The 68,760-nt window shown below is 49.8% G+C and overlaps 7 protein-coding genes and 1 pseudogene across 10 annotated transcripts; 5 read left to right on the top strand and 3 right to left on the bottom strand.

The window, feature by feature from the left end:
• The first annotated feature begins 21,231 nt into the window (after positions 1–21,231).
• Positions 21,232–22,194, top strand: LOC101095561 (olfactory receptor 10V1-like). Its single transcript, XM_004001064.3, has one exon. It carries the CDS (start codon positions 21,232–21,234, stop codon positions 22,192–22,194), a length of 963 nt encoding a protein of 320 aa, XP_004001113.1.
• Positions 22,195–29,585: 7,391 nt separating this feature from the next.
• LOC105259688 (sodium- and chloride-dependent creatine transporter 1-like) lies at positions 29,586–35,834 on the bottom strand. The gene is given in 12 exon segments (XM_045050887.1): positions 29,586–31,738; positions 32,194–32,361; positions 32,449–32,549; positions 32,642–32,705; positions 32,708–32,749; positions 32,826–32,963; positions 33,085–33,197; positions 33,784–33,908; positions 33,999–34,102; positions 34,189–34,323; positions 35,171–35,287; positions 35,290–35,834. Coding segments are annotated over 12 exon segments (1,338 nt in total). The 5' UTR covers positions 35,470–35,834; the 3' UTR covers positions 29,586–31,687.
• Positions 35,835–35,938: 104 nt separating this feature from the next.
• Positions 35,939–37,385, top strand: LOC123383383 (cancer/testis antigen 1-like). Of its 4 annotated transcripts, none has more exons than XM_045050890.1 (3): positions 35,939–36,402; positions 36,737–36,849; positions 37,086–37,385. In XM_045050890.1, the coding sequence occupies exons 1-3, from the start codon at positions 36,110–36,112 to the stop codon at positions 37,091–37,093; spliced, it is 414 nt and encodes a 137-aa protein (XP_044906825.1). In that variant the 5' UTR covers positions 35,939–36,109; the 3' UTR covers positions 37,094–37,385. The 4 variants fall into 4 exon arrangements, with proteins under 4 accessions (XP_044906825.1, XP_044906824.1, XP_044906826.1 ...); XM_045050889.1 differs by having other exon boundaries at positions 35,961–36,402; positions 36,744–36,849; XM_045050891.1 differs by having other exon boundaries at positions 35,973–36,402; positions 36,737–36,872.
• A 3,687-nt stretch (positions 37,386–41,072) lies between these two features.
• On the bottom strand, positions 41,073–49,024 carry LOC123383381 (olfactory receptor 3A3-like). The gene is given in 4 exon segments (XM_045050885.1): positions 41,073–42,281; positions 42,283–42,706; positions 47,624–47,751; positions 48,284–49,024. Coding segments are annotated over 2 exon segments (789 nt in total). The 5' UTR covers positions 42,547–42,706; positions 47,624–47,751; positions 48,284–49,024; the 3' UTR covers positions 41,073–41,756.
• Positions 49,025–49,675: 651 nt separating this feature from the next.
• Positions 49,676–50,809, top strand: LOC123383382 (EKC/KEOPS complex subunit LAGE3-like). Its single transcript, XM_045050886.1, has 3 exons — positions 49,676–49,812; positions 50,194–50,319; positions 50,532–50,809. Exons 1-3 carry the CDS (start codon positions 49,730–49,732, stop codon positions 50,656–50,658), a joined length of 336 nt encoding a protein of 111 aa, XP_044906821.1. The 5' UTR covers positions 49,676–49,729; the 3' UTR covers positions 50,659–50,809.
• A 3,262-nt stretch (positions 50,810–54,071) lies between these two features.
• Positions 54,072–56,052, top strand: LOC123383291 (collagen alpha-1(I) chain-like). The gene is made up of 4 exons (XM_045050406.1): positions 54,072–54,123; positions 54,339–55,110; positions 55,377–55,502; positions 55,720–56,052. Exons 1-4 carry the CDS (start codon positions 54,072–54,074, stop codon positions 55,862–55,864), a joined length of 1,095 nt encoding a protein of 364 aa, XP_044906341.1. The 3' UTR covers positions 55,865–56,052.
• A 7,826-nt stretch (positions 56,053–63,878) lies between these two features.
• LOC123383473 (cancer/testis antigen 1-like) lies at positions 63,879–65,270 on the top strand. The gene is made up of 3 exons (XM_045051078.1): positions 63,879–64,260; positions 64,575–64,703; positions 64,953–65,270. Exons 1-3 carry the CDS (start codon positions 63,992–63,994, stop codon positions 65,089–65,091), a joined length of 537 nt encoding a protein of 178 aa, XP_044907013.1. The 5' UTR covers positions 63,879–63,991; the 3' UTR covers positions 65,092–65,270.
• Positions 65,271–66,700: 1,430 nt separating this feature from the next.
• LOC123383510 lies at positions 66,701–67,483 on the bottom strand (annotated as a pseudogene).
• Between the last annotated feature and the right edge of the window lie 1,277 nt (positions 67,484–68,760).

Below are 68,760 nucleotides of genomic sequence, written 5' to 3'. Positions count from 1 at the left end.
GGAATGATGAGATCTGAGATCTTGGCGTGGTCACCAGCATGTGTGTGACTCCCATGTCTGTGTTTTTGACTGTGTTGCTAACTAGTGTGCTTTAATTTATAATCAATACTCTCTAGATGTGCATCCCTATTTGGGCATTTGCTACCCCCTTAAATGCCACTTGACCAATGTCTAACTCATTCATTTGCCCTACTCCCTTCTAAGTCAAGGCCATTTTCAACTTTGCTGTCTCTATCAGTGTCTGGTACATATTATGGACTCACCAAAACATTAGATCCCTTCTCCAGCTCACCCTCCATAACATATCAGTAAACAAGCTATTTTAATGTGTGCATTTCATTTAATAAGCATTTACAGACACCTACCGTGAAGCAGGCACTGGGAAGAATATTGCTTTACAATATGTCTCATACCTATCCCTTCTTCCCTATTCTCATGGTTTTAGAGTCTGAGAATTCATTACCTCACAGAAAGGCTCACTATTAGCAACCTCATGGACACAGTCCTTGCCCTCAAGGAGGTCTATAGTCTGATGGGAGTGACAGAAAAGAAAACAGACAATGACAATATAATGTGACATGTAGTATATTAGGGGAAGTTCAAGGCCTTACCAAAGCACCCAGGAAGGGTACCTAACCAATTCTGACCAGGGACAAAGTTATACCTTAGCTGGGTGTGAAGAATGAGTAGAAATTAGCCTGTCAGTTCCTTTTACAGCCAGAAGGGAGGAGGACAGAGAGAAGAAACAAAGGTGAATACATCAATCTCCACTCATCATCATTGGAGTGAGAAAATCCAACCATCCCATTCTCAAATGAGGAAGGTTAGACAGAGGGAAACATCAAAATGGAAAAAGGGCTAACTGAATTCATGACTAACCCACCTCACTCACCACATACATGCACGTGGTTAGAGCAGCACTTTTCAAAGTAGGCTCTGTGGGCCAGCAGCATGAGCATCCTCTGGGACTTGGAAAAGATGCAGATTCTCAGTTCCCACCCCAGCCCTACTATGTTAAAAACTCTGGGGGTGGAGCCCAGTAGTTTGTGTTTCAATGAGCCCTGCAGATGGTTCTGATGCCTCCAAAGTTTGAGAACCAATGGCTTTCAGTACAACTTACTCATTTCCTGGTGGCTTTCAACTTTTGTCCCCAAGGAAGAATGAGAGAAGAAAGAAACATAGGTTTTCAGATTTTTAATAACTGTAAGATCTCAATGTCAGAATGAGAGAAAAAATTGTTCATCCCAGTCCTAGAGAAACCAGCCTGTTCTCTCACCCTCTCCTATACCCCTACGGTCTTCCAAAAGCCAGGTTTCATCAAGGAAAGGAGCAGCATCTCTGTTGTGTGACTCTAGCTCTTCATATTCCTCACCTTCACTTCCCACATGAAGGGGCTCATGTCTTGATGGCACTGAATTCTACAAACACTGAGAAGTTTTGCAGGCAGTTTCCATCTTTGCCCCTGGGATCCAGAATACCACCCGAACAAAGCAGGAGCTCCCAGGGAAGGTGGGGAAGTGAATTAACTTTCCTTTCAGGCAGTCTAGGATGAATTGTCATATTCATTTGCTGTGCTCCAGTCACAAAACAGACAAATAAGAGTCTAGTTCTGGTTGGGACCTCAAAGGCCAGGCCCAATGTTCTGTTTACTACATCAGTGGACTTCAAACATCTTTGCTGATTTCCCTTCAAAAAATTTTGTGAAACTATGTCACATGCACACACTTTTAAACTAGCATTTGAAATTTTTCATAAGTTTAAATAGTTGTAAAGATATGATTTCTGGCATACTGTAAATATTCATAACTTAAAACCACCCCTGCCTGAACATTCCTTGGGAAAGCTTTATCTATGCTCAGCAGTGTGCACACCTGGCTGTGAGGAGCATACACTAAGACCACAAAATCTTTCAGAAACCACCAATGGGGCTCGTTCTATAGCAAGCTCCTGGTGAAGAGTGCCCTGGTGCCCCTGGTGTTCTGTGTGCATGTCCTAGGGCAGAGGACAAGCCAGTCATTCTGGAAGGGCCAATTCTAACCTCATGCAGCTGCACTGGTGTGAGTGGACTGAGCCTTTTTTTTCCCAGGGACTCCATGTGGAGGGTTAAGGAAAGTAGCCTCTTTGCACTCAAAATATCCTATCCCATCAAGACTTTGGCAACATCATCATCATCTCCAAGGAGAAAGACCCCACTGATAGAGGGTGTGCATTTCCAAAAGTGGGATTCCAGGCCTGATTTCAACAATGCTGTGCACAATTATGATGTATTCACTTACCTAAAGCATTGATTTCTAGTTTAGCTGGGGGATAGAAAGAACTATTGTCTCTGCCCAGTGAGTGCTTTCCTTCAGAGGCCAACAGCCAATGAGTAGTGATTTGAGGAGCTCAATAGACTAAGAATCCAAGAGCTATAGGGAGCCTGGGTGGCTCAGTCAGTTAAGCATCTGACTTCAGCTCTGGTCATTATCTCATGACTCTTGAGTTTGACCCCTGTGTTGGGCTCTGTGCTAACAGCTCAGAGCCTGGAGCCTGCTTTGGATTCTGTGTCTCCCTCTCTCTCTGCCCTTCCCTCACTCACACTCTTTTTCTCTCTCAAAAAAAACTTTTTTAAAAAGAATCCAAGTCAATAAATTACTTCCTGGTAGCTTTTTCAGGGACTGGATGCTTGATAGGTAATCCCCTTGTGCTTCCGAAAAGCAGGAAGTTTAGTAGAAAATGAACATGTGGGCAGACATAAGTACTTTCTCTTTCCCAGGGTTGTAGGCTAAATTTCACTCTTTTTTCTGTAACTATCAACCTTTCCTAACTAGTTGTTCCTCAGATTCCAAGGTCCAATTGAGGCAGGTGCAAAGGACATCCCCATAGGCACAAGCTTGCCAGGGACTTTGGAGTACTCTGAATCTGAATTACCCTACAGCCTTCAGTTGCTACCCCATTGCTTACAGTTCAGGGATGCAGTTAAGTCAAGATAGGTAATAAGAAAGTCCAGTCCTCTTGCTACAGACACACAAAGGCCAACCATACTTGGTACACTTCTAGCTAGACTCACACTCTAGGAAGAGAAATACATGTCCCAGAGTCACATGGTTCCCAATATGGCTCAGGAAAGTAAGCCAGACTTTCCAATCTGCTGTCAGGTTGGGGAGAGGAGACCTAATTTGAGGGTTACCTTTGCTGGCCTTATCAAGCAGAGAGAGGCAGGAAATACAAAAGTATCTTGGCAAGAGAACCTCAGAGGAAACAATTAGAGAGGTATGCCAACCACATTAATAAAGTTGTAAATAGCCTCTATGGGAAGTTATAATTGTAAACGTGGTCTGAGTGGAGCAAACAGACTGACTCTTTGAGCCAAAGAATGACAACAAATAATTTCATTCTGCAACCTCAAAGCCCAACACAAGGGACTTCTGCACTCCTGGTCCAAAGCTGCATTTCAGGAATGGGTGATTCTTGTACAGACCCTAGAATTATTAGGCTGACAGACATCATTTAACTACGCACCTCTTCTGTTTCAGTGTAAGGCAAACTTGTGCCTTATTATTATAGAATAATAAGGGTCCAAACACCAACACTTGAAGTTGACAAGAATAGAGCATTCATCTACTTAGCATGGAAACTGAGGACTAGGCTTGACCACCAGAATCCCAAGCTCAACTCCACCCTTCCTGGCTGTGTGATTGGGAGTGCGCTGTATATTTAATCCCCCTCAGCTTTAGAATTTTCCTCTTTGATGTGGAGCAAATAATAGTAGCTACCTCACTTCATTGTTTGGAAGAATAACTGAGAGAAGACATGTGTAACTAGTTTGTAAGTGGAGGTGTCCCTTCAGGAAAAAGACCAACCTCCTCCCATCCCAGAAGTGGGGTATCACCCTAGGGGTCCCAGCAGGGCGTTCACATCAGAACACAATGGTCTCATGTCAGGACTGACACATAAAGCATCAGTGGTCTAGGCCAATGCAACTCGTCTGTTTTTCCCCCAGTACAGAGGTGGAGACAGGCCTCAGACATGTTCCCAAGGGGTAGAGAGGTGGCTGAGTATGAGCCCAAACTGAACAGCCCTTGTGCATAGGAGTCAGAAATGACACCATGGCTACTGGGGACCAGATGGGATGATGTACAAGAGCCAAGTCATAACACAAAGGGCCAAGGAACCCTCCTTTCCAACCTGGAAAGCCTCTCTTCAGTTGAGTTCTTGAACATGTTTAGTTTTCTTGGGTGCATGGTGGAAATAGAGCTGGGTCAACAAAAAGAATCTTTCCACTGAAGTTGAGACAAGATGCTGGAAATCAGGTGATAGTGTAAAGCCAGTAGTCAAGGATACTGGCACTCAAAAGGTTTTTGATTAATTATATTTCAATAGATTACCTAAAATTAAATGGAAATTATCAGCTCTAAGTACAAAGTAGCATTGCTAAATATCCATGTAGGCTTGGGAAGATTTCTTCATGGAAACTTGAACATAAAATTGCTGAGGAATTCTTGAGAAATACATTTGTAAGTATTCACATAGTAATTATCATGTAAATGTTGATTTTTGTTTTAAAATTATGATTTTACTATACTGAGAAGATGAGGAAGAGGAAGATGTGTATGTGCAGGGTGGTTGCAAGGGGGAGTAGTGAAACAGAGTTATATTATTAACTTGCAGCGTAGTAAATTGGTAGATAATGTGAAAGCTGAAAGTCAAGGAGCAGCAATATAATAATATAGTAATATATAATACAATAATAGCGATATTTAGTTGTTGTGCCTGAGAAAAGGAAAATGAGGGGAAGTGGTACTGGAGGCTGTGGAATTATTTGACTTATGATATTACACCTGTGTATAACTTAGATTTTTTTTTAACTAAAATAAAAACTAAAACAAAAGGGGAATCCCACAGAACAAGTCATAAATACATTACAGGACTAAAGAATGAAACTGAGGACCAAGACCATACCACTGCAGGACAAATAAGCAAAAACTAATGTCCCTTTTTCAGGAGAGCCTAATGACTTCCCTGTGTAAACTTGCCCACTCAGGCCCACCTCACAGGCACCCCTGACCCTCTTTGCTTTCATAGCATGAATCACCTGATAACACTGAATCACTTATTGCTATTTTCCTTCTCTTTCTTCCCCACTAGGATGTCAGCTGTGCAAGAGCAGGCATCTCTTCCGGTTTGGTTCACTGTTAGGTCCTAAACACCAAAAACAGTGACTGGCATAGAGTAGGCACTCAATAAGCATTTGTTGAATTAATATATTAACAAACTATAACACTTGGGTCTCCTGGGTGGCCCAATCAGTTAAGTATCCGACTTCGACTCAAGTCAAAATAAGTCTTGCAGTCCATGAGTTCGAGCCCTGCATTGGGCTCTGTGCTGACAGCTCAGAGCCTGGAGCCTGCTTGGGATTCTGTATCTTCCTCGCTCTCTGCCCCTCCCCCACGCATGCTCTGTCTCTCTCTCTCAAAAATAAATAACGTTAAAAAAATTTTTTTGAATACTAACCCTTTATCTGATATGTTGTTTGCAAATATCTTCTCCTATTCCATTGGCCGCCTTTTAGTTTTGCTGATTGTTTCCTTTGATGTGCAGAAGCTTTTTATTTGTATGAGGTGCCAATAGTTCATTTTTGCTTTTGTTTCCCTTGCCTCTGGAGACGTGTTGAGTAAGAAGTTGCTGTGGCCAAGGTCAAAGAGGTTTTTGCCTGCTTTTTCCTCGAGGATTTTGATGGCTTCCTGTCTAACTTTGAGGTCTTTCAACCATTTTGAGTTTATTTTTGTGTCTAGTGTAAGAAAGTGGTCCAGGTTCATTCTTCTGCATGTCGCTGTCCAGTTTTCCCAGCACCACTTGCTGAAGAGGATTTTTATTCCATTGATATTCTTTCCTGCTTTGTCAAAGATGAGTTGGCCATATGTTTGTAATCTATAAAGAACTTATCAAACTCAACACCCAAAAAACAAATAATCCAGTGAAGAAATGGGCAAAATACATGAATAGACACTTCTCCAAAGAAGACATCCAGATGGCCAACTGACACATGAAAAGATGCTCAACATCACTCATCATCAGGGAAATACAAATCAAAACCACACCTGTCAGAATGGCTAACATTAACAACTCAGGCAACAACAGATGTTGCCGAGGATGCAGAGAAGGATCTCTTTTGCACTGCTGGTGGGAATGCAAACTGGTGCAGCCACTCTGGAAAACAGTATGAAGGTGCCTCAAAAAATTAAAAATAGAACTACCCTATGACCCAACAATCGCACTACTAGGTATTTATCTGAGGGATACAGGTGTGCTGTTTCAAAGGGGCACATGCACCTCAATGTTTATAGCAACACTATCAACAATAGCCAACGCATGGAAAGAGCCTAAATGTCCATCGATGGATGAATGGATAAAGAAGATGTGGTATATATATATATATATATATATATATATATATACATACACAATGGAGTATTACTCGGCAATCAAAAAGAATGAAATCTTGCCATTTGCAACTACGTGGATGGAACTGGAGGGTATTATGCTAAGCGAAACTAGTCAGTCAGAGAAAGACAAATATCATATGACTTCACTCATATGGGGACTTTAAGATACAAAACAGATGAACATAAGGGAAGAAAAGCAAAAACAATATAAAAAAACAGGGAGGGGGAAAAACATAAGAGACTCTTAAATATGGAGAACAAACAGAGGGTTACTGGAGGGGTTGTGGGAGGGGGGATGGGCTAAATGAGTAAGGAGCATTAAGAAATCTACTCCTGAAATCATTGTTGCACTATATGCTAACTAACATGGACGTAAATTTTAAAAATTAATTAAATAAAAAAATGTTTAAATACCCATCATGCCATGGGTATTAAGATTGTAAGTTCAGGTGCACAATTTTAAATGCCCTCCTTAAAAATTGTACCAATTACATTCTCTTTGATGGTGGTAGCCATTTCCACACATCGTGGCCAGCCCTGACTGTTATCATGTTTTAAATCTCTGACTATTGTTTATTGATGAATTTCAGAAGAAGCTAACAAACTGAACTTTAATTTTTCACGTAAATTGTGAGTATTTATGGGTAGTCCTGCTTGGGAGTAAAGAAAGAAACATATAAATTCTGAAATTGTACTGGAAAACAATTGCTTGCTACAATCAAAATGAAATAGTTCATTTCACAAACAAAAAAAATTTAACTATAAAATTCTACTGAAGTACATCATCAAAGAAGACCTAAGTATATAGCATTCTATACCATTTTTAGTATAAAAGATACAATGCTATAGATAGTGGCTCTTGCTATTTTAATGAGTAAACTCATTCCAATCTCGATTTAAAATATCAACATAATGATACTAACGTCAAATGCAAAAATTTACATGGACAATAGGCAGGAATATATGGCCAAAGATATGCAATTAGGTGGAATAAGTCCTAGGAAATATGAATTAAATAATAACTAAATACAACAACACAAATACTTTGGTACTGAAGAAGAAATAGGAGAGTTGATCAATGAAACAGAATTTTAAAAATCCATATGAAAATTTAGTATATGATAAGGGAGAAATTCAACAGACAATAAAGGCAACACTCAATAAATGAAATTTTAGACAATTGTCTTTCCACTTTACACACACACACACACACACACACATATGCACACATACAAAGATGGACCCCTATTTCATGCCTTATATCAAAGTAAATCCCAGGTGGATCAAAGAGTAAATATATAAAAATGACACACTAAAGCTACTAGAAACATAAACAGGTGGATATTTTATCTTCTGAGAGTGTTGAAAATGTGTGTGAGTTCAGAAACCAGAGGAGAACAATAATAAATTGGCTATATAAAATTTGAAATGTATGTGTATACACTTGAAACTAATGTAACATTATATGTCAACTATACTTCAGATAGTTAGATAAATAAATAAATAAATGCAGTTAAAATAAAATCTTAGATTTGAATATTTTAAAGCTGCATATATTTTTATAGTTAAAACATTCTGTGTTTAAGAAATGTATAAGATAAAAAGATTTCCTATACACAAAAAAAGTTATGTATAGCAAAAGACAAATGGGAAAATATATCAATTTGAAGGAGCTAATTTTGTTAACATACATTTTTTATTGTATGTATTCCAGTATAGTTAACATAGAGTGTTATATTACTTTCAGGTGTACAATATAGTGATTCAACACTTCCATACAACACCCACTGCTCATCACAACAAGTGCACTCCTTAATCCCCATCACCTATCTCACCCTTCCCCTCACCCACCTCCCCTCTGGTAACCATCACTCTTCTCCATAGTTGAGAGTCTAGTTTTTGGTTTGCCTCTCTCTCTTTTCTTTCCCCTTTGCTCATTTTTTTTCTTAAATTCCACCTATGAGTGAAATCATATGGTATTTTTCTTTCTCTGATTTATTTATTTTCCTGACATTATACTAGCTAGCTCCATCCACATTGTTGCAAATGGCAAAATTTCATTGTTTTTTGTGGATGAATAATATTCCATTGTATATATATACCACATCTTCTTTATCCACTTATCTATTGATGGACACTTGGGATGCTTCCATAACTTGGCTTTTGTAAATAATGCTGCAATAAATATAAGGGTGCATGTATCTTTTTAAAATTAATGTTTTCGTATTCTTCATGTAAATACCCAGTAGTGGAATTACTGGATCATATTGTAAATCTATTTTTAATTTTTTGAGGAATCTCCATACTGTTTTCCACAGTGGCTGCACCAGTTTTCATTTCCACCAATGGTGCAAGAGGGTTCCTTTTTCTCTGCATCCTTACCAACATGTTGTTTCTTGTGTTTTTTATTTTAGCCATGCTGACAGGTGTGGAGATGGTATCGCGTTGTGGTTTTGATTTGCATTTCCCTGATGATGAATGATGTTGAGCATCGTTTCATGTGTCAGTTGGACATCAGGATGTCTTCTTTGGAAAAGTGTCTGTTTATGTCTTTTGCCAATTTCTTCACTGGATTATTTGTTTTTTGGGTGTTGAGTTGTGTAAATTCTTTATAGATTTTGGATACCAACCTTTTATCAGATATGTCATTTGCAAATATCTTCTCCCATTCAGTACTTTGTCTTTTATGTTAACACAGATTTTTAAAGACAAAGCCAACAACCCAATATAAAAATAGGCCATGAATATGAACAAGGAGGTCTTAAGAAAAATACAAAGGTAGGGGCACCTGGGTGGCTCAGTCATTTAAGCGTTTGACTTCAGCTCAGGTCATGATCCCCGAGCCCCGCATTGGGTTCTATGCTGACAGCTCAGAGCCTGGAGCCTGCTTCAGATTCTGTCTCCCTTTCTCTCTGCCCCTCCCTCACTCGTGCTGTCTCTCTCAAAAATAAATAAATGTTAAAAAAAATAAAAATGCAAAGGTATATAAACAGAGGAGAATATGCTCAGCATCACTAATAACTTTTTAAAGACAAATTAAACAAAGATATTTTTTGCCCATCAGATTGGCAAAAATTTAAATAATTTGCATCAGTTTGAGTGAGGATATGAGGCTAAAGGTACTGTCATATGCTGTTGATGATGGTGTATATTGGAGCAGCATTTTTGATTTAAAATGTGCACACCAAGCTTAACCGTGGGGACACAGGGAGGGTCCACGTGGTCAGGGGAACAAGTACTTGAAGGAAAGAAAAAGACAGGCAGCTCTGTCTGCATCTCAGGTGAGGGGCTTGTGTTGGTCTTGCCCTGTGTACTGCAGAGAAAACAAGTCAAGATTGTGGAATGGCCTGAGCTGCAGGGAACCTGAAGATGCTCTAGCTTCTCTCTCAAACCCACGGTCAACGTCTGTCTTGTTTGGAAATTCTTTCCTGGAGTAAGATGTTCATATCTGGAAGACACCATTCTTTAATCTCAAGGCCATCTTACTGATGAACATAAGGGAAGGGAAGCAAAAAGAAGATCAAAACAGAGAGGGAAACAAACCACAAGAGACTCTTAAGTACAGAGAACAAACTGAGGGTTGCTGGAGGGGTACTGGTGGGTGCATGGGTTAGATGGGTGATGGGCATTAAGGAGGGCTCTTGTTGGGATGAGCACTGGATGTTATATGTAAATGGTGAATCACAAAATTCTACTCCTGAAATCAATACTATACTATATGTTAACTAACTTGGATTTAAATTTTAAAAATTAATTTAAAAAGATCTCAAGGCCATCTTAGGACCTTTCGTTCAGTAACTGAATATTGCACCTGATTGCAGAAACTCCTAGAGACACTAGGGGCACAGTTCCTGCTAGGTGGAGACAGAAGAACAATCAATAAATGCTCATTTTAGAATTGAGAACTCATGGTCTAGAGAAGAATCATGGAAAAAGTAAGTGGAAGAAAGATATATGTTTCCTGTTCAACCTTAAGTGGGTAATTTCCTTATTCCTGAGCTGCTTTTCCATGCCATGACCCTCTCTTCTTGTTTCTCCTGACAGTGACCTAGGATGTGACCTGGCCTGAAGGTGTGGTGGAAACGAGGCAGCTCTCACCACTAAATGATACCATACAGGAAGGTGCCAACAAGGACTCAGACAGACCAAGGTGTCTGTTGACTGATGTGTCTTAGGGTCAATGTCATTCACATGAGCTTGTTGCTTCACCTGAGCTGGCCGACATCTGGATTCCAAACCTCTCCTCCTACCATTCTCATTGCCTGTTCTTCCTCCTGACCTGCTGGTGGAGATTTGAGACAGAGCCCTGAGGATGTTTTACAGCAAGAAGGTTTTGAAGTTATCCCACACCTAGACTGTCACCTGTAAATTTGGCAGCTTTTGGTAGCCGTGTTTGCCGCCATTCAGATAAGAGATCCAGAAGAAACTTGTCTTTAGAGAGAAAAGAAGAATGAAGCAGATCCACAAGGATGAAAAGTGGAGAGAGGGAGTTCTGATGATGTTCGAGCCTCTGGTTCCAGTTTGCTCCTGAGGCCCAGCCACAGTCCTGTCCTGGATTTCTGGGAGACAACTGCCCACCCCCTAACTTGATATTCTTATAATAAATTCCCACGGCTTCCTGGGCTAGTTGTAGTTGGTTTCTGCTAGCTTTGACAAGTGAAATCCTAACTGGTGCATCAGTTTGTTCATCTTTCAGAAGGAGATCCACGTCTATGGGAATTAAGGAGGCTCCATCAGACACTATGTTCCAATTGTTCAGGCAGGGTGAAGAAAGATGGCAGAAGTTTAGACTCTGTGTGGTTCTATTTTGCCAGCTAAGAGATCTGGTTGAATGTGAAGAGTAGTGAGGGAGGTGAGGCTGGAGGCCAAGACAATGGCAGCACAGTTTCTTTTATGACGTTGATGTGGAGACCAGAAGGCAGATTGGGCACATGTCCCCTCAGAAAGCCACTCCATGTCAGCTCTTTCCCTGACATTGCCAAATGCAATCACTATTAGTATTAGGTTGGAATAAAGAATTCCCATAAGCTTCATCTCAGAAAGTTGGGCTTACAGAAGTTCTGTTGGGGCCAGATTTGTCTCCTTCCTCCAGCTGCCACATATCCCAACCTTACCTCCAGGCCTGGCCCTTCTCAGTTAGTGGATGTGATCCCCCAAGGTGCTGTGCTGACTCTGCCTTTAAAATGCTCTTGTGCACTCTACACAAGAACTACTGAAAGTGAGATTCACAAAACAGTGATGGTCCATGCAGTAAGTTCAATAACGTCCCTCCAAAATTCATGTCCACTTAGAATCTATGGCCTAAGAAACATAGTCTGCAAGTTGATGATGGTCTGCAAACTGTTCCTGGCCTGTGAAAAGGACAGAGAGCAAGTATATATGCAAACAAGGTGAGTTTATGTGTGTTGAATATAATAATAAAAAATATGGGCTTGTATTTCATATGTCTTTTTTGTTAATTTCACTAATAAATTCTACTATATTTTACAAAAGTATCAATCCATTTTGGATTGGAAATAGTATTTTAAAAGAAAGACAAAGAAAGGTCCTTCACAAAAGGAAGGAAGAAAGAAGAAAGAAAGAAAGAAAGAAAGAAAGAAAGAAAGAAAGAAAGAAAAACACTACCTTAGGGGTGCCTGGGTGGCTCAGTTGGTTAAGCGTCCGACTTCAGCTCAGGTCGTGATCTTGCAGTTTGTGAGTTCGAGCCCCACATCCAGCTCTGCGGTGGTGGTGCAGAGCCTGCTTGGGATTCTCTCTCTCTCTTTCTCTGTGTGTGTGTGTGTATATGTGTGTCTGTCTCTCTCTGTGCCCCTTCCCCACTTGCTCTCTCTGTCTGTGTGTGTGTGTGTCTCTCAAAATAAAATAAAATAAAATAAGCACTACTCTAAACAACAGCTAATAAAAGGCTGCTGCTATTTGCTGCTGAACCCTCTCCCCCTTATAATGTGTATTTCATTTGTCATTTCAGGAGATATCTGGAATGAGGATTCCATGCTCTCAAGGTACTATTTTACTCAAAACTTATCATTGGTTTTGTATTTTGTTGTGTCAAAGCTAAAACATCTTTATTAACTATTCTGATACAGAAGTAATACAATTTCTAGATTCTGGGAAGGTGGCAGCAGTGGCAATAACATCATTTTTTAAATTTCACATCCCTCTTCTACCCCCAAAAAAATGAGACAAAGAGAGAGAATAAGATAGCAAAGTCTAAAGTCCGAGACAAGTCTACAACAAAACTAGATGACAAAGGACCCCCATGAATTCTAAAATGTGCACTAGCTGAAACCTACTGTTTCAAATGTACTGTTTCAAATGTACCTACTCTCAGATAATTCCAACTATGGAATTCTTTGTGGTCGCCTAAATACAAGGTGAGAAAATAAAGAGAACCTATCAATCTGTGGCTAACCTTTGCAAAACAAGAAGAGACTGTTTAGGAGAAAATAATCAGCCACATTGTTTTGTCACACTCTTTTTTTTTTATTTTATAATAGTATCTTTTATTTAAATATCCTAAAAATATTTTATGAATTTTATACATAAGAATTACCCCTTCTACCTTTGAGATGCAACGTTTGTGTAAACCATTTATCCTGACCTTAACTTTTTCCTCCTTTTTGTGTCTAACTGTAACTATAACTGCTGTACAATAAGTCTTGATTATCTGGGCTGTGATAAGTGAGCTCTAGAACAAAAAATTAAAATTTTATTTACTTAGACTACAGAGAAGTTTGTTATGTTGCAAACTTGGTCGACGAGGGAAAGATGACATTTTTAATAAATTGTAATATATATCTATTGGATATTCATACAGAATAAAATTAGTGTCTGTACCTTGAACCACGGGAATCTGCCCCAAAACCCAAGAGCACATTTTATACACTGTATGTTAGCCAATTTGACAATAAATTATATAAAAAATAAATTAAAAATTCCTAAAAAAAATACACCAAAAGTGAACCCAGATAGACTTTAGATACACATATTAAAAGCAAAAGAAGAATCTTCTTAAGATAAAAACTTAGGGGAATATCATCAAGTTCTTTTGGTGGACAAAAATTTCTTTTTTTTAATTTTATTTTTTAAAATTTACATCCAAATTAGTTAGCATATAGTACAACAATGATTTCAGGAGTAGATTCCTTAATGCTCCTTACCCATTTAGCCCACCCCCCCTCCCACAACCCCTCCAGTAACCCTCTGTTTGTTCTCCATATTTATGAGTCTCTTATGTTTTCCCCCTCCCTGTTTTTTTATATTGTTTTTGCTTTTCTTCCCTTATGTTCATCTGTTTTGTATCTTAAAGTCCCCATATGAGTGAAGTCATATGATATTTGTCTTTCTCTGACTGACTAGTTTCGCTTAGCATAATACCCTCCAGTTCCATCCACGTAGTTGCAAATGGCAAGATTTCATTCTTCTTGATTGCCGAGTAATACTCCATTGTATATATATATATATACCACATCTTCTTTATCCATTCATCCATCGATGGACATTTAGGCTCTTTCCATACTTTGGCTATTGTTGATAGTGCTGCTATAAACATTGAGGTGCATGTGTCCCTTCGAAACAGCACACCTGTATCCCTTGGATAATACCTAGTAGTGCGATTGTTGGGTAGTAGGGTAGTTCTAATTTCAGTTTCTTGAGGCACCTCCATACTGTTTTCCAGAGTGGCTGCACCAGTTTGCATTCCCATGTTTTGTCACATTCTAACGGAATACATGCATCAGTTCCACAGAGAAGGGCTCTAGTGCCCCAGGTGTGAGGGCACAGGGTATGGCTTCCTCATGATCTGCAGGCAGGCATGGGACCCACAGACAGTATGGTGAAGAAGGGGACTGGAGTTCACTCTGGGGACCAGAAGCTAAGAAACCAAAAGAATTCTCAGGCACCCCGTGAGGACTGCATTCCTGCCCACTTGGTACCACAATTTCTAAGAAAATTAAACACAAATATTAGCACTTAAGTTGAGAATTTGGAGAAGTAAAGAAAGGCCAGAGTTCTGAATCAGCTGAGAGATACTACAAAAGTTCCATCAGGTGGGGAAGCAAAACACAATCTTTATACTGGTAAAAGCTGGCTGGTGGGTACAGCCTGTCTATAGGGACTGACTGGGCTTGCTAATTCCCTATACTTCCCTCCCAGTCTAGACTTGAAACAATGCACTGGGGGAAGGTTTGGGGTCTGAAGAGCAGATTCGCATTTCCAGTATCCCTGCCTCCCACTCAGCTGGGTGGAAAGAGAGGAGAAAAAGACCAAATTTCCCACACTCAGAACCTTTGTCAAATTAACCACTCAAGGAAGAAGTGTAGACCTATGGATGCCCACCAACAGCATATTTCACTGCATCTGCATGTGGCATCTCCTTCCTTGAGGAAACCACAGGAGAAAAGAGTTATCCTCCGCAACTCACACACACATGACATTTCACAGATTTTTTTAAATCTCTTTACCCATTGGGCTTAACTATTAATGAAGTCTATGGTGTACCCACAGCCAAAAGTTTACTCCTTACTTTATTTCCTCATTCAAATTATTTCTAGTCACCATTGTGTAATATCTTGTAATATCAGAGGTTTTACAAGATCAAATGGCAACCATAAGATACTCTAATAATAAAAGCCCAACATACAAGATATCCCAGACATAAACCCATAATGAATTTTCTGGGAAGACAAGACAATTCAAAATTGTCCTTGCAAGTTTAAATTTAAAGACATTAGAGAAAAGCCCAAAATAAAAGTATTTCAAACTTATGAGCTCAAGTTGAAACAACTGAAGTCCCAAACCATGCTCTCCAACCTCCCTTCTGCTCACACTCTGAGGTTCTGGATGATTAATAGGGAGTTCTGCAGTCTGGGCCACCATTCACAGGAATGGGTTCTGTTCATTCAGGGTGTCAGAAATTAGATTATTTCAGTGCTAACTCACCCAGGATGTTCCTATTACACAGTCTAAACAGTTAATAGGATCACACAAATATCCACTCTTGGCCCTGTACCTACCAAATTTGGAAGTCAAGCCAATGTCCAGGTCCAGCAGAATGATGCTGTCAGAATTCAGTGCTGTGTTGCCCCAAATCCTATCAGATTCTGTGATGTCTAACTGGAGGGAAATGCAGGAATTGTGGGTAATTTTGAGTGGTGGGGTAGCTGCGCTATCACTGCTTTAGAACATCTAGGAATCTGCAGAGGTAGCAACTCCAGTACTTACGTGTCATTTGAAGGGCCTTTCCTTCAAAGTGTTCAATTCAGGTTTAAACTTACTTTCCATTCCCCCCTGGGTAATCATGGTACTAAAGCAAGCATGCACACTACCTGGTGAAAGAGCAGGTACTGTCAGCCCTGAGCCGAAGTGCTGTGTCCGCTGACCCTGCCAAAGATTTGTTGTGGCCTTGACCTCTGTCTCCAGGCCAAGTTGCTCTCTCGGGCTTCCGTTGGTTTCCACTGAGCCAGCTTAGCTCAGAAAGGCTCAGTGATTTTGCTTACCAGGTCCCTCTCTTGCCCTTTACAACACATGCAGGGCAAGATCATGTCAAGGAGGTGTTCCCAAAGCCTGATACATGGCTTTTATCTCCATTAGAAAGAAGAAGAGCTTTTGTATTAGAAACTGTGGCCATAGGGGTGCCTGGGTGGCTCAGTCGGTTGAGTGTCTGACTCTTGATTTTAGTTCAGGTCATGATCCTGGGGTCGTGAGATTGAGCCCCACATCAGGCTGCACACTGGGCATGGAGCTTGCTTGAGATTCTCTGTCTCTCCCTCTGCCCCTCTGCCCCTCTCCCCAACACATTCTCGCTCGCTCGCTCTCTCTCTCTCTCTCTCAAATAAAAAAAAAAAAAGGAACTGTGGCCAAGAAGAGAGACTAGCCAGAGAGGAGGAAGAGGAAGGTAGAGGGGCTGGAAAAGTATCACACACCCATCTTGGAGTGTTGGGAGCCCCTCTGAGAGGAGGATCACAGGCAGAAACCATTGGGATGATGGAGGGAGGTTGATTCTAAGCACAAATAAGGCTTTATGGGGGTCCTGTTTCCTGTTTCATGCTGTGGCAAAATGCTTCTCCTTACTGCTGCCCAGAACCCAGCCCTGTGCTCCCTCCAAGGAATGGAAGATTCTGAGACATGGCAATGGCTTTGGCCTGAGCCCTGGTATTCCTAAAAGGGCAGTGATGGTAAGGAGACTTTTTTCTGAGCAAGTCAGTAGGCAATGGAAGTGAACAAAAGGAAGAGCTGTGGTCAGCAGCCCAGAGCAGCTGCAGCATGTAGAGTGCTTAAATAATGCAGGTGAAGCATTCGGGGGACCCCAGAAGTAGGCTGGGCCCTGCTTTGCCAAGATGCAAACCATGGAACAGGTCGGACATTGGGCTATATGTAGCCTGGGACTGGGGAGATGAAGGTATTAGACAGAAGGTCAAGTCAGCTGAGTAGTAGTGTTCTCAAGAGCTCACCACTTTTATTCCCCACCTGATTCAGGTAAGCTACTCTGAACACTCAGGGTTTTCACATTAAAAATAGAGGGCCTGATAACTCAGATTGTGCCCCTTTGTAGTCATTACAAAGACTCATGGATTCTCAGCATTGTGGATTGGGGGACTTAAAAAGCCACCAATCTCGGGTTTCATTGCCCAATTTATGTTCCTTCATAGCAAGGCTTGTTCGCTTGATTCAAATCCAGCCAAGCATGTACACTTTCTGCCTCTAAAATCAGCCCAAGGCCCATTCACATACTGTTGATCGCACATTGAGGGCTGCACTTTCAGCAGATCTGAGTCAACCTCATCAAGACCTACACGGTACTTTTTTTGCAAAGAAAACATAGGTCACTGGGTTTGGGTTTGGGTGTAGGTTCAGCTCTATGACCTGGAGAAGGCTGTCCCCTTGGTGGGGAATCACGGGGACAGCCTCCTTCCTGACCTCTCCTCTAGGACTTGCAGAGTCCTGCCTTAATGACTATTTAACTCAAGTGACAGAATGTGGCAACTCCTCTAAAGACACTCCCTTCTTAACAGCCATCAGGCAATACTTCTGAGGGCTTGCTCCCTGTGGTCCAGACACACAAGAAAGCCACCTTCTGGGCTCTAGGAAGCTGTGCTGCCAGGTCCAGGCCACTTGTCCCTGCCATTTCTCCCCTGAAGAAGCTCTGTTCCTCCTTCTCAAGCCTCCTCACCAACAGCAGGCGATAGCAGAAGAATGTCTGACAGGGCTTCTCCAGGATTTCCACTCCATGCACTGACCTGCCCTTCCCAGGTAACACCAGGGCTGTTCACAGGGCATGGGAGAGCAGCAGGAAGGACACACTAGCTGTAGAGCACAGCAGCTGCTTCCCACTCCATGTGCGGATGTGCTTTGTACCATAAAGTGTGATAAGAAACAGGTAGAGACCACTTTGATTCAGAAGTAATAAAACACTAATTAATTTATCATTTATTTTATGTTTTATTTAGTTTTGTTTACATATTATTTAGTTTTGTTTACAGATTATATTTGTTATCATGTGTTATTATTATTTAATTACAATTAATTACATTATAGTGCATCCATACTGTAAAAGGCAGCAGTTAAAAAGAATGAAGTAAAGCAATGTGTATTCACTGAAAACTTGTCCCAGACATATTATTAGGTGAAAACATTAAGGGCAGTAGGTTTATATACTATTATCCCACTTAGAATTTTTTTTTGAGAGAAGAGAGAGAGCAAGCGGGGAATAGGGGCAGAGGAAAAGAGAGAATCTTAACTCAGCACAGAGCCCCATGTGGGCCTTGATCCCATGATCCCACTATCTGAGCCCAAATCAAGAGTCAGACGCTCAACTGACTGAGCCACCCAAGTGTCCCCCATTTAAGCTTTTTTTTAATGTTTATTTATTTATTTTGAGAGAGCAAGTGCATGCACATGCGTGTGAGTGAAGGAGAGGCAGAGAGAGAAGGAGAGGGAAAGAGAGAGAGACAGAGAGAGAGAGAGAGAGAGAGAGAGAATTGCAAGCAGGCTCCAAGCTGTCAGTGCAGAGCCCAACATGGGGCTGGAACCCATGAACCATGAGATCATGACCTGAACTGAAATCAAGAGTCCAACACCCAAGTCATTGAGCCACCCAGGTGCTCCCCCATTTAAGCTTTTTAATGTGTGAGTGTGGTGAATGTTTATGTATATATGTGTGTGAATGTGTGAATATGTGTATATATGTGTGTGCATGTGTGTGTTAATGTATGCATGCACATATGTATGTGCATTGTGTGTCTGTATGTGTGTGCCTGCATGTATGTGTTTGTGTTTATGTGTGAGTGTGTAGGTGAGTGTGTATGTGTGTACATGTGTGTCTATGTTTGTTTTGTGTATGTGTGTGTACATGTGTATGAGTGCACATGTGTGTGAAGTGTCTGTTTATACACATAGGACGAAGCAGGAAAGGAAATGAGCCTCACTGCTAAGAGTGGCTCTCTCTGGGAAAGTGGGAGTAGGACTGAAGGAACAGAAATTTTTACACTGACTTCCACTTCTCACTTTTTAAATGTTAGGATTATGTATGACTTTTACTTTCATTTGTGTGTTTCTCAGTATTTTCAAGGTTTAAGGCCCAAATAAAGCAACCCAATATTTCTGCAGCACTGCCTTGGGGGAAAAGAGTGGAAATTATTTGGTGTGACAAAGCTAAAGCCAAGGGTCCTAGCCCAAGGAAGATTAACATGAACCAGGAAATGCACTCTCACCCACAGTTATCAAGGGACAGATGGGCTCCAGGGAGGCTGAGAGCAGGGAGGCAGCAGAGCAAGGAAGCCAGGCTGGACTGTGTGCTTTGCCAGGGCAGGGGACTGCGGGTGGGAACTTACTGTCGTTTCTAGTCAAGGTTGATGGTGGGGGTAGGAGCGGGGCATGGGTCATCCAGGGAAAAAGACTTCATGACCATGTACTCTGAAGTGCAGAGTGGTCAAGTTGCCCTTTAGGGACCCATCCAACTGTAAGACTCCACATGCCATTTAGGTCAATAAAAACCAAAATAATAGTGTAACATGCAAGTGGCTGCCATACTGGAATCAACCATTGTCTAAGCCAAGCAAAGCTATCATCGGAATGGTTTTTCGGGTTTCACTGAACCCACTTTGAATCTCAGTGGCCCCAGTAGACATGGTACATACCTAAGTGACCATCTGTCCTTTAGGTGACAACTCCACTCCCCGGGGACCCTTAACTCCCACTGATTCTAGATTTGTTATATCTCTAGAATCTTTAGAAATCTTGTTCTGTCTTCTGCTGTGATGGAAGGAGGCACAGGAAGAAATCTAAGGCTAAACACAAGGTTTCTTACTTGTATTTGGCTCCTGCCAAGTGAAGAAAGAAGCAAACATGTTCCCCAAAGTCCAGGAGGCTGCTGGGTCTTATCCCCTCTCTCCTGCACTCTGGAAGCAGACCAGCCAAAGCTATTGTCTTCCTCCCACCCCCGCCAGGCACTCAAACTCCCATTGTCCTGAGAGTTGTCATTCTCACCACAACTCTCTCCTAGCTCTTTCTGTTTCATTGCCACCCTGTACAGGACCCACACTTTGCCCTCTGTTCCTCTCACTCTACACCCTCCCTGGGTGATCATGGCCTCAGCCATCCCCAATACTTCACTGAACCCTTCCTTCAAGCCTATGTTAAGCACCTACTCAGTGCCTAACCCTGTATTAACTGTGAAGAATGCAGAAATGACCAACAAGCATTTATTCAAGAAATATGTATTGATACTCCCAATATGTGTGACCAACTGTTTTAGAGGCTGAATAAGACACCATGGAGCTTACTACCATGGAGCTCATAGGTTGCTGGGTTAGACAGAGAGATCATAAAAAAATCACAGAAGTCAGTGATAAATAACATAGTTGTGGAAGCCCAGAGTGGGAACCTAAGTGAAGTACTAACTCAGTCCAAGGGTCAAGGGAGGTATATGGAAGGAGGTGACACATAAGCCAGGGCCTCCCTGGGACCGAGGACCACTGAAAGAGAAGAGGCAACAACAACTGCTGGTTCCACTCCTTCCTCTCCTGGTATTCCCAGGAATCCTGTGACTTTGGGGGAGGTAGTAAAGGAAGGGCAATACAGCCTATGCACACAGTCAAAAGTGTCTTTATTTTTTTTAATTAAAATGTTTTTTTTAACATTTATTTATTTTTGAGAGACAGAGACAGAGCCCAAGTGGGGGACAGGCAGAGAGAGAGTGAGACACAAAATCCAAAGCAGGCCCCAGGCTCTGAGCTGTCAGCACAGAGTCTGACACAGGGCTTGAACCCACACACCGTGAGATCACTACTGAGCTGAAGTCGGATGCCTAACCAACTGAGACACCCATGCACCCCCAAAACTGTCTTTAAAATCAACTCTCCGGACCTTACATCCTACAAGAATTCCCTACACAATCAATGACCCTGCAGGGCCCGCCTCTGTTTAAACCTATTTAATAACATCAAGCTCAGCCCCTTCATCCCCACTCAAAGACAACTGTTCAAAATGTAAAAGAAAGACTATCTTTAAGGTCTATGAAAAACAAGTCCATATATAGACTTTACTCATTCCAGTTCATTTTTTATAACTCAACAGGTGAACTAAAGTGACCTCACAGTGAACAGTTCATTCTCAGTGAGCAGAGGGCAGAATTCAAAAAAAGGTAACAGAATGAAGACAAGGGCCAAGCCCAGCAAAGGGAGGTGGAGGTCCTGCAGAGCCAGCTACACTCCCATCTCTAGAAAGAGCCCTAGGGTCTCCCACAACTTGGAGAATTGCTAGAAAACTGCCTTTTTCAAGCCAGGAATTCTACAAAGGAGAATGTAACATGGCCCAGTTTCAGAAAAACCACACCTTAAGCTCTGAGTTTATTATCTTGGGTTTTGGGGACCTGGGTGAACTGCAAATCTTCTTTTTTGGACTCTTTCTAATCATGCATCTTGTCACCCTAGCAGGGCACACAACTATTGTGCTCATCACCCTCGTTGACTCCTGCCTCCAGACCCCCATGTATTTCTTCCTTCGCAATCTGTCCACCATTGAAATTTGCTATATATTGGTGATTGTCCCTAACATGCTGGCCAATTTCCTGTCCAGGAGCCAGCGGATGTCCTTCCTGGGCTGTGCCTTGCAAATGCACCTCTTCATCGCCCTCGGTGGCGCAGAGTGTTTCCTCCTGGCCATGATGGCCTATGATCGTTTTGTGGCCATCTGCAACCCCCTGCGCTACACAATCATCATCACCCGGACCGTCTGTCTGCAGATGCTGACTCTGGCATGCATCAGCGGCTTTGCACTCTCACTCGCCCTTACTACACTGATATTCCTACTGCCCTTTTGTCAGTCCCATGAGATCAATCATTTTTTCTGTGACATCCCTGCTGTGCTATTTCTGGCCTGCTCAGACACAAGAGCCAATGAGGTTGCAGTCTTCTTCGTCTGCATGCTCATCCTGTTGATTCCCTTCTTGCTGATTCTGCTCTCCTATGCATTCATTATTGCTGCCATCCTCAGAATCCACTCAGCTGAGGGAAGGAGCAAAGCCTTCTCCACCTGTGCTGGGCACCTGCTGGTCTCTGTTCTGCACTATGGCTGTGCAATATTCATCTACATTCGCCCCAAGTCATGCTACACCCCAGAACAGGACAAAGTTGTGTCCTTAATCTACACCAATGTAACTCCGATGCTCTACCCTATGATCTATAGCCTGAGGAACAAGGAAGTTAAGGGTGCTCTCAGGAGACTTCTGAAGAGCTATAACCAGATGAAGCACGAACCCAATGCAAGGTGAAGGGAAAGATGGGGTCTGCCAGAACTAACTTGGACCCCTTTCAAGAATCCAGATGGTCATCCCACAGCACACCTTGTGGCTCCACTCCTCTCTCTGAGGGCTGCTTCATGGTTCTGTGCACCTGGGCACCTTACTGCCCCCTTTCTTGTGTTCAGAGAGATAGAATGAATCCTAAGGCTTTCCAAAATGTGGAAGTTCTGGGGTATTTGTGGATGTTTCACTGTTCCTTCATGGACAATTGCATCTATCATCTGGAGCACTGTAAGAGACAAAAACACTGACGGAAAGAAGGTCATGACCTGACCCAAACAAAACATTAAGGCAACCACTTCTCTGGCCAAAGAGCTAGCAGTAACAAAAACACAAGGAGCTCCCAACTCCAAACTACGTACAGTAAAACAGTAGAAAGGCAGAGCCAACCCTGAAGTTGAATCCCACATCAGAAAATAACCTGGAGATCACCTGGATCAGCAGCACCACCGGAGGCCTGTAATGTGCCCCATCTTCATGACATTTAGCACCCTCACTAAGGCATTTTACAATCTGCCCCCCTTCTGGCCTCTGGGCCAGCTGACTCCTTCTCACCCTTCAATGCCACTTATTCCTGGCAGCCTGTGCACACTGCCTCTCCTCTAACCCCACCTGCCAGGCTTAGGTAGGTGCCCCTCCTTTTGGCCCCGCATGCTTACTCATCACGTAGTACTGAAGTGGTTTGTTTGTCTCCCTGACCAGTCTTAGACTCCTTGAAGGCAAGAATTATGATTAATTTCTGTCACTCCAAAACCTGGTACATCATAGGTGTTCAACAAGAAGTAATTGAACTGTGAACCCCCATGAGCTTTGGTATAGGAATATCTTCAGACCCCAGATGCTAACAGAATTAAAGCCTTCAATATTTTGCTGAGCTGAGGCCTCTGTGATTCAAGGACTCAGGTCAGGTGTAATAATCCCCAAAAAAGTGTTTACTGGTGCTACTTCCACACCACACGCTGAGATAAATGCCATAGATCCCTGTGTTCCCCTCCATCACAACACTTAGGAATAATTCTTGAATGAATGAATGAATGAATGAATGAGCACCTTGTATGTACCAGGCACTGGACGTGGGACTTGGGGTACAGAAAAGCATAAGACATTGTCTATGCCCTCAAGGAGCTCACAAATTAGCCTGTGGGATTAGGTACCAAAACAACTTGTTTTAATGCAGTGGTTACAAACCATTCATAGGAAGAAGTGACTAGTCCCACCATGAAATCTATGAACACCCACATGCTGTTAAAAAGGTCAGGAAGGAGGGGGCCTAGGACCCTGATGACCCTTCATTGGACAACTAAACCAACATCATCACCACCTCCCTCTAGACTTCATGTTCAGTCAACAATACATTTCCTTATACTTTAAGCCCATAAAGCATTCTTAACTGATGCACAGAAAAGCATCATGAGCATCAGTTATTTCCACCCTTGCCTGCTCTCCTCAGTTAACAGCTCTGACCACTTTGCTTATCATGCCTAGGTGATTACCCCATCTTCTACCACAAAAAGACCCTCAGAGCCACCAGAGGGGCACTCCTCAATGAGAGCAACAGAACTTGAAGGGCAGGAACCATGTGGATCATGTTTCTAGTGCCTGGACCAACTTGCTCTTTGGTCAGTGTGACTGGAAGTCACTGAGGGAAGATGTTGACAACACAGAAGAATCCACTAAAGGCCCTTCCCAGGAGCTTACAGACCAGCAAATTCCTGGGGATAGATAGTCCAGGGCTATCAGTGCTATGCTGAGAGAGGAGTCCATGTTGCTATCAAATGAAGCGATACTATTCCACACCTCCTGAGATTGTGGTGAGGATTGCAAGGGACAGGGATGAAAAGTGATGCTTAGACCAGCCCCTGGGCTACAGAGTGCCAAATTCATGGTAGCAAGGATTAGCCACATCTTAAGCAGTACTGGGCCCCTCCACATTACCACAATGCTAAATGAAACCCATGTGGCTCCTGAGAGAGAGGGGGAGAGACTGTGGCTGATGTCACCCGCTCCAATCCCACCTGGGCCCTGGACCTCAGGGACCTGCAATGCCCTTATAAAAAGGTGTGTGGTCACCCCTTTATTTGGACAAGTTTGGGTGGGTGCTTCTTCTTCTATCACTTCAAGAAACATTAACTCCCACATCTCTCTCCCCAAAAATCTTTCCCTACTCTCAAAATAAACTAGTGAAATGTTGACAAGTGTTAGAGCTGGGTGAAGGGAAGGTGGTTTTTTTTTAAATACTATTCTCTCTCCTGTGTGTAATGTGTAACTTCCATAATAAAGAGTTTTAAAAGGTAAAGGAACTGATGAGTCTCCATTGCCCAAGCAGTTCCCTTGCTTTGAATGCTCTCACACATCTTTGCCATGTATCTAACCTCCATTCTTCCTTGAAGGCACAGCTCAAATACCATTTAGTCCACGACCCATTTTGATTATTGCCTTGGTCCTGTTTCCATTGAAGGCAAGTGTAATGATAATGTCGCTGACAGCAGTACAGCCTCATGTTCCCGTCCACCATGGCCTTGTTATGTGTGAAAGAAAGAAGTGACTGCGCCAACCCAGGCAGCTGTGCGCATGCACACGATACACACACACACACACACACACGCACGCACACGCACATGCAGCCTGGAGGCAGAGGGGCAAAGACAAGAAGTCCCACCACTCCAGGCAGCACACAGTATCCTAGGGAGGAGGGACACATCTGAGACCACAGGGTGTGGGGCAGGGAGTGGTCAGGGGCAAAATGACCCTACGCACCTCAGTGGTCTGGGGGGTGGTGGTGTTCCCAGAGGGAAGGAGCCATGGAATCTGTATGGTGAGAGACAATGCACACTTGGCCTAAGGTGGCCTGGGAAGGGTGGCTATGATACACTTACAGGGATTGATGGGAGGGCATAAGATGAGAGCATGAGTGGCTGTGGGAACACCTGTCATCAAGACAGGAAAAGGAGACAGAAGACTTTGGAGAGCAGCGGAAATATAGTGAGGTTGGTTGGAGGTTAGTTGGGTTACAGGCACCTACAGGAGTTTATGTGCCTAGTTTATGTGGCTATACTGACTTGAAGCTCAGGAATTCAAGAAAAATGTTGAGTATCTGGCAACTGGCAAAGAGATCAATGTTGATTTAATCACCACTTTCTTTGAATGTGTACGCCCTGGCCCTGCCACCTCTTACCCATAGTCATCACAGATTGTGCCTACTGTCTTTTTAAATATATTTACTACATTCCAAGCAAGTCTTCTATGATTCAGAAACATGAATGCTGTGACTACTACACAGCAGAGGTGGCCAGGCCAGCACCGGCACTAGAGAGAAGAGGGCTGTGAAGTGCTGAGCCCTCCTGAGTATCTGGCTGTGCATGCATGGTTTTTGTATTCACAGACATATGGGATTGTATATGGGAGTGCCTGGAAGAGGTAGAAAAGCAACATATTTCTTCATGTAATATTGATTAAATGCTGATGAACCAAGCTATCACTTGTGCCCTGGAGAATAACTTTCCAGGTAGGATGAGCATTATGTGTGCAATTTACAAAGGATGCTTTTTGGAATGGCTCAAAGTCTGTGTGCACTGGCCCCGAGGTGGTTAGCCTGGGCCTGAGATCTGGTGACTTCAGGGACTTCATCACAACCCTCCTAATTGCATCAAGAAAAGGTGCCAATTAGAAGCACTTTCAAAGGAAAGATTGGCCTCCAAAGAATTGAACAAAACTACTAAAACTTCAACAAAGTAGTTCACTTGGGAACTAATTAGAAGTTTTGCTGAAGAACAATTACTGAGTAACTTTCTTAATTTGTGTTCTGCTTACCAAGGTAATCCATGCTCACTGTAGAAAATAAAGAAAATATGGGCAAGTTTGGAGAAGAAAGTAACAATCAATCATTTCACGTACTAAAAACAACCACAATGAAAATGTTGGTATCTTTCAGAATGAGATGAGCTCATTCATATTTCATGCTTAGAACACAGACTAATCACCCAATAATTGTGGCTGTTATTATTATTCCATTGTTGGTAGGCTTAGAGAAGTCTTCCCCATTCAGAAAGCATATAAAGCTCATCTAAACTTTCTTCTGCTATTTCTTATTCATCTTATTGTGTGTATAATACACAAATGCTTTCTCCTTATAAGCAATTGGTATAATACAGAAAAACACAGCGCAAGCGTGGGTGTGGTCACACACTTCCATTTACCAGCACTGTCTCACTTACATTCTAAGTATTTCTTGAATTCATCAACTTTTCCCCTTTTCCACTGCTGAAATACTAGTTCAAGCCATCATCATCTCTCTCCTGAAAGCTATTGACACTAAAGTTACTGGTTTCTGAATTCACCACAGTCCCCCTCAAATACAGTTTCCAGATTGATCTTAAAACATAAATTAGATAATTTTACTGCCTTTCTTGATGCCTTCCTGTGCCTTCCATTGCACTTGAAGCTAAAATCCATATTCATTACTGTGGCCCACCTCTTTCTCATCTAGGAACTGTTCTCTCACTGAGCTCCAGCTATCCTGATTTATTCATGCATTTATTCCACAAATATTAACCGAATGTCCACTATTGCTAAGCACTAGGCCTGCAGTGGTGAACAATCCAGGCAGAAATTTCCGCCCCATGGAGCTTACAGTCCTGCAAAAGCAGCAGACAATACATAGGGTGAATAAATAGTATGTTAGATGGCAATGATTACTAAGGGAAAAGGAGCATGGAAGAGAGACAGGAGATAGGGGTGGGGGTTCATTTTAGTGACAGTAGCCAGGAACATCCTTGTTGAGGAGTAGACACTTGAGCAAAGACTTGAAAGAAGTGAAGGAGCAAACCTCATGGAAATGTGGGTAAGATAATATGAACAGACCTATAATAAGAGATTGAACCAATAATAAAAAAAATACCCATCAAATAAAAATACGTGACCAGGTAGCCTCACTGGAGAATTCTACCAAACACTTAAAGAATAATGAACATTGATCCTCCTCAAACTCAAAAAACAGAAGAGGAGGGAACGGCTCTTAACTCATTCTATGAGGCTGACATTACCCTGATACCAAAGCTAAGTAGAGACACCACGAAAACAAACAAACAAACTACAAGTCAGTATCCCTTATGAATACAGATGCAAAAACCCTCAGCACAATACTAGCAAACTGAATCCAGCAACATATTAAAAGAATTACACAGACAGAATCACCAAGTAAGATTTGTTCTAGGAATGCAAGGGTGGTTCCATATGTGAAATCTACCAGGGAATCAATAAAACAAAGGGGAAAAAATCCCAATCATCTTAATTGGCGTAGACAAAGTTTTTGACAAAATCTAACAACGTTTCATAATGAAGACATTTACAAAAAACAAAACAAAACAAAAAAAAAAACCCTAAGAATATAAGGGAACTTCCAAGACATGATAAAGGGGATTTATGAAAAACCCACAGCTAACATCATACTCAGTGGTGAAAGACTGAAAGCTTTTACTCTAAGATCAGGTACAAGAAAGGATGCCGACTTTCAACAGTGATTTTCAACGTTGTACTACAAGTTCCATCCAGAGCAGTCAGGCAAGAAAAAGAGATAAAAGGCATCAAAAAAGTAAAACTATCTCTATGTGCAGAGGGCCCGATCTTATATATAGAAAACCTCAAGGAATCCACAAAAAACTGCTAGAGCTAATAAATGAATTATGGAAAGTTTCAGGTTACAAGAGCAACACGCAGAGATCAGTTGTTTTTTGGTACACCAGCAATGAACAATCTGAAGATGAAAATAGGAAAATAATCCCCCCGACAATAGTATCAAAAGGGATAAAATACTTAGAAATAAATTTAACCAAGGAAGGGTAAGTAAGGATCATACGTGAAAACTATAAAACATTGCTGAAAGAAATTAAAGAAGACCTAAATAAATGAAAGACATCCCATTTAGGTTGTTGATTCATTTTGAGTCAATTTTTGCATATGGTGTCTGGCAGGGGTCCAACTTCATTCTTTTACACGTGGATACCCAGTTGTCCCAGCACCACTTGTTGAAGAGACTACTCTTTCCCCACTGAATGGTCTTGGCAGATGGCAGTACTACCGAAAGTGATCTAAAGATGCAAGGCAGTACCTATAAAAATTGCAACGGCTTTCTTTCTTTCTTTCTCTTTCTTTCTTCTTTTCTTTCTTTCTTTCTTTCTTTCTTTCTTTCTCAGAAAGAGAAATGTCGATCTTTGCATTCACGTGGAATTGCAAAGGGACATGATCAATCAAAACAATTTTGAAAAAAAGGAATAAAATGGGAGGACACACACTTGCTGATTCCAAAACTTATTACAAAGCAACGGCAATCAAAGCAGTGTGGTATTGGCATATGGGGACACATATAGACCAAAGGAATAAAACTGAGAGTCCACATGGTGCCGGGAGGAGCATCAGGAGCTTCATCTATATGCTTGCGCCTCCTACTCCAAACGCTCTGCGAAGGGCAAGACATGGCAGAGGCAGACACAGCTCATTTCCCCCTAAATAGAAAACCACCTAAGGATCTAAATTCATCCAGCAGCCCTTTGTCCATTTCCTTATTTTGTTCTGAGCATCGCATTCTACTCAAGGGGAATATCCCACCCTTTCCACGGGAGATGCCACAAAGAAACGGGGAGAAATGAGTAGATGATAAGGTTGTTCAGATGGAGAAAAATACAGAATGGATATTCTGGGGTATGTGGCTAACAGAGACCTGAGGTAAGAAAAGAAAATGGGGCTGTAAAGGCTGAAAAAGTGAGAAAAAGAGGAACAGAAAGAAGACGAAGATGATAAAGGAAAGGACAAGGAGTCAAGGATGGCAATAATGGTTATTTTGTTGAAAAGGTTGGTTTTAATAGCGATTTTTTTTGTCTCTAAGGCAGTTAACCCCCCATTACCAATCTCATAACTTTTAAAGTAAAAAAAAAAAAAAAAAGGAAATTCAAGACACCAGAGGATTTGCTTTTAATGTTTATGCTCTTCTTGTATACGCAACACCCTACTCTATGTGCCTTTACATAGTCTCGTCCTTTTGTGGCACTTTAAGCAGTTACTAAGCTTGCCTGGCACAGTGTGTGTGTGTGGGGGGGGTAGGGGGTGACACTGACTGGCCTGGAAAGGTACAGGAGGTTCTTGTTGGTCTTGGGATGGCAGGAGCTCTGGTTCAGGTGCATTTGATGTAGGCTCAATAAAGTAAACATTGTTCTGTTACAATCCTACAATTGACATTCATGAATTTTTTTCCTGTAAATATTCTTTTTCTTTTTTTAAGTCTTATTTATTTTGAGAGAGAGAGAGAGAAAGAGCGAGAGAGCGAGTGAGCAGAGGAGAGGCAGAGAGAGGGAGAGAGAATCCTAAGCAGGCTCTGCACTGTCAGCGCAGAGCCCAACTCAGGGCTCGATCTCACGAACTGTGAGATCACGACCTGAGCCGGAACCAACTCAGACGCTTAACTCATCGAACCACCCAGGTTCCCCTGTCATATTCTTTTCAAAGGGGAGTGTGGTGCAGGTATGGGCATATTCAGACACAACAATGGGCTTGAGAGAAAGTCTAGAAAATGTCTCCAACACATATGGGCAATAATTACATAGTGAAGTTGATGTTGAAGATCAGTAGGGAAAGGATGACTTGTTTAACGACGAAGGTGAATAACTGATTGTCAGAAAGCCGTTGTACCACCCCCACAACCCTCCCAGCTGGCCGCCATTGTACCTCAGCCCTGTCCCTTCCAGGGGGTGTGTTTCAGACCTGGAAGCATTTGATGGAGGATTGATAGCAAGGCAGGCTGGGGAAGAACTATATGAATGGACTTCCAAGAATGGGTCCACATCGTGAGGAAACATTCATTCCTTGTGCATGTTCACCAAGGTGTACCCAGTACAGAGGGGGCTTTTGGTAATCAGGTAGATAAGACGACCCCTTCTGTGCATGGCAGTCAGCCTCTTTCCCCAGGGACCCCGGTTCTCTTTTTTAACGCTTATTTATTTTTGAGAGACAGTGTGCGAGCGGGAGAGGGTCAGAAAGAGGGAGACAGAGGATCTGAAGCCGCCTCCATGCAGTGAGCACAGAGCCCGACGTGCAGCTTGGACCCACGAACCGCACTGTGAGATCATGACCCGAGCTGAAATCAAGAGATGGCCGCTTAACCGACTGAGCCAACCGGGCACTCCCTCCCCCCGTTGCCCCGATTCCGACTCAGTGGGCTCATGATAAAAGGGGCCATGGGGACAGAAATGGCCGTTATTCACGGGCTGAACAACACGGCCTTCACCTCGGCAAGACTGATCTGGGTATTATTACTGCTCCATGCCCCATCTACCAAAAACAGAGGCCCACATAATGGTGTCATTCTTGAGAGAGATCACCCAGGCGATCTGCTGAAATGTTGACTACATCGGACCCCCTCCCTCATGCAGGGGGCAACAAGTTTTCCTTCCTGGAATAGTCTGTCTACATACGTACCTGCCCTCCCTGCTGACATGGTTTTGCCGGCAATGCTGTCCCTGGACATACCAAAGTCTCATTCACCGTCACGGTCTCCACAAAAAGGCTGCACTAAACTGACTTTGCAGCATTTCCCTGGCCATTTGGGGCTCCTTGTGCTCTTGCACCAACAAGCCAGAGGGGTTATTGCATTGGCTGGGGAGAGGTATCCTGGTGATCCAGAGGAGAGAGAGCCGCTGCCCTACATTGGGGTTGGGGAGAAGTGTGCTGGAGACCCACAGAATTTGGGGGGCGGGGGCATCTCCTGGTACCGCTACGTGGGAAGGTAAAATTCAGCGGAAGATGGCAGTGAGTCCTTATGGCCCAGCAAGGGCTCAGCCCCCTTGGGAAAGAAGGCTTGGGTCACCCCATCCTCATGAGCTGGGATGTTGGCTGAGGGCAAAGGGAACGGGGAGGGAAAGGACGGCAGATAAAAGAAACGAAAAGTGCCTATGCGAGCCTCACGTCTAATGTAGAAGTGAGGACTGTAACCCTTAGGCCTGCTTGATTTCTTTGTCACTTTACCCATCTTTTCATTTGGACTAGCTAATTTCCTCCTTGCCCCATGTTCCCTCTACTATTTTATTCCAGCTAAATTGGTGGAGGTGAATTTAATAATTTAGCCCACGGATTACAGGCTATCCACACGATTTTACGGATGGAGTAAAGATGCAATTAGCACCATCCAGAGATGGACAGGCTTTGAGTCTCTGCAGCCGTGGAGAGAGAGCATGCGCTCACGCTTTGAAGGACAGTGGCAACACGGCAGGAGGAGACCGTGGCTGCTATCATGCTTGCGGGAAAACTGACATACCGGGTTGACGTATACAAAGCACTTGAGAGAGAGCCTGGAACACAGGAAGCGTGAGCTACTGTGACGTCTTACGAGACGAGTGTTTTTGGTGCCAAGTAGCCATGGGGAAGATCTGTGCTGGATTCTGCAGCTTGACTCCACGTCCTCTATTCCAACCTTCCTCTAGTGAGCCACCTTGCCCTGCACGAGTGTTCTCACAGGTGTCTCTGTACCCTGCTAGAAGAGAAACTGGGGCAGGGATGCCCGACACAGGCAAGGGGCAGCTGGCTGCCACCTGGGCGTGTCCCCTCAGGACTGAAGTCGGCTGCGCAGGAGTTTGGAGTTTTCCCACCACCTGCCACGGGTGGGGGTCCGGGGCCCCTCCCACAGGCACTGACCACACCCCACACTCTGTCCTAGGGAAACGGGGCAGGGGCTAGGGACAGACCTCTCTCTCCTCCCCCTGCCGTGACCTCGAGACCTGGAGGCTCAGCGTTCCTTCCATCCACCCCCCTGTGGGCCGGCCCAGAGACTTCTGGCCCAGAGACTCCTAGCTTGATGCTACATCCTAGTAGTGGGTGGGAGAAGGGGCACTTGGGAGGAAACGCCTTGATCCGGTGGGTGAGAGGGAGGGAGGGAGGGAGGGAAGGAGGGAGTCGTGCAGGGAAGAGGGGGTGCAGGGGACTGACCTCAGCCACGGTCCCCTTGGCCCTGAGGAGGCAGCCCAGGAGGTGGAGGGGCACACACAGCATGGAGGAGAGCGCGAAGCCCCAGCCCATGGCCTCGCCCCACCACGGGTACACGTAGGTGTTGTAGACGAGCGGCTTGTAGTACACCACGTTGAAGATAAAGATGACCTGCAGGTGAGAACCCCCCGCCGCGCGCTCAGCCAGCGGCGGGCCCTCGGCACCCCTCCCCCGGCTCGGGCCTCCCCCGGCCCTTACCATGCAGACCAGCGGGGTGAAGAAGGACCAGCACCATTTCATCCAGGGGCAAGGGCGGTACCCGATCATGCAGGCGACGTCGTCCATGAAGCGGTCGGCTCCTGGGGCGAGCGAGGCGGGAGGGCTGGAGCCGGACGCCCCACCACCCCTGCTCCGGCCCGCACCCCCAGCTCGCCCCGGGGCCCGGACCTACCGTACACCCAGGCGACCACCACGCACTCCCAGAAGGCCTGCCACAGCAGGGTCGTGCTGCTGGGCTGGCCGAGTAGTAGTCAAACAGCTGGAAGACGTACATCCCGCCCTGGGGACGGAGCCGGGTCAGGGAAGGTGGCAGGCAGCGGGAGGCCTGGGGCGGCCCCCACCCCGCCCCCACTCACATCAGTCACCATGGAGAGGTCGATGACAAAGCAGAGGGCGCAGCAGAGGGCCACGGAGATCTCCCTTTGGAAACGGAAGTAGTAGGAGGCCGGGAGGAGGTCGAGCAGGCCGGTGATGAAGCCTTCCACACCTACAAACTGTGGCCGGGCGCTCAGGCCACGCCCTTGCGGCCACCTGCCAGCCGTCCCCCCTCGCCCCGGGGCCTCCCCCACCCTCCCGGCACCCTCCGTCCTGTCCCCCCCCGCCCCCCCTGCAAACCTGGCTGTCCAGGCCGAGCAGCAACAGCATGAAGAAAAACAGGGCAGCCCAGAGGGGGGCCACAGGCATTAGCGTGACGGCCAGGGGGGAGGCGATGAAGGCCAGGCCGGGCCCTGAAGGGGGAAGCGGCAGGGTCTCGACACCTGTGTCCCGCGCCCGCGTTCCGTTCCGTCCGGCCTCGTCACTGCCCGCCGCCCTCCCCTTCTCCCCTTCCCTGAGCTTCCAAACTGAAGCATGACGCCGGGGCGGGGCGTGCGGTGGCTGGGGGCCTTTCCCCTTGAGTCAAGGTGTTGCCGGGGGGGCCTGAGCCCGCAAGAGCGGGGTGTCTGGCTCAGGCTCCGGGTCTTGCCGGCCGGCTGCCCTTGTGGTCACCGGTCACCGTTCACCCCGGAAAGCCCCTCCTCTCCCTCTGCAACACTCGGCCGAATGTGAGGGGCTCAGCCCAGGGCCCCGGGGAGGGATGCACGGATGGACGGACGAGAGCTCGAGGCCCCCCGTGGCCCGGCCCGCGAGGCTCCGGCTCGGGGCCAACGGGAACAGCTGTGCCTCGCAGTTGCTCGGCCAGGCCTCCCTCGGCCCCGAGTGACGGGACAAGCGAAGTGAATCTGTCTCTCGTTTCCCAGAACGTCTGTGTGCACGTGTGTTCGCGGATGGGGTCTGTTAGGACGGAAGGCCGGGCGGAGAGGTCGGGGTCCTCACCTGATTCCGCCACCTTGGAGATGTGCACGCCCTGCTCTGCGGCCATGAAGCCCAGGATGGAGAAGACCACGAAGCCAGCGAAAAAGCTGGTCCCGCTGTAGATGAGGGCCAGGATGATGGCGTCCCTGGGGGCAGAGGGGCCGCGGGGACTGGTCAGGCCGCCTGCTGCCCGAGGATGCGTGGCGGGGGCGGTGGGGCAGCCTTGCGGCACCTACTTGTAGCAGTTGTTGTTGAAGCGGTTGTAGCTGCCCAGCGCCGTGAGGGCGCCCAGGCCGATGGCGAAAGAAAAGAAAATCTGGGTCCCGGCATCTATCCACACCTGGAGATAGACCAGGGCGGGGAGGAGGTGAGGGGCCCTGCCGGCCTGGCCCGCCCCTCGTCCCGTCCAGCCCACCGCCCCCTCACCTGAGGGGACCCCAGCTTCGACCAGTCAAGCTTGACATAGTAGATGATGCCATCCAGGGCGCCGGATAGCAACACCCCCCGCACCAACAGCACGATAAGGACCATGCAGGGGAAGGTAGCCGTAAAGTACACGATCTGGGGCGGGGGGGGGACGGAGGGGGGACCTGCTCAGAAGGGGCCCTGCGGCCCCGCCTCGCCACTTAGGGGCCCCCAGCCTCAGCAGGGGGACAGGCGGGCCACACTCCCCCCACTGTGGTACGGTCCACTCCGAGGTCAAGCGGGAGGCCAGCCTGCAGCCCCCCCTTCTACTCCTCAGAGCCTGGGCTCCTCCTGAAGGAAGTGGGGTGCTCAGCTGGCCATCGGCCGCCCCAGCAAGTATAGGTCAGCTGTAGAGAGGGAGGGCGGAGGCAGGACCTTCCCCGGCTGGGGAGCAGGACATGACTTGGAGGCAGGTCCCATGCCTCCTGTGGTTCTCTGCACAGAGGCAGGGTCCTGGGCAGGACGGAGTGGACTGGGCCGGCCGGAGACAGAGGCGACAGCGAGGTGACCGCGAAGACCTCTGCCTCCGTCCCACCCTCAGCAGAGCAGGACAGGTAGGCAAGGGAGGGCCACGGGCCGGGTCCCCCCAGGCTGGCCGCAAAGCAGAGAGTGAGGAAGTAGTGAGTGAGGAAGAGAGGGAAACTGGGGCGGGGTTGCCCGACACAGGCAAGTTCAGCTGGCGGTCGCCTGGGCCTGTCCCCTCAGGACGGAAGGCAGCTGGGCTGGAGTGTGGAAGTTGCGGAGGACTACCCAGGCACGCGTGGGAAATCCACCGGGCTGGGTTCAAGGACCTGCCCCCGCCTCAGGCCCTGGCCCGGTCACCTCGCAAGGCGTGGTGCCCCTGCCCCCCCCCCTCCGCGGAGACACCCCTTCTCCCCACCGGCCATGCTGTCCCCACCCCTGCCATCATCACCCACCCCGACCCGCCGGCCTCCAGCTGTACCTTTCCTGTTGACTTGACCCCCTTGCAGACACAGAAGTAGGCCAGCACCCAGCAGGCCGGCAGACACAGGGTCACCTCCCAGTTGAGGGCCCCTGGCACGTCCAGCCCCCCCCCCCCCGCGAGAGCCGCAAGACTTTGTTCCTGGGGGAGGGACAGCCCGTCAGGGCTGCCACAGCAGAGGGCAAAGCGACCGGGGAGCTGTCGCCGGGGCGGTACTCCCCCGTGCCGCTGCCCTCGGGTCCAGCTGGGTCCCCCTGGGCCCCTGGGCCCCCGGGCCCCCGGCCCAAGCCCGCAGCCATTGCGGTGTGGGAGGCGGGAGCCCGGGAGCCCCCGGCCGGAGGCCGGTCGCGCCCTCGGCGGTGTACCCTCCCCCAGGCTGGCAGGCACTAGGGGACTGACGGCGCCTGGGACCTACAAATGGTGAGGGAGCCAGGCCCGTCCCTTCCAGCTCCCCTAGGGGCCGTGCGGGGCGTGCTCCCTGAGGACAGGCAGGGCCTGGGAGTGGCCCCTGCTCGGCATCCCGCGTCGCCCCCTCCCCCCCGGCCCCCGGGGACGGGTCCAGGCACACGCAGACCCGAGCCGTACGGGGAGCCCACAGACAGGGACAGGCACGGTGCTGTCCAGAAGCGCCTGAGCACGGCCCACGCCTCGATGCCCGGGACCCGGCGGGCGGCGGTCAGCTGGCTGCTGGCACGTGCGCCCGGCTGGCGCCTGCGCAGACACACGCTTGGGGGGAGGGGCGGGCCGGGCCGGAAACAGTCACGTGCCAGTGGCCTACAGGAGGGGATTCTGGGCATTAGCCTCCGGCCGGTTTGCGCAGGTGCGCGGGGAGCGCAGGTGACGTCACCCGCTTCCCGAGGGAGCCTCGTTAGTTCGTGCGTTCGTTCGTTCGTTCGTTCGTTCCCTCGGCGGTTCAGCCGAAGTCCAGGCCGGGGAACCATGGAGGCCACAGATCGAGGCGCAGGCGGTGGGGCCGGCGGTCCCGAGGGTCAGCGTGGCCCGGGAGACCCCGGTGTCCCAGATGGCCCCGGAGGCCACGAGGGCCCCGGCGGTGGAGGTGGTGAGGGAGAGGAGTGTGCCGCGGCCGGTGCGGCCCCGCGGGTCGCGCAGGCGCCATGTGCTCCCGTCCCGGGCGCAGCTGCCGTGCCAGGGCTTGGCGGACACCCTTTGCCGGGACCCCGTGGGCACAGCGGGCCCACAGCCGGAGGGCCGGGGAGCCAGCCGCTGCAGTTGTATCCTCTTGGCCGAGTGGCGGGTGGCCGGGGCGATGGGCCTAGAGGAGGCGACGGGGCGGGGAGCGGAGGGGAGGGGGTTCAGCCTGGGGGTCCAGGGCAAGGAGGGGAGGGGGGGACCGGGGCACCGGAGGGACCGGCCCGGGGGGCGGATGGGCCAGGGGTGGCCGGGAGGGGTGGCGGGGAGAGGCGGCCTGATGGACCAGCAAGGAGGGGAGCGGACCGGAGAGGATGGAGAGGGGGGAGAGTGGCCGTGGGGAAAGCAGGCCTCGGAGTGGTCAGGACGCCTGAGGCACCGACGCGATCGGTTTTCGATGATGCCTTAACCGAATGGCTACCAGCTACGTCACCATGCCTTTCCCGTCACCCACGGAGGCACAGGTGGCCCACCAGTGTCTGGCAACACAGGGCCAGCCCCAGGTCGGGGCAGTTCGGAAGGAGTTCACGGTACTCGGCAACGTCCTAATTATGTTAGTTCCAAACGGGTCCCTCGTGGGGGGTGGTGTCAGGTCGCTAGGGCCTATCTCCTGAGGGCCGTTCTAATAGTGAATTGGAGACACCAAAGGTTAGGTCCAAAGAGGTAGGTGTGGCACCCTGAGCCTGCGGCCACCTGAGGGGGGGCAGAGAGATAGGGGCAAGAGTGATGACATTTCATTTGGATTTTCTTTTTCCCTCACTTTTAGCCGACTGACTGCCGAAGACCCTGGCCAACTCCAGGTTTCCATCGCCTCCTGTCTTGACCAGCTTTCCCTGTTGGTTTGGACCATGCAGCGCTTCGTGCCCCCGTTTTTCACATTGCCGGAGCCAGGCAAAAGGGGCTAATTGTAACCTAGCGTCCCTTCCTTCCCTAGGGCGTCCATTCCGATGCTGGTTGCCGCTTTATTACGGGGGTCTAATTGTTCGTATTGGACTTTGGGCCTTGTTTTTCCCCATTGCTGGAGGAGGGGCGTTCTTACAGCAGAAAATAAAACTATTTTTCCGCATCTGAGTGTATTTTCAGCTACAGTGTCAGAGCAAGGGGAGAAGGCAGAGAGAGAGAGAGAACCCAAGCAGTTCCTGCGCTGTGAGTGCAGAGCCCGACGCAGTGCTTGAACCCACCAACCGTGAGATCATGACCTGAGCCGAAACCGACTCAGGTGCTTACCTGACTGAGCCACCCAGGCGGCCCTCGTTGATTAATTTTTCAATTGGAATAGTCATATTTTACTTATTGATTGGTGAATGCTCTTTATATACAAAGATACCAAATCTTGGCCAAAGTAATTGAAAATACTTTCCTTCCTCATTGCTTCACTGAATTCTTGTTTATAGTTCTATTCTGTACTGGAGGGTTTTTAACTTTTTCTTGTATTTAAATATGAAGTTTATTGTCAAATTGGTTTCCATACAACACCCAGTGCTCATCCCGACAGGGGCCCTCCTCAATACCCATCACCCACCCTCCCCCCCATCAACCCTCAGTTTGTTCTCAGTTTTTAAGAATCTCTTATGTTTTGGCTCCCTCCCTCTCTAACCTCTTTTTTTTTTTTTTAATGTATGCAAGTGGTACATTTTTGTCATTATGATCTTTGTAGTTTATGTCCAAGGGAAAGCCATCCCCACTGTAAAATTATAAAATTTGTCCCTCGTGCCATCTTCTAGTACTTTGAAATGTTAACACACAAGGAATTTATTGTGGTGTGAAAGATGACATTGGTCTAATTTTGTCCCCTTCCCCCCAAGGTTCCTCAGGTGTCTCAATGTCATTTATTGACTAATCCATATGTCTCCGCTGAATTGAAATGTCGCCTTCACCAGGGTCTAAACCTGCATCTTCATTTCTTCTTGCACATTTGTTTCTCCAGCAAATTTGGGCTAGGTGATCTGGGATGGCCTCTCTGAGGAAACGGCCCGAAGGTTACAGTAGAGAAAGTTGGGATTGGTGTGGGAGAAGGGACAGACAGAGACAGAGGAGGACAGACAGACCGACCGACAGAGAGATTTGATTGGCTCAGCTTGGATTGCCCTTCGAAGGGCGCAGGGAGAAACATGAGGACAAGAACGAGATGAAAGAGAGAGAGGCTAGGGCATCAGTGCATTAGAGGACTGTTGCACTGGGGATACCGGAGCATTTGGGGTTTTCTTCTTTCGTTAAGAAAAACCTATTATAAATAATACTACCATGAATATTTTGTTTAAAAAGATTGTACAGGGGCACCTGGGTGGCTCAGTTGGTGAAGCGTCTGACTCTTGATTTTGGCTCAGGTCATGATCTCACAGTTCTTGGCATCGAGCCCTGCATAGGGCCCTGTGCTGAGCATGGAGCCATCTTGAGATTCTCTCTCTCTCTCGCTCTCTCTCTCTCTCTCTCTCTCTTTCTGCTTCCCCAACCCCCGCTCACGTGCATGTGTGCGCGCTCTCTCAAAAGAAATAAAAGAAATTGAAATATATTTCTATATATGTTTAAATACACACAACCCTAGTTTCAGTGGTGATGGAGTTTTCAGGTTATTGAGTTCACGATCTTGTAGGAACTGTACATTCCCCCATGACCTACTGATCCAGGTTTCTGTAATTACGGCATATTACCTGGTTAGCGGCTGAGGGAGCATTATTCTACTATGTAGGAGAGTGAAGGATATGGGGAGAAAGGCCCAGATGGGTGGCTGCAAAGTTGATGTCCAAAGTCGAGCACAAGTCCCATGTCCTCATGGGAGGGTAAGGTTTCTCAGCCAGGACACAAGCAGTGTTCTAAGGGACCAAGCCAGAGCTGTGCCTGGAGAAAGAGATGTAAAATGAAGAGCCAGAAGCCAGAGTCAAACCCAACTTGAAAGAGTACGTAAAGAGCAATGGTGAAATTATTTGGGTTACTCGAGTCAGAAGAAAAAGAAAGCCGGTCTTGACCTTATTCCTAAGTCAAACAGTAAACAAAGCAGGGTGCGAAATCCAGAAGCAAACAGCCACAACCACAAATAAACCAACACCAGTGTCTAATTACACAAAGGTGTTAAGCTCTGTTAGGGAAGAAAACATCATAAACAAAATGGAAAGACAAGTTAGGAAGACATTAGTAACCCAAAGGGCAAACTAAAGTGAGTATCTTCAAAACACAAGTGACCCTTAGCAAATAAATCCATAAAAGACACAAACAGCCCAGTAGAAGATTGTACAAATGACAGGACCATGGGATTCCTGGAATAAGGATTATAAACAGCCAATTTGGTACAGGGTATTGTTTACCAGTGGGAGCGTCTACATAGCGTGAATGGAAGCCTCCACTCTTGGATCCCCCACGGAACGTTTCCATGAGGATCTGCGCTCAAATAAGGACAGCCAGAAGGAAAGTAGCAAGCACAAAGCAGTTTATTAAGGACAGTGCACTCTCCAGGTGGCAGAGCGGACAGGCCCAGAGGTGTCTGGGGTTTGGGGTGCCTTTTCTCTGTATGTTTGCATAGGTTCCGGATGGGTCACAGCTAGGGGGGTCTCCCACTGAGGGTGCTTCCCATCATGTGGGCAACTCCTCCTACCGGTTGGGAGGGGGAGTTTTTCTGGCCCCGCCCACAAGGTTCTGGCCAGAAGAGTCCATGGCCATCTTCCCTTGGGCGGGGAGAGTTGAAAACAAAACGAGGTAAATCTAGTATAATGAAGCTGTAGGTTACCCTGAGGCCAACCAAGGTTGAAGAGGAGAGCCCCTGTTCTGCACCTGTGGCCCTTGGTCTGTCAACCTGGGGGTGTTGGAAGCCATAGGACCAGGATGTTAACAGCCACAAAGTCAGGACATTGTGCCCTCAGGCTTCTAACGTGTCACCTATTTAACACCGCCTTTGCCTCTGGCTCATGTCTAACCAACTGCCTACTTGATCGGTATGATCCTATGTATGCAAACAAGCAAAAGAAAAACCGTTATAAACGCAGATGAATATATCCTAGGAAAAAGTCTGGGAGGACGCACGTAAAACTGGTCATAATGGTTACTGCAGACACTGAGTTTATGGGAAATGTTTACTTTCTAACAACACACCTTTGTGTAAGGCATGAATGATTTTATAACACGCATACATTATAGTGGAAAAAAATTTAAATATCTAAGCGTTCGGAGCTGTAAGTGCACTATGATTCCAGTTTTGCTTGCCTACTTTATATGTGTATGCACGTACATTTGGTTTTTTAAAAATTTTTTAAGTATATTCATTTTTTTTGAAAGACAGAGAGAGACAGAGAGACAGAGAGACAGAGAGACAGAGCACAGCAGGGGTGGGGCGGAGAGAGAGGGGGACACAGAATCCAAAGCAAGGCTCCAGGCTCTGAGCTGTCAGCACCAGAGCCCGACGTGGGACCCGAACTCACGAACCGCAAGATCAGGACCTGAGCCGAAGTCGGACGCTCAACCGGCTGAGCCACCCAGGCGCCCGTGCACATACATTTGTAGTGCAAGAAGAAACCTGAAATAAACCATCAAAATGTTTACAGTGAGGTTCTCTCGCGGTGGTGAGGTTATAGAGGGCATTTTTTTCTTTTTTGGTCACTTTGTAAGTTTCTGTAACTGCACAACCTATGCAATGACCATGTTTTACTTCCATAAATAGAAAGCAGTGTTTTAGAAAGAGGGGGGGGAAAAAAAGAGCAACAGAAATATTTGATCGTTGCTGAAAATGGGGGGAAACCTGGCACCCAAAATAGGATTCACCAAATGGATCACGTGCATGACATTTCAAACTCCTGTGTGATTGGATTCACCCCCAAAGCACTGGCATGTGCCAGCCCCACCCTGGAGAAGATCTTCATGAGCTTACACACATGGGGGGAAATGCCTGGTGGGATGGTAGGCCGAAGGCCTTCCAGTGCCACCTTCATTCCAATCTCCGTGTTGGAGAGGTCAGCAAAGGGTACCTCCCGTGTCACCAGTTCCCACAGAAGCACTGCAAAACTCCCCGTGTCTGCTCAGCGTCTGTTTGTGTCTTCAGGCTTCTTCTGCAGAGCTTCAGGGGCCACCCAGGCAGGTGCATACCTGCGCCCAGGGCATTGGAAGGAGAACCTGACGTCGGCCGTGCTGGTTCGGGCAGTCATGTCCTCATCAATCATTACACTACGGCTGCTGAGCGCGTGTCGTGGGATGAGGGGCTCTAGAGTGTGTACGAGGGCCATGCCCCTTGCCATGTCCAATGCAAACGTCACAGCCTGGCTCTGGTCCACAGCAAAATTGGTGCCTTCGTGTAATACATTGTACAGGGAGGGATCCATATGGCATCCAGTGTGCGACGAGGGTGGGGTGTGGAGCAGGTGGAGACTGACAGGCACCTAGCACTGGGAGCACATTCGGATGTGAGAAACTCCTGAGCCGGGGACACTCCTCGTTGATTTGATGTGACCAGTGCCTAGGAGGCACTTTCTTTCCCGAGGGCCTTGAACAAAGCCCTCTTCACCTCCTTGTTTCGCATGCTGTAGATGACGGGGTTGAGCATGGGGGTGAGGACCACGTACAGCACAGGGAGCGCCCGGTCCCGCAAGCCAGAGCACGCAGAGCTGGGGAGGATGTAGCAGAGGACTGGAGCGATGTAGAAAATGCAGACCACGGTGGTGTGAGCACCACAGGTGGAAAAGGCTTTTCTTCGGCCGTCAGCGGAGTGAATCCTGAGAATCGCAGCCACAACACGTACACAGGAGATCGCAACCGGGGCACGGGGTGCAAGAGCCACCACGAAACTGAAGACGAACAGGGCAAGCTCGCTGGCCCACGTGCTTGAGCAAGAGAGTCTGGTCAGTGGAGGGAGGCCACAGGAGAAGTGGGTGATGAGGCGAGGCCCGCAGAACCTCAGTGGAGCTGCAAGGACGGTGTGGGCGAACGCATCGGCCAAGGCAAGCAGGCGGGAGGTGGAAGCCATTCCTGCCCGGGTCCGTCCGACGGCCCAAGAGGACTAGGTGGTGCGGTGGCCGGCCGATGGCTGCATAGCGGTCACAGGCCATGGCTGTGAGCAGGAAGCACTCCCAGGGAGCCAGGAAGTGGAGAAAGAAGATCTGGGGAAGACAAGCACGATAGGGCACGGTCCGCACTGCTGCCAGCAGGTGTTCCAGCACCTGAGGCCCCGTGCTGGAGATATAGGCAGTGTCCAGCAGTGAGAGGTTGACTAAGAAGTCGTACATGGGAGTGTGGAGTCGGGAGTCCATCACAGTAAGGCTGGCAATGCCCAGCCACGCTGTGGACCAGCAGAAAGATCACAAAGAGCAAGGGCCTCAACTCCTCTGCGTCGGCCAGCCCTTCCAGAAGGAACAGCGACACTCGGGTCTCATTCCCCAGCTGCCCGGAACCATGCGCAGAAACCTGCACCTGTAGAGTCCAACTCAGAGTCAGATGAGGATCCAAGTGTGGAGTTCCAATTTGCACAAGGCAGCAGGGGTGAGGGAAGGTCCAGAGACAACAACAACAACAAGAAAAAGAGACAGGTTTCAAGCTTAAGAAAATAAGACTCAGAATTGGGGGAGTGAGGCTAGGTTCAGGAGGCCAGCGGTAAGGTCGAGGCCAGTAGAATGGAATCGGTAACCCCACACCAAGACAAGGTGCACAGACCTTGAAGCCACGGTGCATGCACCTCCTGCAAGGATATCAAAGTCGGTCCCTCAGAAGCTTCTACCTGAATAAGGACCCTAGACCTCGTAATTACCTGCAGTGGTCCCCTTATTTCACCCTCACCAACCCAGCAGAGCCCCAACTCAGGAGCAGTGATAGGACACTAGTCAGGTCCCTCCTCCTCCCGCTCTGAACCTTTCAGTGCCTCCCATCTCACTCAGCGTCAAAGCCAAAGTCCCCCCGGCGACCTACCAGGCCCTCTGTGATACGCTCTCCCTCCTCTCCTCTCCTCTCCTCTCCTCTCCTCTCCTCTCCTCTCTGACCATCGGGCAAGAAGTCTGTCAGCTCCGTGCCCCATATCACATCTTCGGACTGGCCCACAGCAGCAAACGCCCTTGCCTATCCCCTGCCTCGGTGGAAGAGAGCCCTGCCCTCCTATCCAAGGCTAGCTTGTCCGATTTCCCCAGCTGCTCTCTTCATTGTGCCAGCCCTGCTCGGCAACCCTTTTACATGGGAATGTGCTAAATGCCACTCGACTGTTCACTCTCAGATGGTTTATTTTATGTTATCTCGATTTTACCTCCATGAAAAAAGGAAGCAAAATAAAGACTTTTTCAGACATATAAAAGCTGAGATTAACTCGTTGTCAGCGGAAAACCTGCACTACAACAAATGTTAAAGGCTGTTCTCCACAAGCAAGGATGATAGCACGTGGGAACTTGGACCTACATGAAGTAATGAAGCGGGTTCCAGAACTGGAAAGTATGTGGGTAAATGTAAACATTTTTTTCTCCCTTCAAAATGTCTCTCAATCGTCGCAAACCATCTAAAGCAAAATTATTGACAACACGGCGTGGGGTGTGTAACTGCTATAGAAATAAAAGGTATGACAACAACAGCACAAAGGACACCAGTGGGTGGTTGGAAGGGTACTGCTGTAATGTTCTTACGTTACGTGCGAAGTGATTTGAAATTACTTGAAGGTGGTCTATAATGAGGTAAAACACATATTAGGATCCCTAGAACCCTAGGGTTAATATGTACACTTCTCTGGCGGAGATAAAGTGAATTTCTAGAAATTACTCAATCTGAAAGGAGTCGCGAAAAGACAGAGAGGGGAACGCAGAACACATGGGGCAAACAGAAAATAAATAGCAGGATGGTAGATGGAAACTCAACGATACCCCTCGTTACATTTATTCTAAATGGTCTAAACGTGGCAACTAAAACACGGAGATTGCCAGACTGGATAAAAAGGCAAAGCAAAACTATATGCTACGCGTAAGAAATGTGCTCTATGAAGACACAGATACGGTAAAAGTAAAAAGATGGGCAAAGATACACCATGCAAGTCTTCTAATAAGAAAGTTTGAGTAGCTATATTAAGAGCAGGCAGAACAGACTTCAGGACAAGGAATACGATGGGGTGGAGGACGTTTGCTAACGATAGAGGGGTCACTTTGTGAAGAAGACATAAAATCAAAACCTAAATACACAGTAGGAAAGAAATAATGAAGCTAAGAGGAGATATGAATAAAACGTTAAATGGACAAACAATAGAGGAAAATCCATGAAGCGGAAAGCCTTTTTTTCCTTTCTTTCTTTTCTGTTTTAATGTTTATTTTTGACACAGAGAGAGACAGGGAGCGAGTGGGGGAGGAGCAAAGAGAGAGGGGGGACACAGAATCCGCAACAGGCTCCAGGCTCCAGGCTCTGAGCCGGCAGCACAGAGTCCGATGCGGGGCTCGAACCGACGGACGGACCGTGAGATCATGACCTGAGCCGAAGTCAGACCTTTAACCGACTGAGCCACTCAGGCGCCCTCTCCCCCACTTTTTAAAGGTTTTATTCATTTTTGAGAGAGTGCATGTGGGGAGGGGCAGGGAGAGGGGGACAGAGGATCTGAAGTGAACTGCGCTGACAGCAGCGAGCCCCATGTGGGGCCTGAACTCACCAACTGCCAGATCGTGACCTGAGCCAAAGTCGGACGCTCAACCGACTGAGCCACCCAGGTGTCCCTGAAAGCTTCTTTAAAACAAACAAACAAACAAACAAACAAACAAAAAACATACCAGGGGCGCCTGGGTGGCTCAGTCGGTTGAGCGACCGACTTCGGCTCAGGTCATGATCTCGCGGTCCGTGAGTTCGAGCCCCGCGTCGGGCTCTGTGCTGACAGCTCAGAGCCTGGATCCTGTTTCAGATTCTGTGTCTCCCTCTCTCTGACCCTCCCCCGTTCATTCATGCTCTGTCTCTCTCTGTCGCAAAAATAAATACATGTTAAAAAAATGTTTTTCTAAAAATACCAATAAAGCTGATTTTGAAAAATAAAGTGTAACCAGGGAATATTAGGAACAATATTTGTGGGTAAGTTTCCCAATTTAGATGAAATGGACAAATTCCTTGAATGACACAACTTACCAAAACTGACTCAAGAAGAAATAGAAGACCCGAATATCTATGAAAGCAATGGAGCCGAAAACTCCAGGCCCCCGTGGCTTTACTAGTGGCTACCTCCAAATACTTAAAGGAGAACTATCACCAATCCTACGCAAATGCTTTCAGGAAGCAAAGGAGGAGAAACATTTCCCAAATCATCTTATGAGGCCAGCATTACACAACCCCAAAACCAGATGAAGACATTGCAAGAAAAGAAAACCACAGGGCAATATCCTTCAGGAAGTCACACACACAAAAGAACTTGATTCGATATTAGCAAATTCAACCCAGCAACATACAAAGAGGATGATACCATCATGGCCAAGTGGGGTTTATCCCAAGAATTGGTTTTCATTAAAAACAAAAAAGTCAATCAGTGTCATCTGTCATATTAAGAAAATAAAGGAGAAAAAACATGTGATCATTTCAACAGACACAGAAAAAAAGCATCAGACAATATCCAACAACCACTCGTGACAAAAACTCTCGGAAAACTAGGACTAGAGGGAAACGTTCTTAATCTGATAAAGGGAACCTACAAAAATCCTACAGCTAACATGATACTTAATGGTGAAAGATAGAATCACCGCCCCCGCTCCCTCGCCCGCAAAGTTTGAGAAACAAGGTATGGATGTTCACCACTTCCATTCAACACTGTCCTGGAAATCCTAGGCAGTGCACTAGGCAAGAAAGAGGAATAAAAGTAGTGACACAGATTGCAAAAAAAGAAAAGGGATTATCTTTATTCAGAGATGACATGCTTGTTTACGTAGAAACCCCTAAGTGATGTACAAAAAAAAGAAGAGTGACATTTTAAAAAATCACTACCATTTATAATAGCATCCCCAAACATGAAGTATTTGGGGACACATGTAATAACATATGTGCAAAACCTTTACGGTGAACACTAAAACCTATTGATAAGTGAAAGAAAGCTTACAAAAATGGAGAAACGCATCCTATGCGTGGAGCGGAAGATCCTGTATTCTTTTTTCTTTTAGCGTTTATTTATTTATTTTGGAAGAGACAGAGAGAGCATGAGCAGGGGAGGGGCAGAGAGAGAGAGAGGGAGCGAGAGAGGGAGGGAGGGAGGGAGAGAGAGAGAGAGAGAGAGAGAGAGAATATCCCAAGCAGGCTCGGAGCTGTCAGTGCACACCCCGACTCTGGGCCCGGTCTCACAAACCGTGAGATCATGACCTGAGCCGTAATCAAGAGTCAGACGCTTAATCGACTGAGCCACCCAGGTGCCCCAAGGCCCTGTATTCTTAAGATGTACACTCCCACCACACCATTCTAGAAATTCATTGCAAACCCAGTAAAAATCGTGATAACGCAGAAATGGACAAGCTGATTCCAAAGTGTATATCCAAATGCAAAGAACCTGGAATAGGCAGCTCGAACTTGCAAAAGAGGAATAAAGTCGGGAGACACAGGATGACTAAAAGAGGATACAGACACAATGGAAAGTTCACATGTCACTGGTGGGACTGTAAATTGGTATGATCACATCGGAAAACAGTGCTTCCGTTTCTTATACAGTCACACTTACGCTTACCATGTGACCCAGAAATCCCACTTCTGCTAGTTACACAAGGGAATTAAAAATATATGTGTGTGCAAAGACTTGTACGTGAATCTTCGTATCAACTTGATTAACGATAACCGCAGTTTGGAAACAAGCCAAACGTCCAATAGCAGGTGAGTGGTTAAGCCTAAGTTACGGTACATCCACGCAATGGAATACCGGTCAGCAACAAAGAAGGATGGACATACTGTGTGATTCCTGGAAATTCCAGAAAAGGCAAAATCTAAGCTGAATTTGCTGTGTGGGGGCAGACTGTAGAGGAGGACATTGTCTGCACGGAGGCACAAGGGCGACTGTGAGAGCGATGGGAATGTTCTGTATCTCGGCTTTGGCTGTGGACACCTTTGTCGTAACTCATGAAACCGTACGCTTAAATGTGTGCAACTTCCCATACGTGCATTTTGCCTCAAATAAGCTGAGCAAAAACAAAAAAAGAGAGGGGACAAACAAAAACTGAATAGCAAAATGGCAGACTTACATCCGACCATATCGGTAATCGTATTAAATGTGAATTTGCCAAGCAGTCCAATTTAAAAGCAGACATCGTTAGAAGGGTGCTTTCTTTAAGTGACCAAACTACACGCTGTCTACGTGAGCCACATTCAAGATACAAAGACACCAATAGGTTACAAGTAAGAGGATGGAAAAGGACTTACGAATAAATAGTGAGCAAAGAAGCCTGATGTGGTTATATCGATATTAGAGAAATCAGACTTCGAGGAAAACTGTGTTACCAAAGATGAAGGGATGCGTTTCATACTAGTAACAGCAGCAATGAATCCATCTGGAAGAGAAAATGATCATAAATATGTCTGTGCCTAATGACACACCTTCAAAATGCACGGGGCGCCTGGGTGACTCAGTCGGTAAGCGTCTGACTTCGGCTCAGGTCATGATGTCACCGTTGGTGAGTTCCAGCCCAGCGTCGGGCTCTCTGCCCGTCGGCACCGAGCCTGCTTTGGATCCTCTGTCCCCCTCTGTCTCTGCCCCTCCCCCACTGGCTCTCTCTCTCCCCCTCTCTCAAAATAAATAAACTTAACACACACGCACACACACACACACGCACGCACGCAGACACACGCGCGATGCAAGAATTTTTGAGATTAATAGGTGAAAGGGACAAGTCCAAAATCACGGTTGGAGTTTTTAACATCCTCTCTCAGCAAGCGAGAGAGAGAGACAACACACTCTGTTAAAAGAAATAGAGCAGGGATTGGCAAACTACCGCCTCCTGGCCAAATCCAGCCCGGGGCCTCTTTTATGTGAAAAGTTTGTTGTCCCCTGACATAGAACATACGATCAGTGGTATCACCTACCTTGACCGATGTCTTTAGAACACTAAACAGGAGATCTGAATTTCACATGTGTGTCCACTACACATTGTTTTCAAGTACAAGTATGTTCGCCAAGATAAAGCATTTTCTGAGCCACGGACCAATTCTCAACACATTTCAACGTCAAGGATTGAAATTTAACCCGGTACGTCTCTGACCAGCCTTGCCTTGTTCTTGATTCTAGAGGGAAAGCTTTCAACCTCTCACTGTTGCGTATGATGTCAGCTGTGGGTTTTGTCGTATGTGGGCTTTGTGGTATTGAGCTATACAACTTTTCTCTGCCCCCATTCGTGGAGGATTTTTATCATGGAAATATGTTCTATTTTGTCAAACGCGTTTTCTGCACCTAGGGAGATGATCATATGGTTTTTATCTTTCATTCTAACGATGCGGTGCTTCGTTTATAGACACGCATGTGTTGAAAGATCCTTGTTTTCCGGCTGCAGGTTCCTCCTGCCCGTGCCCGGAGATGAGAGCTGCCTGCCCCGTAGACAGTGACAAAGAACAGGGCAGACAGAGACAGTCCGAGGCTCAGGCTGAGGCGCTCTTTGGTGACACTGCTCATTGAAATGCTTCCACCAGCCACAGGCCGCTCTAGACACTGGCCACCTTCTTGCTGTGACACCTGCCTCCAGGACAAGGCAGCTGTGCCTTTACTTTCCTCACTTGTCCTGAGGACCTATTCGGAGACGCTCAGGTACAGATTCGTGACTATAGAGTCACGGAGTTCTACACAGCTCAGTCACGTGCTCAGAGGCTTTAGGAGTTGGGCCATGGCAGTCTGTTTGGGCATGGACAGTGGGGACCATGAGCCGCACCACCGTGTGGGGAGTAGTGTCAGGCAGAGGCTTCCTGGATATCGCAGCTGGCGGGCCGTCGAAGGCTCGTGGCACGGCTGGTTCAGGCAGACGCATCGACGCGGGTGCCCATTTGGGCAGACGCCCTAGGGTGTCGTGGCACTCTAAGGGGTGGAGCTTCATAGGTGAGAACTGATTGGCTACAGAAGGGACTGCTTGGTGGGAACCAATCACAGGTCAGGAGGCATTACCAGTGGTCCGTGTGGACAGTTGCTCTGGGCATCCGGAATTGCATTGTGGAGTAAAGGGGTGAAGCATTGTGAGAGAGCGCTTTGTCCTTCAGTGATGCCTTGAGAGGGTGGGCGGATTCAAAGTTGGGTCTCAGGTGGCTGGTGGAGGCCCCGTGAGGGCAGCAGACGAAGGCACGGGTGCCGTGGGCGTGGTGGTGGGCGCAGCAGGTGGTGGCCAGTGTGTGCCAGGTGGACCTCGTGGTGTCAGTGGCCCCAGAGTCCCTGGTGGTTCGGGTGGTGCCTGTGACCCTGGCCATCCCAGCAACCCCGGAGGCCTGAGCGATCCGGAAAGAACCAGCATTGTGGGAGAGGTAGGTGCCGCCTCTGGTGGCGCTCTCCAAATGGAGCGGGCACCCTACACACCAGGTCCTGGTGGAGATGCCGCGCCTGGCGCTAGAGGTCCTGGTAACCGACTGCTTCAGTTGTATCCTATTCAAGGAGTCCCAGCGGGCTGGACGGCAGGGGGATGGGCTGGAGGTGGTCTGGCGCGCGGCGGGGTGGGGTGTGGGGGGGAGACTTGGGGAAGTGGAGTTGAAAGGGGAGCAGGAGGGAGCTCCGGGCACCTGGAGGGTATCGGCTAGGGTTTGGCCCGTGCTGACAGAGGATGGGGAGTGGGGTGGACCGCCTGATGGGACTGAAGCGGTAGGGACAATGCTATCCGGGGTGGCCTGGCTGTATAGGGTGGGAGGTTGTGGACAGCCTGAGGGTCAGCCTGGGGTGGGGAAGGCAGGCCTCACTGAAGAGGAGGCCTGAGGCACAGGCAAAATTAGTACTGTGGATGGTGCCTTAACCCAGTCTCCACCAGCACCCTCACTATACCTTTCCCCTCGGCCATGGATGCGGAGATTGCCCACAGGTTCCTGACTCCAAACGAGGAGCTCCAGGAGCCAGTTCGGGAGGAGCTCCATGTGAACGGCAGCATCCTGACTGTGTTAGTTCTAGAACGGTCCAGGGAGAGGGTGGTGGCAGGTGACCAGGGACAAGGTCAATTCCGGAGGAGCTGTAACGGAGACAAGGGAAACAGGAAAGGAGTGAGTCGAAGGAAGGAGTGTGGTGCTCTAGGATCGTTGCTGTGTGAAGGGGCGGAGCGGGGAATGTGCCCCACCGGCCCTCTAACTTGACTTATTTTTTCCTACCTCGTAGCCGCTTGACTGCCGATGACCCTGGCCAGCTCCAAATGTCCATCACCTCCTGTCTTGGCCAGCTTTCCCTAGTGATACGGGCCATGCAGATCATCATGCCCCCCTTTTTCACAAAGCCGCAGCAGTGAAAAGGTGGCTGGACCCAACTCTGTGTCCCCCCCACATGACAGTGATTCCTGCAGCAGCTGCCGTTTTCTTACTGAGGCCGCATCTTTTGCCTATACTGGCCCTTGGGTGCTTCAGATCCACATTTTTTTTTTTTTTTTTTTTTTTTTTGGTGATCAAATGGTAACTGCTACTATTCTGTGTCTGGGTTTATTTTTAAAGCATCTACGCCTTCTCCTATTCTCGCCTTTGTTCTCAGGTAGGGGGAGAGATTCTGACATTCAGATACTCAAGTACTAGAAGGCAATTGAAGAAGACAAGTTAGGCGACGGGAGAAAAAAATTATGTCCTGTTATTCAGGACATTAACTACTGTCAACATGTTAGAACTTTTGTTTTAGTTTTATACTAGCATATACATAGTCATGTATAATACCTGCAGAGTAGGACTTTGTGGCTTCTCGGCCTTGATTCAGATCTGTGCAGAAGAGCGCTGGGACAGCTGGCTAGGTCGGCCCCACTGCCCATTCTATACTCCCGTGTCATCAGAGGCCTCATTCCCTGAGGTTCCGAACCCACAATTCTCAGAGCTCCTTGTGGTTGGCTCTCACTTGTATCATCCTTCCCCAAAGTGTTTTTCCAGTTTATTACGCTGCTGCTTGCTTCCCTGAAGTCCTGACAAGGGTCCTGGAGGAAAACAAAAAGGGGAAGAGGTCTCCCTGAGGTGGGGAGGGGACATGAAGTACATTACCCTTTGCCTTCCCCTCCAAGACTCTCTTATTTAGCACAACAGTGGGGCCACGTACAAGGCACCCGAGTGGCTGAGGAGGGGAATGGGCGACGCCCCGGTGCACGAGGTGAGTCTCTAAATCGGAGAGAGGAGGAACAGAGCCTTGCCTGAGGGAGAATTAGCAGTGTCAGCAGAGAGAGACTGAGCAGTGGAGAACGCCGTGACTCTATAGTTACGAATCTGTACCTGAGCGTCTCCAAATAGGTCCTCAGGACAAGTGAGGAAAGTAAAGGCACAGCTGCCTTGTCCTGGAGGCAGGTGTCACAGCAAGAAGGTGGCCAGTGTCTAGAGCGGCCTGTGGCTGGTGGAAGCATTTCAATGAGCAGTGTCACCAAAGAGCGCCTCAGCCTGAGCCTCGGACTGTCTCTGTCTGCCCTGTTCTTTGTCACTGCCTACGGGGCAGGCAGCTCTCATCTCCGGGCACGGGCAGGAGGAACCTGCAGCCGGAAAACAAGGATCTTTCAACACGTGCACGTCTATAAACCCCGCCCTCGGCCGCCTCTCCAGCAGCTGCTGCCTCTCCAGCGGCTGCTCCCTCACCAATCGTCGCCACGCGCTGTGACGCGTGACCCCACTGCACCCACGCAAACCAGTCCCACCTCAGCTCCACCCCCTCCCCACACCCCTAGCCCCTCCCCAGACCTCGTGGGAGGCCGCCAGGCACCACGGCCTGTTGTCCAGAGGGCCCTGCCTCTTCCTTGGGCTCAGTGTCCCCAGCACGTGGGGCTCCACGACCTCGCAGCGGTTCGTGGAGGGAGATGGGCCACAGCCCAGACGGACACGGCCCCGCACCCCGTCCCCTTCCCCGGTACCGGTGGACACACCACAGCGGCCTTTGGAGGGGGCGACTGAGCACAGGTGCGGATCAGATCGGCGGTCTGGGAAGGTCACGAAGGGGCTCCCGTCGGGGGGCAAGCCTGCCAGTAGCAGGCAAGGAGGGAAGGGATGGCGACTGGAGCTAAAGTAGTTAGTGGCCACGGAGAACAGGGATGCGGTCGCATAGGGAAAAACCACAGTGCAAAAGGGAAATCACTAAAATCCCAACTTAGGAAGCTACTGTATATGTGCACGGAAATCCTGCCACGGTAGCCTGAAGTGTAAACACCTCGTATGTCTGTGTGGTGGGATTGAGGGTGGTCCCCACTTCTTTTGTGTGCATTTCTCCCCCAAAAGGTTCAGAATGACTTTACATGACCTTTGGTGTTTTCAATTCTTTGACATCCTTGTGTGCGTGATCTCTACGCCCCACGTGGTGCGGCACTCACGACCCAGTGAGTGCTTCCACAAGTCAGGCTTGAGAGAGCAGATGATGCCATCCAGGGCGCCGGGCAGCAGCACTCCCCGCACCAACAGCACGACGAGGACCACGCAGGGGAAGGTAGCCGTGAAGTACACGATCTGGGGCGGGGGAGGGACGGGGGGGGGGTAACCTGCTCAGAAGGGGCCCTGCGGCCCCGCCTCCCCACTTAGGGGTCCCCAGCCTCAGCAGGGGGGCAGGCGGGCCACACTCCCCCCACTGTGGTACGGTCCGCTCCGAGGTCAAGCGGGAGGCCAGCCTGCAGCCCCCCCTTCTACTCCTCAGAGCCTGGGCTCCTCCCGAAGGAAGCGGGGTGCTCAGCTGGCCACCGGCCGCCCCCGCAAGGACAGGTCAGCTGTAGAGAGGGAGGGCGGAGGCAGGACCTTCCCCGGGTGGGGAGCAGGACATCGGCCTGGAGGCAGGTCCCATGCCTCCTGTGGTTCTCTGCACAGAGGCAGGGTCCTGGGCAGGACAGAGTGGACTGGGCCGGCCGGAGACAGAGGCGACAGCGAGGTGACCGCGAAGACCTCTGCCTCCGTCCCACCCTCAGCAGAGCAGGACAGGTAGGCAAGGGAGGGCCACGGGCCGGGTCCCCCCAGGCTGGCCGCAAAGCAGAGAGTGAGGAAGTAGTGAGTGAGGAAGAGAGGGAAACTGGGGCAGGGATGCCCGACACAGGCAAGTTCAGCTGGGGGTCGCCTGGGCCTGTCCCCTCAGGACGGAAGTCGGCTGGGCTGGAGTGTGGAGGTTGCGGAGCACTACCCAGGCACGCGTGGGAAATCCACCGGGCTGGGTTCAAGGACCTGCCCCCGCCTCAGGCCCTGGCCCGGTCACCTCGCATGGCAGGGTCCACCTGCCCCCCCCTAGCGGAGACACCCCTTCTCCCCACCGGCCATGCTGCCCCCACCCCTGCCATCATCACCCACCCCGACCCGCCGGCCTCCAGCTGTACCTTTCCTGTTGACTTGACCCCCTTGCAGACACAGAAGTAGGCCAGCACCCAGCAGGCCTGCAGACACAGGGTCACCTCCCAGTTGAGGGCCCCTGGCACGTCCAGCCCCCCCACCCCGAGAGCCGAAAGACTTTGTTCCTGGGGGGAGGGGGGGACAGCCCGTCAGGGCTGCCGCAGCAGAGGGCAAAGCGACCGGGGAGCTGTCGCCGGGGCGGTGCTCCCCCGAGCCGCTGCCCTCAAGTCCAGGTGGGCCCCCCTGGGCCCCCGGCCCAAGCCCACAGCCATTGCAGTGGGAGGCAGGAGCCCGGGAGCCCCCGGCCGGAGGCCGGTCGCGCCCTCGGCGGTGTACCCTCCCCCAGGCTGGCAGGCACTAGGGGACTGACGGCGCCCGGGACCGACAAATGGTGAGGGAGCCAGGCCCATCCCTTCCAGCTCCCCTAGGGGCCGTGCGGGGTGTGCTCCCTGAGGACAGGCAGGGCCTGGGAGTGGCCCCTGCTCGGCATCCCGCGTAGGCCCCCCCCCCCCCGGCCCCCGGGTCGCAGGGCCCCCGGGACACGCAGACCCGAGCCGTACGGGGAGCCCACAGACAGGGACAGGCACGGTGCTGCCCAGAAGCGCCTGAGCGCGGCCCACGCCTCGATGCCCGGGACCGGGCGGGCGGCGGTCAGCTGGCTGCTGGCAAGTGCGCCCGGCTGGCGCCTGCGCAGACACAGGCTTGGGGGGAGGGGCGGGCCGGGCCGGAAACAGTCACGTGCCAGTGGCCTCACCAGAATGCTCTCGGGGACGTAGGAGCCCGACAGTGACGTCACGCGTCGGGGGGCGCAGCGTCCGGAACCAGCCTCCATCTCCTCGGGGTCAGCGTCGACCGGATCCAGGCTCTGCCGGCTCGGTGGGAACCAGCTCCGCGGGGTCTGTCTGCGCAGGCGCCCTGGCCATCCCCGACAGCCTTGCGCGCCGAGGGGCCGGGCTTCGCGAGGCCTGCCAGGGGTCTCAGCGGTCGGCCGACAGTGGGCGCAGCGTAGCGGTGGGCTCTGAGGAGGCCGGTGCGGCGGCCACGAGGGCCCCGGACGACGAAGCGGCCTCTCCGGCCCCGGACGACGGCGCGGAGGAAGTGGCGGTCACGCAGGCCCCTGACGATGACGGCGCGGACGGCGCGGCGGTCACGCGGGCTCCCGAGGGTGGCGCGGAGGACGCGGGGGCAGGCCCACAGGCCTCCGACGGAGGCACGGACGGCCACGACCCCCAGCTTAGCCCCCGAGGTCCCGGTTGCCAGGGCAACTGCAGCCGCCACGATGGCGAGGGTGGCCCTGGCAGCAAGGGAGCAGTGGTCGAGGGGGCCTGCGCCCCTCCCCTGGCCGAACGGGCCCCGAGGGCCCTGGCCCCCGGTGGAGACGCAGCGCCGGCGGCGGCGGCGGTGACCTCCTCAGGACTGCTGGAGTTGTATCCTTTCCGTGGAGCCTGTCTGGGCAGGGGCCGTGGCGGGGTGGCTGGGGAGCAGGGCGGCAGCCCGGGGACGGGATGGACGGGGGCGGGGGTGGGCAGCCTGGCGGGCCCCCAGGGTGGGGGAAGCGGCTCAGGGTGGGCAGAGGTGGCGGGAGGGAGCGCGAGTGTCCCGGGGGTAGAGGCGGGCCTCTGAGTGGTCAGGAGGCTTCAGGCCATGGGAACTCCAGGAGCCCGTTGTGCCTTAACCGGGTGCCTCCCAGCAGGCTCACTGTGTCTTTCCGGTCGCCCCTGGAGGCAGAGATGGCCCGCAGGGCCCTGACTACACACGTCCAACGCCACCGAGGGTTGGCTCAGAAGGAGCTTTGCGTGAGGGGCAGCGCCCTGGCCGTGTGAGTCCTCCAACAAGAGTATGCGCGGGACGGGTGGGCGGTGGCGGCGGGTGCCGTGGTCGCATCTCTGCCTTCCAGTGCCGTCGTGGAGGCCCCGACGCACGCTGTTAGGTGGAAGGCGGGGGGGTGGGGGGTTGTGTGGGGGAAGGGGCTGGTGCCCTGCACCTCCACAGCAGGTCTCCCCTTTAACCGGATTTCCCTCTTCCCTCACTTCTAGGAGATGGACTACTGAAGACCCCATCTGCTTCCGAGTTTCCGTCAACTCCTTCTTGGACCGGCTTCCCCTGGTGATACGAAACATTCGCGCCTTGGGGTCCCGGCCTCCGCGGCGCCTAGGTCCGGGAAAGGGGGCCGAGGCCTAACCTGGTAGCCCTCACTGGGCAAGGCACGGGGCGTTGACACTTGGCGTCCTCGCCACTTTACTATCGGGGGTCTAACGTTCTGCAGGTCCGGGCCTCGGTGGCTCTTGGCCCACTTCAGTTCCTTCCCTGCGCCCGGAGGGACGGGCGCTTACGTGTTTGTCACTGCACAACATGAAACTGAGCTACTCTTTTGTGTCCGAGTTTCTTCTCAGTTCCTGCGCCTCCACATTTTCTTACCTTTGTTCTGGTGTTGGAAGGGAGGTTCTGGGAATCGTAGTCCAGCAGCCCAAGCTTATCGAAGACGACTCAGGGAGAGGAAAATCAGGTCCTATATTCAGCGGTAAATACTGCTGACGTTTTGGAATACGTTCCTAGTTGTATTTACCCGTTGAATGGATAGCAACGTATAACGTATCCATTTTCCAGTTTAGCGTTAACTTTTCTCCGGATCCTTTTTGTTTCGTTTTGTTTTGTTTTTGTTTTTCCCCGTTGAACGTACTAGCTTTCCCACTCCCTAAAACCCTTCAAAAACTGTTATCCAGGAGACACACAAATGTATTATTACATAATGTTGAGCAGTCGGGTCGTTCTCAGCTTTGCCCCTATTATGGGTCGTGTGAGTCAATGGGATTCTTGAACAGAAGTCTTTGCGCGAACAGTTACTTCCTTCAGATCGTTTCCAAGAGGTAGAATTCCCGCGTTCTATAGCTTCTCGGCACACAAGTGCTCTCCAGAAAAGGCGCCCCGCCGCCAGAAGTCTGGTCTCCCCGCATCACCAACCAGTAGGGTGGCTTCCTACCGAAGTAGAAGACTCCTTTTGTACCAGGGAAATAAGCACGGAAACACTAGAATAGGAATTTTGGGGCTTACTGGCCTTGTTTCCGATGAGCAAGGGGGTGGTGCCACAAGTGGCTACGGGTTTGGGGGCGGGGTGGGGGGTGGTTAGCTCCCTCTGAGTAGCTTGTGTCTTGGAACCTCGCTAAACAGGAGTGCTAGCCTCACGAGGGTTCCCTCGGAGTTTCTACATGCATGGTCGTGATCTCTGCAAGCAAACACGGTTTTGGTTCCTTCCTTTCCGGCCTTGCCGGGGCTACGGGGGCGGGGGGAGGGAACAGGCTGACACTGGACAGATGGGAAGCAAGAGCAAGAAGGCACATGGCAGAGAACCAAATCCTGGATCCAGCCACGCCTGAAGACAGAACTATCCGCCCCCCGCCCCCGCCACGATCGTTCAGTTACACACATCCAGAAACTCTCCCTTTGGTTAAGCCAACATGAATCCTTTTTTTCTTCTTTCTTTCTTTCTTTCCCTTTCTCTTTTGTTTGAATGCTTTTATTTAGTGTTTGAGAGCAAGACAGAGACAGCGTGAGCGGGGAAGGGGCAGAGAGACAGAGAGGGAGACACAGAATCTGAGGCAGACTGCAGGCTCTGAGCTGTCGGCACAGAGCTCGACGCAGGGCTCAAACCCACGAACTGTGAGATCGTGACCTGAGCCGAAGTCAGACCCTCAACCGACTGAGCCACCCAGGCACCCCCGTCGTGAATACTTTTTTTTGCTTTTCTTTTTGTCTGTCTTCACTTGTAATAGAAAAGTCTTGTCCTTTATTGACTCGAGGAACCGTAGGTTTTCTTGTCACTTCACCTGAGAACGTGGCTCTCCCTTCTTTTAACGGAGAAACTGGGCTCTTTAAGTTTACAAAGGCATTGGCTCCTAGCTGGTAGGCCTTCAAGCCGTATGGTGGTAGAGTCTTCTGTGGGTAAGAGTCCAGAGAGGGAGGGGAGGGACTGCAAGGGGCAGCTGGAGGAAAGGGACAAAGAGAAGGGGCACTGGGACCCACCCTTTCCGGATAGGGCTCCCAAGACTGGCCCGGAATTGTGGGGCCAGATCGTCAAGAGACCGGAACTTAGTGTGAGCCTCCCTCCCTCTCCCAGCAAAGCCCAGAGTTAGGCCACCGCCCTGGCCCCACAGACGGACTGCTGAAGGCGCCGGGCGGCCTTAACACGTCAGTCAGGTCACAAAACAAGTCGATTCCAACGCGTCCCCGGGCTCCCCTCCCAGAGACGAGCCAGAGCCCTGCCCCGCGGCCCGCCGCGTCAGATGTGATCCGGCCCGCATCTTCCACGGCCTCCTTCCCTCCCCTCTCCACCTTGCTCACTCTCGGATCCAGCCACACTGGCCTCCTCCCTTCTCTGAAACACACCAGGCCCAGGCCTGCCTCAGGACCCTTGCACTGCCTCTTCCCTGCCTGGACCTCTCGTCCCCCGGGGTTCCATCTGGCCCACTCAAATAGCATTCCTGGCCGCTCTCCTTAAGGTTGCGTCCCACGCTCTCCCCACCTGCATTACTTTCACAGGTGTCGGGGGGTAAGAAGCAGGTGGGCCCGTCAGCATGGAGGTGCACGTGCGGCAGTAAAGCGTCGTGGGACACGAAGGAGCTTGGGTGCTGTCGATGACCCTAGGGAGTCTTGAACGGAGCGGGACGGGATGCAGCTTACGTCTTATCAGGTTCCCGGTGCCTGCTGCGCTGGGAAGGGGACGAGGGCAGGCAGGACAGAAGTGGGGAGACTGGCACGCAGGCGAGAGACCCCCAGGCTGCGGCCAGTGGAGGTGGGGAGAAGGGAACGGGTTCCGACCGGATCTTGACGGGAGAGCCACCGGGGTTTGCTGGCACGGATCGGACGTGGCCCTGGACCTCCTCAGATGCGCGGGACCCGTGCAACGGGTCACCCTTCCTCCCACAAAGGGAGCCCAGCTCCTCCAGAGTCCAACAGCCTCCCCACCTGCCTCCCTGCTCGCCGACCACCCACCTGCCACACACTGCCACCGTTTTCCCGACGTTTAATTCAGAAACAAGGTTCCAGGAACAACGACAAAGAAGCTCATGCCAAAACAGAGGGGACAGCTGGGTTTCCGGGACCACGCGCCGGGGCCAGATTCCTCGGAGGGGGAAGAGGGAACAGAGGGGTAAGGCACTGCCGCCTCGGCCACTCGGGGCGGGCGCAGGACAGGGCAGCGGGGGTGAGGGGTCCGGGCTGAGCGGGCACCACGCCGAGGAAGCTGGGCGCTCGGGCCTGGAGAAGGAGACTTCCAGAGCCCCCAGGCCCACGTGGGGCCCTGGCACGAACCCGCTCATAGCTCCCCAGGTGCTGGGGACAGGGCGCCCGAGAAAGGTACGGTCCGACCCCCGAGAAGTCCGGAGGGGATGCCGGGACCCAGCCGCGGGGAGACCCCTGGGCGCAGCCACAGTCTGGGGACGGCTTCGCCGCATCACCCTGGGCGCCCCCCTCCTCGCCATCAAGTGCTGCTGGTGTCGGGGGCCCCTGCTCGGACCCGGCGGGGCCGGCCACGGCCAGGGGCAGGTGCCAGAGGCGAGGCCGAGGCTGACCGTGCCACCAGGGAGCCAGGACGACCCAAGGACAGAAGGGGCGTGAGGTTGTCCACATCCCAGAGAAGGGGCACGTGGTGACAGACGGACACGGTGAGGTGCAGATAAATTAAATAAATAGGTGGTTGGGGGTATAAACAGGAAGAGGGGGCAGGGGCTGGCACGACCCGGGGGCACGAGGGTGGGAGGGCGGGGATATTGCTGCTGCCAGGTCAGGACCCTTGGTCCCGTCACCATCGCCCCCACGCAGGGCCCAAAGAAAGGCACTAATGAAGGGGGCCCGGGTGTGCGCAGGGCACGAGAGTCCGGTGACCACCCCATCCCCGCCCCCGTGCCACCCGATCCAGGGCTCGGCCCCGAGGTCATCTCAGGCCTGGGACGCCCCCTCCTCACCGGTTCCGCCACCCTTAGCTGTTGCCGGACAAGAGGCTGATGGTCTGTTCCAGGTTTTGCCCCAACTTAGGCTTCCGACAGGAGGCGTCTCGGTCCAGAGCGGTGAGGACCTGGGGGAGGAGGGCCCCCCCGGAGCCGGGCTGGCGAGGAGGGGCCGCTCCCTCCCTTGCCAAGCCGTCCTCCCCTGCCTGAGCTCTTTTGTCCCTCCTGCGTCCACGCACCCCGCTCTCTGCGGGTCCCCGGCACGTGGGAAGGGCTACAGCCCCCCACCTCTGCACACGCTGCGACTTGGCCACCCCGAAGCCACCGCCTTCTCTGCTCGGCGGCCACAGTGCGGCCCTTCCCGGGAGTGGTTTGGACCCGCTGTCCCCAAACGCCCCGTCCCCTCCTGGCCCACACCCCATCTCCCCATCCCCTCCTGAACCCCAAACCCGCACATGATCTCCCCGTCCCCTACTGACCCGGAATCTGGACCCAACCTCCAGGTCCCCTCCTGATCCCCACCCCGCACCCAATTCCCCATCCTCTCCTGATCCGGAATCTGGACCCAACCTCCACACCTGATATTCCTGTGTCTTCCTGACCCCCACCCTACCCCACATCCAACCTCCGCCATCCTCTTGACCCCCACTGCCCACTCAACCTCCACGCCCCACCTGGCCCCCACCCCACACCAAACCTCATCTTTCCCTGCTGACCCCAACCGCCACCCCACACCCGATCACCTCGTCCCCTCCTGACCCCAACCCCATACCGCACCCGATGTCCCCATCCCTTCCTGACAACCACCCCGCACCAGACCTCCTTGTCTTCTCCTGACTCCCACCCAACCGAAACCCGAATTTCCCGGCCCCTCCTGACACCACCCCACACCCAACCTCCCATCCCCTCCTGACCCCCACCCTGCACCCCAATTCCCCATTGACTCCTGACCCAGAATCTGCACCCATCCTCCACTTCCCCTCCTGACCCCTGTTCCTACCAAGCACCCGATCACTTTGTCCCCTTGTGTCCCCACCGCCAACCTGCACCCGACTTCCCCATCCCCTCCTGACACCCACCCCGCACCAGACCTCCTTGCCCTCCCTTGAGCCTTTTGATCCCTTCCTCTATACCAAAATGACGTAGGTCCAGCATTTCTAATCTGTTCATGGTGAGCCGCCTTTAGGTCCATGTTGCAGCCAAACAAACAAACCTTTAGAGACCTTTCTAATTCCTGGAGATGCAATATTAAATGAAGGATGTCTGCTTAGCGAGCCCACGTCAATAAATTTGGCCCGATCCAACTTTATGTCCCTTCCACCGTCGTCCCACACCCTCAGTATCTATTCCCACACATGCTCCCCAGATTTCTGTCTGTATAAATTAGAAAAGTCAAGTCATTCTTTTGGAGTGGAACATACCTCCTCATGTGTCACACTTTGTAACTTGCCTGTAGGGGCCTGCTGGGACTTGAGTCTACTTATAGGTCTAGAAGCAAAAAGGGGTGGTGGGGGTAGGTCCTGAAGAGAATCAGCATTATCTTGCATGGCAACTGCCTCGGGGAGGCCATTATGGTTTCCTTGGGCAATGTGTGGTTAATCCCCTCAGAGGCGGGTGCAGAGGCCCATACCACTGTGAGCTAGGAGGCTGCTGCCACTGGGGGTAAATAGGCCACTTCTTCTGGGGGTGGGGAGGCCATTTCCACTGGTAAAGAAGACTCATCAGAATTTAGGGGCTCAATGGGGCACCTGGGTGGCTCAGTTGGTTAAGCATCCGACTTCAGCTCAGGTCATGATCTCGCAGTCCGTGGGTTTGAGCCCCTCATCAGGCTCCGTGCTGACAGCTCAGGGCCTGGAGCCTGCTTTGGATTCTGTCTCCCTCTCTCTCTGCCCCTCCCCCTCTCACACTCTGTCATTCTCTCCCAAAAATAAATAAATAAATAAATAAATAAATAAATAAACAAACAAACATTTTATTTTTTTATTTTTTATTTTTTTCAACATTTATTTTATTTTTGGGACAGAGAAAGACAGAGCATGAACGGGGGAGGGGCAGAGAGAGAGGGAGACACAGAATCGGAAACAGGCTCCAGGCTCTGAGCCATCAGCCCAGAGCCTGACGCGGGGCTCGAACTCACGGACCGCGAGATCGTGACCTGGCTGACGTCGGACGCTTAACCGACTGCGCCACCCAGGCGCCCCGAAATAAACATTTTAAAAAAAGAATTTAGGGGCTCAATGCCCCCAGCCTCAGCAGTGTCTTCCCACATGTAGTCTCCATCTCAACTTAGAGGATCCCATTGTTTCCCAATCCATGGCCTCAGTTTCACAGCGGGCACACTTCAAGTCTGGGAGTTCAACTTGCATTATAGTTCAGTTAGTTGCACTTAGGTTCTGCATTTGAATTTTCAGCAGTTTTGGCTCTGTGGCTAAAGAACGTTAGGATTTCTTAAAGGGCACACATAAAAGCCCCTAGGCCGGTGATGTGGTGTTTGAGCTGGGAATTCAAATCTCTGAGCTCATCCTTCCATTTAACCACGTTCCCAAACCACATTAGGAGCTACCAACCAATGTCATTATATTTGTTAGTTTTCCAAAGAGGTTCAAAAGTATCATAGAAGAGTCACCCAGCTCCTTGTTTCTTATAAGTAGTTGATTAGGAGTAGCCAGTGCATATATTTTGCATATCTCTATCAGCTTATGTCATAGGCTACCAGTGTTCTCTTTGCTACCAGAAACAGTCATGAGCATCTTTAAATCTAATCAGATTGGAGCCAATTCCAGAAACCTCAGAACCAATTCCGAGAACCCATCCTTAAAATTCTGTTCCTCTAGAACCACTCCTGGTACCAAATCTGTATTAGTCAGGGTTTTCCAGAGAAGCCAAACCAACAGATAATTCATTCATTCAGATTAGATGATAGATAGATAGATGATAGATAGATAGATAGATAGATAGATAGATAGATAGGATAGATGAGAATGGAAGCTGAGTGGTCCCATGACCTGCTGCCTGCAAGCTGAGCGGGAGACCCGGCAAAGCTGATGGTGTAATTCAGCCTGAGTCTGAAGGTCTGAGAACCAAGGGAGCTGGTAGCAGTGTAAATGCCAGTCCCAGGGGGCAGGACAAGGTGAGATGTGATGTCACAGCTCAACAGTGAGGCAGAGGAAAGGCCTGGGGGAGAGACCAAATTCCTCCTTCATTCCTCCACTTTTTGTTTCATTCGGGCTCTCAATGGATTGGACGATGCCTGCTCAACATTGGGGGTCTACTTTACTGAGTCCACAGATTCAAACGCTCATCCCATCCGGAAGTACCCTTGCAGACACACCCAGAAATAACGTTCTGTCAGGGTACCCTATGCCCAGGCAAGCTGATACATAGAATTAGCCATCGAACCCAGTGAATGAGCCGCTTTTAGGAGCGTGACCTCAGCATGCACATAGTCACCACTCTTTGACACAGGTGACTGCCCAGTGGGACTGTGTATTGCACAGAGTATCTGCCTTTCTCCCTATAGAATGGGGGCCAAAAACGTAAGTGACAAAGAAACCATCGATAACCGACTATGTCAAAATTTAAAAGTTTTGTTCTGCAAACAGTACCAATCAAGAAAGTGAGAAGACAACCCATAAAATGGGCGAATGTATTTTAAAATCATGTGTTTGATAAGGGACTTCTATCCAGAACATATCAATAGCTCTTGCAAGCGAGGAATGCCGTTATTCTTAGAAACGGGAAAGTTTGAGAGTGGCAGACACTTTGTAAAACGATCCAACTTCCCTCAGCTTGCCACCCTCCACCCGCCATGTATCGATGGGGCAATTGAGACGCACCGAGGGACCACAGGGATACCGGCAGATTCTTTCCCTCAGTGCACACTTCTCCAAGTCCTAACCATGGTGGCCAGCGTCCCCACAAAGCTAAGGCAGCCACGTCTTGACCGCATTACCCGCGCCACATTTGCCCCTTTGTCTGTCCCCCTTCGTCTGGCGTCACTCCACCTTCCGCCAACCCCACGCTCCTACTCTAACCCTCCGTCCAGAATAAGAGGGGCCTGTTTGCACAGGCGCGCGAGGGAGACTGAGTTGCGTCGCGTACTGGGGGCGGGGCTTCGTCAGGGAGCCCTGGCTCTCCAGCGCTGCCGACGGGGTCTCCCTGGCGGCCCGTGGGCAGCCGGGCCAGCTTGGCGGGAACCAATCACATGCCAGAAACCTCACCAGAGGTCTGTCTGCGCAGGCGCCCTGGGCATCCCCAGCAGCCTTGCGCACGGAGGGGCGGAGCTTCGTGAAGCAGTCCCAGCGCCTCAGCGGTCGGTGGGGCGCGCGTTTTGGCGGCGGCCTCTGAGCGGGCGGGTGTGGGGGCCATGCAGGCCCCGGGCGACGGTGCGGACGGCGCGGACGGCGCGGACGGCGCGCAGATCCTGGACGACGGCGCCGGTGGTGCGACGGGTAGTGCTGGCTCGTCCAGTGGCCCCGGAAATCCCGGAGGCCGGGACGGCACCGCGACGTCGGGCACCGTGGCTGGGGAAGCTCCCCAGGTCGAGGGGGCATCGCCCTCCCCAAGGCAGGGGGGAGAGGCTTCGGCCTCGGCCTCGGCCTCCGGGGAAGCCTCAGAAAAGCAAGTGTTGGAATTGTATCCTTTCCAAGGAGCTCCCGAGGTCGGGGGGGCAGTGGGGAATGGCTGGGAGGGGAGGCAGGTGGGGGCCCCGTTGGATGGGCGGGAGAGGTTTCGGGGACTTGCGGGGGCACAGAAGGGAAGTGGTGGGGGGGGGCTGAGGGAGGCTGGAGGAAGCAGCTGGGGGTGCCGTGATGCACGTTTCCTGAAGGGGCGGCCGAGGTGGTCTTGGGTGGCCCTAAGGGCGGTCTGGGGGAAGGCGGGCCTCCGATGGGCAAGGAAGCCTCCTCCATGAGGTCCACCCAGATGTGCCTTAACCGAATGTCCACCAGTGCCCTCACGGTGCCTTTCCTGTGTTACGTGGATGCGGAGCTGACCTACCAGTACCTGACCTCGAGTGCCGAATGCTACCACGAAGCGGTTCACACGGAGCTCACAGTGATTGGCAGTGACTTGTTTATGTAAGTTCTAGAAGGGGCTGGCGGGAGGCAGTGGGAGCTGAGGTAACCTCTGCCCGACGGACACTTCGGTTGGAGATGTGCAGACACCAAGGGCTTGGTCTAAGGAGGCACATGGGGCCCCGGGTCTGTGGCAGCCTCAGGGGTTGCTCTAAGGGAGACACGGAGGAGTAACCTTGAGGGGGGAGATTGGAGTGAGGAGGGCCAGGAGTTCTCAAATCTAAAGTGATTTCCTTTTCCCCTTACTTTTAGCCGACTAACTGCTGAAGACCCTGTCCTCCTGCAGATTTCCACCGCCTCCTTGCTCAACCAGCTTTTCATGGTGGTGCAGACCATGCAGCACTTGGTGCCCGCGATTTTTTCTAGGCCTCGGCCTGGAAAAGGGGGCTGAGTCCATGACAGTATCCAGTGGAAGGCCATGTGCCCTTCCCCAGGGGCATGACCTTTGCAGTAGTTGCCACTTTATTTCTGGGGCTTGGTTATTTGCCTGTACTGGCCCTTGGGTGCTCTGTGCCCACTTGTTTTGGTTGCTGCTTAAAGAATACAGATAATAAAACTGAGTTAATGTTCCGTATCTGAGTTTCTTTTCAGCACCCAGATTTTCTTCCGTGTGTCCTCAGGTTGGAGGGGAGGTTCTGGTTCTAGTACTCTAGTACAAGGCGATCGGATACAATTGACGAAGTGAAAGGAAATTAAGATTGCTTGGGTCCTGTCATTCAACATTGACTACTGTCAGGATTTCAGAATACTCTCGTAGCTTTAGGGTTGTAGGAATACGTTAAATGTATAACAATCATAGCAAGGAGTAAGCTTTTTCAAGTTTAGCATCAGGTTTTAATTCCTGAAACATTTTTGGGCTTTCCCTCTGTCTAAAACTTCTTCAAAAATATCTTATTGCATGGATACGTACAAGATGTATTATGATGCATTTGTTCAGCACTTCAGTTCTTTGCAACTTTTTTCCTATTACACATAATGTTTCGGTGGGATTCTTGTGTATAAGTCTCTGCGTGAATGGCTGTTTTCTTAAGATGGATTCCAAGAGGCAGATCTAGCATACAGAGTGGCTCTCCAGAAAATGTGCCAGAATTCTGGCACCAGCAGAATGGTGGTTTCCCCGCATCCCTGTCGTGGCTGGATCTGTTTTCTGCCACAAGAAGAAACTCAGTTTGGGTGCAGCCACTCTGGAAAACAGTGTGGAGGTTCCTCAGAAAATTAAAAATAGACCTACCCTATGACCCAGCAGTAGCACTGCTAAGAATTTACCCAAGGGATAGGGGAGTACTGATGCATAGGGGCCCTTGTACCCCAATGTTTATGGCAGCACTCTCAACGATAGCCAAATTATGGAAAGAGCCTAGATGTCCATCAACTGATGAATGGATAAAGAAATTGTGGTTTGTATACACAATGGAGTACTACGTGGCAATGAGAAAGAATGAAATATGACCCTTTGTAGCAACGTGGATGGAACTGGAGAGTGTGATGCTAAGTGAAATAAGGCATACAGAGGAAGACAGATACCGTATGTTTTCACTCTTAGGTGGATCCTGAGAAACTTAACAGAAACCCATGGGGGAGGGGAAGGAAAAAAAAAAGAGGTTAGGGTGGGAGAGAGCCAAAGCATAAGAGACTCTTCAAAACTGAGAACAAACTGAGGGTTGATGGGGGTGGGAGGGAGGGGAGGGTAGGTGATGGGTATCGAAGAGGGCATCTTTTGAGATGAGCACTGGGTGTTGCACGGAAACCAATTTGACAATAAATTTCATATATTAAAAAAAAACCTCAATTTGCATGAGCAAAGAACTTAGAAACACTAGAATAAGAACGTTGTGCTTTCCTGGCCTGTTTCAAATCAGAGAAGACAAGTGCTGGGACAATTGGTCGGTCGGGGTGAGTGAGGCAGAGAGAGAGGCAGTGTAGCATAGTTTGGGGGAAATATTTTTTGTCACGTAAACTGCTCACCTGTTAGCATCGGTGCTGCGACACAACAGTTCCCAGCAAGTACACCGAGCTGCGTGGAGGTTGCAGGACAAGGCGAGGCTCAGATGGCCGGGTGGCGGGCTACTGTTTCTTCCACTCGTTTTTGTCGTAGTCCCGCTTGACTGAGAAGCCGTGGATTGGGCTGGCCTTCCAAGTCGAGCCTCCTCTCGGTCTGCTTGGCCACCCACTCCTCTTCAGAGGTTGCGGGATGGGGCCGTACACGCAGTGCTTCTCCCAGATCAGAACGAGAGCAGTGGCTGATGGAGAACATGGTGGTGCCTACAACCATCTTCTGCTTGTTTGTGCTCCTGTTCGTTTCAGCCAAGCTCTCGTTGAGCTGAATGTGGCACGATTCAGCTTTTTCATCAGTGGAGAGGATGCTGCAGGAAGGCCTCTTCTCTTTCAAGGCCTTCTGGCTGGCGGACGTTGTCGATGTGGGCCACAGCAGGCAGGGGATAGTCACGCCATTCGACATAACTCGAGAGAGCGTAGTTTTCACTCTTCATGACGCTTCCACGTGCTCCAACACTGAGGTGGAAATTCCTCACTTGCCAATTAGGCGAACCACTCTGGTAGCCAGAATTCTGCCACTGGTGCCTGCTGTGATTGTGGTGACCACGCTGGGAAAATAGAATGAAATCAAAATCTTCTGTGTGCAGGCGCTATGCTATGCTCCCGACCCACATCGCCATGTGTAATTCTCAGGACAGCCTGGTGAGCTGGGTACTGTCGTCTCTACACCGGTTCTAGGTGAAGAATGGAGGCTGACAGAGGCCGGGTCTGTTTGATTCAAGCACCTACTGTCTTAGCCACACTATCCCTCCAACCTCAGCACGGTTGAGTGGAGCCACCAGGAGACTGGGAGAGTGTTTTTCCTTCTTACGGCTCCAGGGAACATCCATGTGACTAATGAAAAATGCAGAAATGGGCAAATGCAGGCAAAGTAGGTAAGAATTGAGGAGAACATGGGGCGCCTGGGTGACTCAGTCTGTTAAGCGGCTGACTTTGGCTCAGGTCACGATCTCACAGTTAGTGAGTTCCAGCGCCTTGTCGGGCTCTGTGCTGACAGCTCAGAGGCTGGAGCCTGCTTCAGATTCTATGTCTCCCTCTGCCTCTCTGCCCCTCCCCTGCTCACGCTCTGTCTCTCTGTCTCTCTGTCTCTCTCTCTCAAAAATAAATAAACATTTAAAAAAAATTAGAAAGAATTGAGGAGAACATAAGGTTGATAAGAATCCCAATCCTGGCTTTGCAGTGGCTTCTCTATGCTCCCAGGTCCTTTTGTACCTTGAAATCTTCATTTGGCCCTCTTTGAAATGGAGGGCACAATGGGGGTACCTGTTTCCCTCTTCCCCCTGCCCTCTTCCCTCGACTATGAAGAGGGCTCTTCTCAGGCATTTTTCCTAGCTGAGAAAAAAATAGAGCCAAATCATCTGCCAACCCAGAAAAAGTCTCCACAATTGTGGAAGCAAAACAGTTTTCTCATTGAGTAGGCATTGCACCAGAATGTGATGCGCACCACAGGCAATCTGCTAAGAGATTCCAAAGACAGGGAGCTTTCACCCTTTTGTATAGGTAAGCGGGTAGAGCTCATCACGTGTTCTCAACATCCACCATAAGTAGACCTCAAGTAAGAGGACGTGACGCCACCAGGCCCCGCACATAGTCCATCCTGAATTTCCCTGGGAACTGGGGTGGCCGTGTGTATTAGGTCGTGGCTGTTTCAGACGGTGCGTTTGTGTTCCCTCCCCCACATTAATATGCTGAAGCCCTAAACCCCAGTGTGGCTGTATTCGGAGATGGGACCTTTGAGGAAGTAAGTTTAAATGAGGTCATAAGAATGGGGCTCTGGTCCAATAAGAGTGGTGTCCTTATAAGAGAGACACCAGAGAGCACCCCCCCTCTTCCTCTCCCTCCCTCCCCGCCCCTACTCCCCCGCTCTCTCCTCACCTGCACTGAGGAGAGGCCATGTGAGGACAGAGGAGAAGGTGGACCTCTACAAGCAAGGAAGCAAATTCTCACCAGAAGCTGAATTTGCTGGCACCTTGATCATGGACTTCTAGCATCCAGAACTGTGAGA

This window comes from Felis catus, chromosome X (assembly GCF_018350175.1).
Source record: "Felis catus isolate Fca126 chromosome X, F.catus_Fca126_mat1.0, whole genome shotgun sequence".
Classification (NCBI taxonomy): Eukaryota; Metazoa; Chordata; class Mammalia; order Carnivora; family Felidae; genus Felis; species Felis catus.
The sequence above is the reverse complement of the archived record's forward strand: the minus strand, read 5'-3'. Positions and strand labels throughout refer to the sequence as shown.

Excerpts from the sequence above, each read along its gene's own strand:
- LOC101095561 (XM_004001064.3), top strand. The coding sequence starts at position 21,232 with ATGGCCCAGTTTCAGAAAAACCACACCTTAAGCTCTGAGTTTATTATC.
- LOC123383383 (XM_045050888.1), top strand. The coding sequence starts at position 36,110 with ATGGAGGCCACAGATCGAGGCGCAGGCGGTGGGGCCGGCGGTCCCGAG. Across the intron at positions 36,403-36,743 it reads GGGAGCCAGCCGCTGCAGTT|CTACGTCACCATGCCTTTCC; the intron begins GTATCCTCTTGG and ends AATGGCTACCAG. Across the intron at positions 36,873-37,085 it reads CTCGGCAACGTCCTAATTAT|CCGACTGACTGCCGAAGACC; the intron begins GTTAGTTCCAAA and ends CCTCACTTTTAG.
- LOC123383382 (XM_045050886.1), top strand. The coding sequence starts at position 49,730 with ATGGAGCGGGCACCCTACACACCAGGTCCTGGTGGAGATGCCGCGCCT. Across the intron at positions 49,813-50,193 it reads GGTAACCGACTGCTTCAGTT|CACCCTCACTATACCTTTCC; the intron begins GTATCCTATTCA and ends AGTCTCCACCAG. Across the intron at positions 50,320-50,531 it reads AACGGCAGCATCCTGACTGT|CCGCTTGACTGCCGATGACC; the intron begins GTTAGTTCTAGA and ends CCTACCTCGTAG.
- LOC123383291 (XM_045050406.1), top strand. The coding sequence starts at position 54,072 with ATGGTGAGGGAGCCAGGCCCATCCCTTCCAGCTCCCCTAGGGGCCGTG. Across the intron at positions 55,111-55,376 it reads TCCTCAGGACTGCTGGAGTT|GCTCACTGTGTCTTTCCGGT; the intron begins GTATCCTTTCCG and ends GCCTCCCAGCAG. Across the intron at positions 55,503-55,719 it reads AGGGGCAGCGCCCTGGCCGT|GAGATGGACTACTGAAGACC; the intron begins GTGAGTCCTCCA and ends CCTCACTTCTAG.
- LOC123383473 (XM_045051078.1), top strand. The coding sequence starts at position 63,992 with ATGCAGGCCCCGGGCGACGGTGCGGACGGCGCGGACGGCGCGGACGGC. Across the intron at positions 64,261-64,574 it reads GAAAAGCAAGTGTTGGAATT|TGCCCTCACGGTGCCTTTCC; the intron begins GTATCCTTTCCA and ends AATGTCCACCAG. Across the intron at positions 64,704-64,952 it reads ATTGGCAGTGACTTGTTTAT|CCGACTAACTGCTGAAGACC; the intron begins GTAAGTTCTAGA and ends CCTTACTTTTAG.